This window comes from Arvicanthis niloticus, chromosome 2 (assembly GCF_011762505.2).
Source record: "Arvicanthis niloticus isolate mArvNil1 chromosome 2, mArvNil1.pat.X, whole genome shotgun sequence".
Classification (NCBI taxonomy): Eukaryota; Metazoa; Chordata; class Mammalia; order Rodentia; family Muridae; genus Arvicanthis; species Arvicanthis niloticus.
In genome coordinates, this window is record NC_047659.1 from 12,666,769 (window position 1) to 12,738,640 (window position 71,872).

At 47.5% G+C, this 71,872-nt stretch overlaps 1 protein-coding gene and 1 long non-coding RNA gene across 3 annotated transcripts in view; both read right to left on the reverse strand.

Moving 5' to 3' along the window:
* Positions 1-1,525, reverse strand: part of Ggta1 (glycoprotein alpha-galactosyltransferase 1 (inactive)) — a 69,890-nt gene extending 68,365 nt beyond the window's left edge. Inside the window, exon 1 of one of the 2 annotated variants that reach the window (XM_034494044.2) lies at positions 1,336-1,525. The gene's annotated coding sequence lies outside the window, so the exon portion shown is untranslated. Of the gene's footprint in view, positions 1-90; positions 233-1,335 lie in introns of those variants that run through there. The other variant, XM_076928590.1, reaches the window with a different exon arrangement.
* A 38,143-nt stretch (positions 1,526-39,668) lies between these two features.
* On the reverse strand, positions 39,669-47,935 carry LOC143441284 (uncharacterized). The gene is made up of 4 exons (XR_013108545.1): positions 45,734-47,935; positions 45,552-45,613; positions 44,243-44,382; positions 39,669-40,645 (listed from the first exon to the last, which is right to left on the reverse strand). It is a non-coding gene; the product is annotated as an uncharacterized LOC143441284 (long non-coding RNA).
* Between the last annotated feature and the right edge of the window lie 23,937 nt (positions 47,936-71,872).

Sequence of the window (71,872 nt, forward strand, 5' to 3'; positions counted from 1 at the left end):
AAGTACTATCAAAAGTCAGACTCCCATACCCCTGATAACCCAACCCCTGGACACCCCGGGCCATAGCAGGCCCCCCTCGCCTTTGCCTACCCAGAGCCTGAGAACGAGGTCTTCAGTAGAGTCGGTATTTCTCATTCCAAGAAGAGTTTACAGTGGAAAGTAAGAAAAGGCAACACTAGGGCTCCACCCACAATCTCCAGCCTCCTGAGACACACCTATCTATCTCCGGGCAAATGAAAGAGGCAAGTGGAGCTGTTCTGGGCCGATAGTGCCCAGACAAGCAAAACCACAAAAATAAGGTCCCTGGGTTGCGGGTCCTTCTTGGGGGAGAAGCTAGTGGTGCTGACATCCCCGCCCTCCTAGCCTTGTCCAGCCCCCCCACCCCCCCACCCCCCGCAGCAAGGAAGACAGCAGTCTCTCCAGTCTCTCTCTTTTCCCTCCTCCGCGCCCCCAGCCCTGACATTATTTCCCGATTTGCTGTTTCTTGGATGATTTTCAAGAGTTTGTGCAATCGCATATGTATGAAAATGTCATAATGAAACACAGTACTTTGCATGCTAACATAAAATAAATATAAAATAATGAAACGTGTGTGTGTGTGTGTGTGTGTGTTCTGTTATGCGGTTCTCCTGCCATCTTCAAATGCTGGATGGTGTCTCTTTGCGGTGGGAACGAGGTGGTTTGAAAAGTTGTGCCGAGATTGCCTCTCATCACCCATCACAGCAAAGTTAGTGCCTGAGACTTTGCCCATGCTGCCCATGCTTGATTTTGGCTTGGTCCTTCCTTCGCTGTTTAAGAGTCTGTGTATCTCTCAAATTCCGGTGTCCCTCACTTTACCACTACCGGCACCCCTTTCCCATTTTGTCCGGAAGAACAGCCACCTCGCCCTGTCCTGTCCTACAGCTGGAAAAGACACCTCCTGCTTTTCGACTCCGATTAGTACTGGTGGTCCCGAGACCTGCCCTGCCCTGCTCTGATCCTCCCTTCCTCTCCCCTGCTCTTCCCTCCCCTGCCCAGCCCTGCCTTGCCTGCCTTGCCCTGCCCTGCCCTGCCCTGCTCAGCTTTGCTACTCGGATACCGAGGGAAGGGGGTGGGCGACCCCGGTAAGCAGATCAGCAGGCCCTGGTCTGGAAGGCTGAACAGACGCAGCGACACCATTCAGGGTGGGACAGAACCTGGAGTTCAGAAGTGGATACAGAGGAAATGTTCAAGTGAACGGGACAAAAGCAAGGACCGGGTTGGGTTGGGCAGGAGCAGCGGCGCTCCCGCTCGCCCACACCTCCTCCCCACGCGCGTGGCTCGTAGCTTCAGTGTCAGACGCCCTGCGGGACCCACCTGATCCGCAGAAACAGGCCGGGCGGGTGCGGTCGGCCACGCTGGGGACCACACGGGCGGGCGGCGCCCTGCTCTGCAGAAGACTCGGTTGCTGCTCCTCCCGCCCCTGCCGGCGCCTCCTCCGGGCAGCGCGCGGCGGCCTAGGGCGCGATCTATGGCGTGCACCGACCCGGGAGTGGGAGCCTAGCCGGTCCCCGCCCTCCCCCACCCAGACACAGCGCCCGGCGCGATGCACGCGTGATGCATCGGGTGTCCCTCACTTTATCCCTACCTGCACCCCTTTGCCATCTGTGGGAGGAGTGATGTTGTTTCATCTCCACTCAAGCAGAAAAAAAAAAAAAACCTGAAACCAGGAAGAAAAAAAAAAACGGTCACGGCTGCCTGTGTCTTCTGACCTGCACGTGGTGATAGGGGTCGCGGAGGAGGAACTGCGGGGGTTACTGGGTGATGAGGTGGGGACCAACACCCTATACAAAGGAAAGACTTCATGGACACTGGCTTACAGCCAGACACCTGGAAGTGTGGAAGGTCTTCCCCCACCGCGTGTTTCTCAGGGAAGAAAAGAGAAAGGGCCACAGGCTACAGGTTAAGGACTGCCCGTGGATGGTTACTAGGAGGTTAGGTCTTCCAGTCCTCAGCTCTGAGGTGAAAAGCTGGCCAAAACGCATGTAGACCATAGCTTGCTCGTGGTGTCCTCTGACGGAGTTACATAGAACCACTACGAGCCAATGTAATTTTTAGAAAGGAGCCCAAAACAATTGTGGCAGAGTTTGAACCTCTACGCCCAACAAGCACATCTGCCCTCCTCCTTGCTCCACCCTCAGGCTCAGTTGGATCTGTTTTATCCTCAGAAAAAGGAATAATTTTGCTTTTGCTAGAACATTCACCATTGGATATAGTTTTTTTTTTTAATAAGATTTTTTTTTAAAGTTTTTGTTTGTTTTATAAGTATGGGTGTTTTGCATGCAGGTGTGTGTATGTGTATATACAACGTGTGTGCCTGGGTGTCCCAGTTCAAAAGAAGCTATTTGGATCCCCTAGATCTGGAATTCAATATGGTTTGGGCCACCTTGTGGGCGTGGGAACAGAACCCAGGTCCTCTGTGTAAGCCCTTGGAGGCTTAGGAGTAGCCAGGCCCCTCCCCTGAGGACCTCCGAACGCCAACAGCCAGGTTCCGCCCACAGGCCACTCTCACTTCCCTAATGGTTGGCCAGACCCGGCTCGCTGCCCCGCCTCGTCCCCCTCCGCGCCCCTCTCAGCCCTCCACCCCCACCCGCTCGCCAGCCATTCAGAGTAAAATGCCCTAACTCTATGGAAAACTCCGCCCCCAAAACCGCTGTCTCAACCCTGTTTTCAGCTTCTGTCTCTGCTGCTTCTCCCCTAAGCCGAGGCAGCCTCCTTCCTGGGTTCTAGTTGTGCCCCGCCAGAACAGAGTTGTAACACTTGCAGTGGGGGAAACATTCCCCACACCCTGGAGGAAGCTGTAACACTAGCAACACCCTCAGAGATGTAACAGTTAGCATTCTACAAGAGCAACAAGTGCGCTTTAACACTGAGCCATCTCTCATTTTCACAGACTAAGAAACTTATTAAAGTTTACTACAGCCGAGCTGTAACTTGATGTCGCAGAGATAGCACACATTGTTGAGGGTCCTTTGCTAAAGGAAAGGGAACACAAGGCTAGACTCCTGAGGCATGCACAGAGCCTAGTTACTCACCAAGTACTGCTGCAGGACTTGGGAAAGCCCAGTGGAGTAAGGCAGCTGCAGAATGGAATCATGGGCCCCACACAACCACTCAGCAACGAGGAGCTCATGTAGCTGCACTGGCTAGGGTGGTTTTTTTGTTTTGTTTTGTTTTTTCCAGTTTGACACAAGCTAAAATCATCTGTAAGGAGGAAACCTCAATTAAGAAAATACCTCCATAAGATCCAGTGTAGGGCGTTTTCTTAATTAGTGACTGATGTGGGAGGGCCCAGCCCATTGTGGGTGGGGCCACCCCTATGCTTGGTGGTTTTGGGTTCTATAAGAAAGCAGGTTCAGCAGACCTTGAGAAGCAAGCTGGTAAGCAGCACCCTTCCATGGCTTCTGCATCAGCTGTCCCCTCCAGGTTCCAACCCTGCTCGAGTTCCTATCCTGACTTCTTTCAGTGCTGTGGAAGTGTAAGCCAAAGAAACCCTTTTCTCCGCAGCTTGCTCTCCCGCTTGATGTTTTATTATAACCCTGACTAGAACAGCAGCCATTACAGTGGGCCCTTTGCTGGAGCTAATCCTAGCATTGTCCTGCCAATGTGCTGCTCACAGGAGCTCGCTAGTAACCACAGTTAAAACAGTAAGCTGAGGCACCCAGTGCATTCATGTCCCCTTCTCCTTACCACCAGAGAACAGGCTGTCAATTACACAGGATATGCTGTTGTTTGGTTTTTATTAAAATAATATTTTCATCCACTACGCTGATCATGGTTTGCCCTCTCCACGTCTTCCCTACCCAAGTTTTTTAGTTTGTTTGAGAATGTGTTGCTTGGCACTGGTTGGCTTTGAACTTGTTACATAGCTGTGGCTGACCCTGAACTCTTGCCTCCACCTCCCAAGTATTTAGAATTACAGGGGAGCCTCCACTACACCCTGCTTGGTGGGGTGGGGGGCGGTTGAGGAGCAGACATGGTGCTGCATGTCTGTAATCCCAGCGTTCAAGAGGCAGAGGTGGGAGATTGCCTCAAAAGCAAAACTAGCCCAGTCTTTGTAGCTAGGGACCCTGCTCAAGATAAGAAAACAAGGGCTGGCCAGGTAGCTCAGTGAGTAAATTTGCTTGCTACTAAGCCTGAGTATCTGAGTTCAATCCCCAGAAGTCATACAGTAGATGGCGAGAACTTACGTTACTGAGTTGTCTTCTCATTCCACACATGAGCTCCCATCCCCTGACACTGAATAAATACCTGTTGGAGAAAACAAGGATAGTTCTACCAGAAATGACAGAGAGTCCCAAAGGAGACATGTTACTAGGGAAACTAAAGTCCAGTCCTGGGCTCTTAGTCTCATTAATAAAAATAATTTAAGAATGGAAAAAAAAAAAAAAACCTCGAAGACAACTTTATTAGAGTTTTAAAAAACAAACAAAAAGAAAGAAACAAAAACAGAAACAAAAAAAAAAAAAAATCCAGGACAGGAGTCTTATAGTCGTTGTTCTGTTGTTGTGAAGAGACACCATGACCAAAGCAAGTCTCTCTCTCTCTCTCTCTCTCTTTTTTTTTTTTTTTTTTTTGGTTTTTTTGAGACAGGGTTTCTGTAGCCCTGTCTGTCCTGGAACCAGGCTGGCCTCAAACTCAGAAATCCGCCTGCCTCTGCCTCCCAAGTGCTGGGATTAAAGGCATGTGCCACCACTGCCTGGCTAGGCAAGTCTTTAAGAGAGAGAGAGAGAGAGAGAGAGAGAGAGAGAGAGAGCAAACAAGCATTTAATTGGGGACTTGCTTACAGTTTCAGAGTTAGTCCATCATGGTGGGAAGCATGGTTGCATGCATGGCACTGGATCAGTAACTGAAAGCTACATGCTGATCTGGATGGAGGGAGGGGGAGGAGAGAGAGAGAGAGAGAGAGAGAGAGAGAGAGAGAGAGAGAGAGAGAGACTGAGAGACTCTAGGCCTGACCTGGACTTTGAACCCTAGAAACCCACCCCCAGTGATGCACTTCCTCCAACAAAGCCACTACTGTTCTAACATTCTAACCTAACAGATTTCCAATCCCTGGTGACTAAACATTCAAATATTCGAGCTTGCAGGAGGGGGAGGGGCATCTTATTCAAACCACAAGAGAAAACCCCTGTGAGTCAGCAGCTACCTAGGTAAAGAAAAGGAAGACAGGACATCTGTCACCTGAAGGTGGGATGGGATGGAGTTTAGCCATGTGGCAGACAAACAATTACACAGCAAGGAGGGAGCTTTAGGAAAAGTAAAGCCCGAAGCACTAGGGGAAAACGGTTCGGAAAACAGAGGAAATGGAAGTCACTAAATTCTGAGTAATTAGAGACACGTCCAGACTTCACAATGGCTGCCTATCTGCAGCTCTGTAAGTAGTTGAACTAGTGAGGAGGAATTCTGGGTAAGAAAAGTACACTATCTCATTAAAGGGATAATTATTTCTCCTTTTTTTTTTTTGTTTTGTTTTGTTTTGTTTTGTTTTTCGAGACAGGGTTTCGCTGTGTAGCCTTGGCTGTCCTGGAACTCACTCTGTAGACCAGGCTGGCCTCAAACTCATTTCTTCTATTTCTTGATTAAGGTGGACCTGCCTTCCACATTAAGATTCCTTAGTCACGTGACTGACAGGCCCAACTGGAATCTTACACCTCCATACAGACTAGAGATTCTGTTCTCTTGATTGAATGGAAAAGTTTTCCTCTTAATGGGCCTTTATTTTTATTGTAATATATGATTGTTAGGTCCAAAGTTCCCCCTCCAGCCCCCAATGGCAGTGCTAGTGACAAGGTCCTAAGCTGAAAGCATTGGGGGGTTGGGGGGGGAGGGGACAGAAGGAGTGACCTAAAGGTGGTTTCCTGTTCACCAGGCTCCCTTAAACCATCAGGAACCTCTCTTAATTGGCCCCAAAGGTCAACAAGTCAGCTACTTTAGGCATCAGCATTTAGTTCTCATTCAATCCAAACAGCCTGTATCAATTCAAAGACCCCACCCTGTTGACATAAAATCTGCCTACTTTCCCACCATTTAGCTCTTTTCTGTGCCCCCCAGAGAGATAGTCTAAACAGTTTGATCTCCAATAAACCTTCCTTTCTCCCCATGAAGTGGTCTAGTTGAGTGGTTTCACTATACCCTGGCTTACAATGATGTAGCTAATTGATGGTCTATTGTGATTACAATCGAAAGATAAGGTTCAGGAAGATGCTTACCAGGTAATAGTGCTTGTCACTCAAGCCTGAGGACCTGAGTTCAATTTCTAGCACCTGTAATCCAGCGCGTACACAATAATATGGGGGAGACATGGAGACCTGGCCCAAAGCCCACAGACTTGCTATCCTAGAAAGCACAGCTGTAGGAAGGAGAAAGGCTCTGCCTTGGGCTGGGGAAATGGCTCCACAGTTAAGATTGCTTAGGAGTTATGAGAAACTTGTGAGTTTGGTTCCTAGTAGCCTCACTGGGCAGCTCTAGGGAATCCAACTGGCTCCTTCAGGCTTCCACAGCCACCTGAAAACACACACACACACACACACACACACACACACACACACACGAGTTAGGAGAGAGACAGAGAGACGGGGGTGGGGGGTATACTTGCCTAAAAACAAGATAAGAACAGATTCCCAAAAGTTGTCCTTTAATCTCTACACCAATTTCTTAACACACTAGTACCTGCTCTCCTTCTTTTTCTTCCACAGTGAATACATGAGGAAGAGAGATGAAGTAAAGGGGACTAGAGAGAGGTCAGTGAACAAGAACTTGCATAGCTTGCTTGTACCAGGCCCTGGATTCAACCCCAGCCTGATCACCATGACCACCAAAAAAATGGGGAAAGGGTGGAAGAGATGAGGGAACAGGATACTTTGCAAACATACTTTGTTTGAAACAGTTATAAATGATATCTAATGCTTTACATATTGCTTTTAAAAATAAAATTAAAATATAAAAAATACAGAAAAAAAATGGTGACTCAAAACTTGATAACCACTACTGTGAAACACAATGTTACAAGTTTAATCTGCTGATTTGATTTGATGCTGATTTGAACATTTTAAACTTGATGCTAAAGTTTTTATTCACGTTTGTGTTGTGGGCTTCTTCAGCCTAGAGAGCCAGGGGCATACAAAATCCATGCTTTGTTCAGATTTAAACTTGCTTCATTAACATGTGAGCTAATGCCATGGGGCTGCTGGATTTGTTTTTAATTTTTTGAGAAAAACCATCAAGTCCTTAAAAGTTAAACTAGTAAAAAGCCTTGTTTATTAGTTACCAGATCTTCTGCATGACACTGTTCCCGAGGAGATGTATGCAAACAAGTCATCCCAACAGCAGACCAAAGTTAAGGTCACCACGGATTAAGGTGAACCTTGGGTTTACTGGGGTTACTCACAAGCATACGAGTGAGAGGTCAGTTAGAGGAGCAGACATGGCTTACAGACAGCTGCATCACCAAAGCCCACCAGAGAGAGCACGGGAAGCAGTTCACAACATCCAACATGGAGGCTGCTCAACAGGTTGTTGTGGGGCCTTTAGCCCAATTGGTCTGAGTTTCATCCAGGTAGCTTGCATGGTCTGAGACTCTTCTCGGCATCCCATCTTGTCTCCACGTGTCTTCTGGCAGCTCTTACTGCTTGGTCATGCCTGTGCAAGAAGAGGCCAAGTGAATCTGGTCAGTTTCAGGGTCTTCCAGAAGTGACTGTTTACTTCCTCAGCCTAGCAGCTTCACTCCAGAATGAAATACATTATCTTACCTTAGAACACTCTGTGTCTTCATAACGAGGGGAGAGTCTGAATCTTGGAAGACATTGCTTCTGAGTCATCCACCCTTCGCAGACTTCTTTGCTTCATATACAGATTTGGGGCATGCCAAGAACCAGCATCAGCTTGGGAGAGGATCCTGAGGAAGGGGTGTTTGGGAGCACTGGAAGAATGACTCAAAGTCAATGATGGGGTAAAAGCTGACAGCTCTGTAGTCTGCTTGAGATGACTCTCTAGATAGCTTAACTCTTGCAGACCAAAGCCCAGTCTTTTATTTGCATAAGCTACTTTCTTAGGAATTATGTATCAATTTAATCATTTACCCCAGATTCCCTTTTGATTATCCCACAAATCAGCATTTTATGATCTTAGCCCCCTGATTCTTAGAAAAAGACAGCAAGTTTATATTTTTTTAACAAAGCAAGCCCTATATGGTTTGTTGGGCACAGCACTCATAGTTGCCAAATCTAGACATAGAAGCAATTTTTATGTAAGAAAGTTAGCTTTCTGTTTTCCAGTTCCTTCACTGCATAAGCATGGCTGTCCTGGAACTTGCTCTATAGACAGACCTTGAACTCAGAAATTTGCATGGCTCTGTCTCAAAGGTATGTACTACTAGGCCTAGACCTAAACTCGCTCTATCCCAGGCTAGCCTTGAATTCAGAAATCTTCCTGCCTTTGTAAACACAAACAATAAGCTTAGCTGGGTGGGATCCTGCCTTGGGATCACCATTCCCTCTCTTCCTGGCTTCTTAATTACTTGAACCATAAAACTTGTTTTTTAACTATTTCTTTCTCTTTCCTGACTCATTAGTGCAGCTGCCTCGGGTTTTTGTTTCACTTTGTTTGGTTTTCTTGTTTTGTTTGGTTTTGTTTTAGGTCCATGAATTCCCTCATACAGTTCCTAGTGCATCCTTATATTTTACATTGTTGAGAAATCCTGTTTATATATTCTTGAACTCATGTTTTCAGAGTTCTTTCCCACAAGAATAAGTCTACATCTTACTTGTGCCAATAAACAACCATCTTCTGGGTCAGCAGGATGGTTCAGCAGGTAAAGGTGCTTGCTGCCAAACCCAAGGACTAATTCAATGTCTGGGACCCACATAGCAGAAGGAGCAAGCTATGACAAGTTGCCCTCCAATTTCCACATGCATATGTGCTACTCCTACATACTATATGTCCTGCACATCATGAGGTGCTGAATAAGTAACAAATGAAGTATTGCCTCTTACGAACGTGCCAAATAAAATCAGGAACACATAGACACATGTAGGTGTATCAAAAGCATTCCAGATAGCCCAGGCCCACCACAAGTGTCTCAAAACCAACAGACAAAAGAATGATGTAATTCTCTTCACATGAGTTATAGAAAATGAAGGAGAGTATATTAGGGTTCTCCAGAGGAACAGAACTGAATTAATAGAATAAATACATGCATTTGTGTGTCAGTGTGTGTATCTGTGTGTGGGGTGTATGTGTCTGAGTATGTTTGAGTGTATTGAGATTTAATGAGTCTAATCTAGATATTTTAATGTAGAGATTTAATCACTCTAATGGGTGACCTTTAGGATGTCACTCCGAGTAGTCAAACAATGGCTATCTCCCAATGGATAGGCAAACAGCTGTTTAGTATATGAGACTAGATGTCTGACAAGTCTCAGTTTAGTGGAGGAGTTCCAGGGGATTCCTAGAGAGCTGTTGGTCTTCAGTCTACATTGGAATCCTGAAGAAGTAGGTTCTGACACCAGTGAAGGAGTGCCTTAGCATCAGCATAGATGAACCTGCCAGCAAGGGCAAAAGCAAGCAGGCAAAACCAAAAAGCTTCCTTCTTCCACCTCCTTTTATGTGTGTCTGCCAACCAGAAGATATGGCCCAGATTTAGGGTGGATTTCTCACTGCAAATGATCCAATGAAGAAAATCCCTCAAACAAACAAACAAAAAATGGAAAAAAAAAAAAACAAAGAAGAAAAAAAATAAAAAAGAAAAGAAAATCCCTCACAGATGTTCCTAGATGCTTGGGTTTTAGTTCATTCTAGAAGCAATCAAGCTGACAACCAGGATGTTACATTGAGGACAATTGCCTGCCAACCATCATCAAGTCATCTGATGCAGCACAAGATCTACAGATAAGGACCTTATAGCATGAGTAGTCACGAGACATGGCTCACTTGACTTCATCTGGATCCAGTAAGCACAGAACCAACTCCCTGAACTGAACCTGTCTGGTTTTTGGCAGGCTGGTGCTATAGCAGGTCTGTGTGGGGACTCTGATCTTGTCTTTAACAGGGCACCTTCTGCTCTCTTAGCCCTTTCTCAGCCATTCTATAACATATATATATATATATATATATATATATATATATATATATATATATAATTGTGTGAATCAGAACATGTAGACCTGAGAGTTAATATGAACAGTTAGTCAGTTTGGGACAGAGACCTGTAATTGCCAGGAGCCATGAATACCAAGTGAAATCTGCAGTACTTGGTGAATTAGAGCCAATGAAGCAGACATAGCTTGTGAATTTATTGTTTTTGATAAACTTTGACACTGTGGAAAGACATAAACGCATCAATCCAGTTTCCCGGACAGCTCACCCATATCGGTTAATGTGGCCAGCAGGATTCCATCTGTCCAAGAAGGAGACAGACCTGTAAACAGGCTGCTGGCAAAAAGAATTGGCATTACATGGAGTTTTAGTTTGTTTTTTGTTTTTTCAAGTAAAAATAAACCATTTGGTGATAGAGATAAAAACTGAAATCCTACCAAAGTCACAAACGCAGTCTCAAAGCTTGTAGCTGTTACCCAAATCCTGGCTCACACTATAGTGTAATCCGACCCTGGTGAGAGTGGCACTTGTCTGCTGGTGCTGCATGGAGGCACACAGTGAGTGATGGAGGTCAAAGAGCTCTGCCCTCCATGCAGGGCCTCGTCACTTAAGGAACTGATTGACAAAAGCAGAACCAATGGAAAGAACAGCAAGCCTCTTCATGGTTCAGAATTTCATATGTAAGGCAGGCTAGCCAACTCTAGTGATATTCAGGCATCGGAGGCAGGAGGATTACTGTGGGACGAAGATTAGCCTGAGATGCTTAGTGAATTCAGGATGGGCTTGAATTATCAAAACTCTGCACACACACGCACATGCACACACGTGCATACACACACACAGAGGACGTGTACTATAGAGTTCTACTGTGCTATGCTGAGAAGTGATTTCAATAGGCAAGAAAGACAGCAAGGAAAAAACCACCACAAACAAGTCAGCTCTTGGAAGAAAGACCTGGCACTCGTTAAGAAGAAGTAGAGCCCCTGGGTGCTCCTGACCTCTGTCATTCGTGGGACCCAAAGAGAAAGGAGTTAGAAGGGGAGGGGGAGGGGAGGGGGAGAGAGAGGGAGGAGGAGGAGGAGCACAGTAGCAGTCCTAAAGAACATAACATTAGATTTAAAGAATTCTAATGATGTAAACTCCTTAATACGTGGGATGCCAAGAGAAGAGCTACATGAAATGCTGTGTTAAAAGGCTGCCACAGATTGATCAGGACCATCACAAGGGCAAACAGCACTGAAAGTCTTTCAGAACATCCCCTGCCATGCTTTGGAGACATCTGTCCCCAGATAACATAAAAACCATGTTAACAATGCAATGGACTACTCACTGGGACCACTAAGGCACCCGTCCTGGGGACAGGTGGGATTTTAATGATCTCCAGAGAAGCTCTTTGTGGCATGACTAGCTAAAGCCAGAAAACAACAATAGACTGTAACCATAAGGCAGAGAAGACATCAAGGCTGAATTCAAAACTCTTAGACAGATGTTGTGTCATCTAGAAACAGACCTCAGATGCCAGGTGGCTTTGATACCTGTGAGATAGAGGCACAGATATTGTAGTCCTAAGTGTCTTTTGAGTGAAGCAGAAAAACCAAGTCTAAAGCACAAGCTACTAAGCTAACCCCCAAATAGAGCTCACTCCTTAGGACAAGAAAGTGTTAAGAGCTAGGGGGATGGGGGAGATATCTTCATGGGTGAGTGTTTGTCATACCCATGCATTCATGAAGTCTGGAAGTTGTGTCTCCAAAACCCAGAAAAAGCTGCATAGCCATGGCTCTTTTGTCATCTCAATATGTGAGAGGCAGAGACAGGTGATCCCTAGGGCAAGCCAGCTAGCTAGACTAGTCAACTGGTGTGTGGGACTCCCTTTGTTCATCAAGAGACCTTGCCTCAGTATACAAAATGGATAATGAGCCATGTTGCCCTTCGTGTACATGCCCACACGAGTGCACCACACACACCTATGCACACATATCCACACAACACACACATCTGGAAAGCAACACATCCTTACTGTGAACTGATAAAATTTAGAGATGACTTAAAATAGATGGCTCTAGTCTAGACGCGTTATACAACTGAAAACACCAGAAAGTGGGTTCTGCCAACAATGATGGATAAGCAGCAAAAGCATGCTTCAGATATTAGCAACAGATAAGTTAAAGGAAGCATCATTAGCCAAGTGACTTACACCTGCAATCCAGTACTTGGAAGGTGGAGACAGGAGGATCAGGAGGTCGATAAGGAGTTTGATAAACCAGCTGGACCAAAAAAGACCTTGTCTCAAAAGAGGAGGAAGGGGGTGGGGGCAAGAAAAGAAGAGGTAAGAGAAGAGGAGGTGGGAGAAGAGGAGGTGAGAGAAGGGGAGGTGGGAGAAGGGGAGGTGGGAGAAGGGGAGGTGGGAGAAGGGGAGGTGGGAGAAGGGGAGGTGGGAGAAGGGGAGGAGAGAGGAGAAAAAGAGGAGGAGAAAAGGAAGTTCTGCTAACAGACTCATAACTGTACCAGAACATCCTAGTCTCATTCATGAGTGGAAGCCAGCTGCCAGACCATGTGTGACATATTACAAACACTTAAATTGTCATCAAAACTGTCTGGCTCACACAAGATAACTCAGACAAAACCCCTTCCAAATCAGGGTCACATACAGGTCAATTTTCTGTTTCACAGTTAATACTAACACATGTGTAATACAAACTCCATACCAAGATGAAAACTATTCACCACAGTAGATTAATACGGCACATTAAACAGGAGCAAAACACCCAGACCATTCTAGGAATGTAACCCACGAGACAGAGACCACTTCCCAGAAGGGTCTCTCTTCCCTTGAAGAAATAAGCAAAGAAATGTTCCAAATGACGCAGTTAGAAGCAAGCGAGGCACAGGGGCTCACTGGAATCCCAGCACTCAGGAGACTCAGGAGGCTTAGTCAGGAGGACTTCCCAGAACTCCAAGCTAGCCTGGGCTACACAGTGACTTCCAAGTCAGCCTGGGCTACACAGTGACTTCCAAGTCAGCCTTAGCTACAGAGGGAGATCATATCATTCAGAAAAAGAAGAAAAAAAAGGAAGATTATCTTTAGGGGAAGAGGTTACAAGGCCCCACTCCTCTCTGAGGGTTTGTAGGCAGTTGCTGGTGGAAGGGGGAACATTTTATTCTTTGGTGTAGTCACGGGTAAGGTGCATGTGGTCCTGTAAGTAACCCTGATCACACTTATTGGTACACCAACAAAAATCAATAAATGGCGGACAAGTTAGGAAAACAAAGGAGATGGTGGGGCACTCCATAGTTAAGAGGACTGGCCGCTCTCAGAGGACGTAGGGGTCACTTCAGTCCCATGTGATGGCTCACAATCACCTGTAACTCCAGGTTTGGAGAAATCTTGTGCTACTTCTGGTTTCCGTGAGTACCAGGCACACACGTGGTACAAAGACAGGCATGCTAGCAAAACATACACACACACACACACACACACACACACACACACACACACACACACACTTTTTTCATTAAAAAATTGAACTAAAGCCAGACATGGTGGCACATGGCTTCAATTCTAGCACCAGGGAGGCAGAAGCAGGAGGATCTCTGAAATCGAGGTCAGCATGGACTTCATGTGGATAGCACAAGGTTCTCCTGCTCACAGATAAACACTGGGGGAACCAGAAATGTTACTCATGAGAGAGGTCTCCGGAGTGAAGGAAACAAACACTTGTTTTCCATACACAAGGATGTTAATGACCCAGTGAACTTTGCTGTCTGTAGAGGCAGGCCACTCCCAAATCCCCCAGAATATGTATCCTGAACTCTCCCTCCCTGAACCTTTATCTTGAGATTCTCAGTTAATAAAACTCACCTTAGGGGATGTCACATGTGTTTTAGAGCCTGCTGACCTCTAGACCACACCAGATCCTAGGCCCTTTGGCTATAGAACCCACCCTCATGATCACATGTGCTTCCCAAAGGAGTTTCTGTGTAATCATGTTGTCAACTTTATTGTGCACCTGAAACTGGAATGGTTGTTGCCTGCAAACTTTCCCCCAAATTGCACTGTTTAAATATGTTTGCAGTGAACTTCCTGGCACCAGACTCTAGAAGTTTGATCCAGACCAACTAAGTTCAATGAATCTAATTTCCTCCTCCTTCTGATGCTTACAGGAACCCCAGGATGCATAGCAAATTTTGGAAGAGCCAGGACAGAGAGACTTTGTCTCAAAAAACTAAAATAGATAGAATGATAGATGATAGATAGATAGATAGATAGATAGATACATACATACATACATAGATATATACATAGATACATACATAGATACATAGATAGATAGTAAAGAAATATAGAAAGCATGAAAACAGAAAAGCTATACAAGGTACAAACCAAAACTAGAGACAGTGTCTCCCCACAGGAAATCTTGGCACTGAGAAATGCCAGTATGATGAAATGACATATCGGAACATTACAGCTATAGAAAATGGGTGGTCACTGACCTGATAACTGGGGGTATAGATGAGTTTATCACATGGACCCTACTGGTGTCTTAAAAATGAAAACCTTGGTGAGATGGAAACCTGTATCCAGTAGAAAGGCTACTCTTTTACCTGTAATCCTATCTGCAGTTGTGACATTTGTATCAGAGCATGACATCTATCTCAGACAAAACGGAATGGAGCTGTCAGCCAGGTAGCCCCTGATGCACACTCACATCCTAGCCCTGTGTGGCTCCGTAACTATCACACCTTTAGACCAGTTTTCCCCAGAGACCTGTTGTTGCCCATCCACTGATTAATCAACCTGTGCTTGCTGCCAGCATGACCAGTGACTCCCATGTGCAGATACAGCCCCTTGCAGCACAGATGCACACGTCTGCTGGAGCACGCTAACTAGATCCTTAGCAAAGCAGAGCCATTGGGTTATAATGTCTTAGCCACTCGTGAGGATTTCTATCACTGTGATAAACAGCATAGCCAAAAACAGCTTGGAGGGGAGAGGGTTTGTTTCAGCTTACAGTTCCATATCACAGTCTGTCACTGAGGGAAGCCAAAGCATGAACTCAAGATAGGAAGCTGGAGGCAGGAGCTGAAGCACAGGCATGGAGGGCTGCTGTGTACTAACTGTCTGGACTGCTCAGTCTGCTGTCTTACAGCACTCAGGACCACCAACCCAGGGGAACATCCCACAGTGGGCTGGGCCCTTCCATATCAACCATCCATCAGGAAACTGCCCCAAAGTCTGCCTGAGGTTAAATTAAAGAGTTTTAGATTATTGGCTTTGGCAGAGGAGCTTTCAAGACAGCCTGGTGTTGACTGTGTCACCTGGTTACTAGTGGTCACTCTTCTGCAGATCTACAATGAAAAGCAGCAAGTGGGGCAGGGACAAACACAGAATACACAGTTTGAAGAGAAAAGCAGCATCAGGAGCTAAGAGTTAAGTTCAATTCTCAAGGAGATAAAGTTTAAAGAAAAGCTAATTAAAGGGAATGGTGACCTTAGCACAACCCTGTCCAGCTAAGCTTCCAACTTGTGGAAAGGAATTGAAGAAAACCTGAAGCAGTCAAGGAAAACATTGAAAACAAAAAGCTGCCGGGTGGTGGTGGCGCGCGCCTCTAATCCCAGCGCTTGGGAGGCAGAGGCAGGCAGATTTCTGAGTTCAGGCCAGCCTGGTCTACAGAGTGAGTTCCAGGACAACCAGGACTACTCAGAGAAACCCTGTCTCAAAAAAAAACCAAAAACCAAAACCAAAAAAAAAAAAAAAAAAAAAGTGAATTGTAAAACAAAAAGCTAAAAATGTATTTGGATGAGGGGGGCCATGTTCCAGCCCCAGAAAGCAGCAGAAGTTGGTAGCTTCAGCCACATGGTTCTGGCTTCAGAGTCAAGGATACAAGAAAGGGGTTGTAGACTCTCCCTCCCTGGCTAAGAAAAGCTACTGAACCAGGCATGTATCAGGAAAGTCCCTGCATGGAGACCAAGAGTGGCCATTGTGTGAAGCTGAGAAAGTGAAGACTGATTTCGTTGGAGACACCAAGATGTTGGAGATGCTATTGGACTGTAAAATCCAAAACCAGGGTACACGCTCCCCCAGAAACTCACACAGATTTGCTGTAACAACAAGAGGTTTAATGATACTGGTGCACCAGGGCTCCCTTGCATTGTAGGCAAGAGAACCCCGAGTTGAGGTTAAGAGCAGTTTTTATACAGTTTAAGGGGTATACTACAGAAACAGTGATTGGCAGAATATGATTGGCAGAACAGTGTGACTTTTAAACTGGTTGATCTTTGGGGAATGAGATGGCAAGGACCTCCCTTGTCTGTAAGTGTCAAGGGTTGGTCCGTCCTGTGGAATGTGTCTGCGTCCTTTGGGCCTTCCCCACCTGCAGGTGGGTTCTCTTCCCTGTGGTCTGAGGAAATTAATCCGCTTTTCCACTGAATGTTAATCCAGCAGGGTAATCCAGTAGGTATCCTTGGACTAAGGAATGTGCTCCTCCCAGGATGGGTCCTGGGGCAGTTAATTTTTAAGTTTAACTGAATTCTTAACAATGCCAGGGTTGTGGGATATCTGGCAAGGAGAGCTGCATGGGGGAATGGAACTGGCCCAAAAGAGAGAAGTGTGTTGTAGCCAACAAACCTGAAAGAAGTTAGAGATCTGGAGAACACTTTGACATCAGACATGAGAATGTAGAATTTAGAGCATGCCCAGCTCACGGTTTCAGAGGGTTAGTCCGTTATCATGGTGGGCCATATAGCAGCATGCAGGCTGACATGGTGCTAAAAGTCTTGCTTCACTCCAGAATTTCATCAGGATGCTCCCTTTCCTCTTCTTTGGAATGGTAATGTAAATCCTCTGCCATTACATGTTGAAAGTATAGGATCGGCTTTTTGATTTTGATTTTACAGAACTTAGGGTTAAGAGATTGCCTTGAGCCTTACAAGAGGCTTTGAGCTTCTAAACAGTGTTGAGACTGCGATAGACTAAGGGGACTTTCAAAGTTGGACAACACGAAGTCTTGTATTATGATATGGCTATAAAGCTATGGGGACCAGAGACTGGAATGTGGTGGTTTGAGTAGGAATGGCCCCTATAGGCTCCATATTTGAATGCTTGGTTACCAGCAAGTGACACTATTTGAAAAGAAGTGTGTTCTTGTGGAAGAAATGTGTCACTGGGGGGTCGTTTTTAAGGTGTCAGAAGCCCAAGCCAAGCCCAGAATCTCTCACTTCCTGCTGCCCGCAGGCCCAGATGTAGACCTCTCTGCTCCTTCTCCAGCACCGTGTCTGCTTGTGTGCCACCATGCTTCTCACCATGATAGTGGGCTAAACCTCTGAAACTCTACTTAAACCCCAATTAAATACCTCCCCTTATAAGAGTTGTCATCAGGCAGCAATAGAACACTGCAGGAGACACATGTCACCTCATATATTCAGCCATTGTCTCAGAAAGGCTTGTGGGGAGAATCCTGAAACTCCTGTGGATTCACACACAGACTTTGTCATTGCAACAAACCAGGAGGAGCTCAATATGCATGTGTGATGCTTTGTATAGGTGTGGCCCACACAGATCAAGTGTCTGAATGCTTGGGCATAGGGAGTGGCACTATTAGGAGGTGTGGCTTTTGGGGGTGGGTGTGGCCTTGTTGGAGGAAGCGCATCACTGTGTAGGTGGGCTTTGAGGTCTCCTATGTTCAAGCTCCGCCCAGTGTGAAATCAGAGCCCCCTCCTGGCTGCCTGTGGAAGAAAATATCCTCCAGATCAGCCTTCAGATCAAGATATAGGCACTCTGGCTACTTCAGCACCACGGCTGCTTACATGCTGCCATGTTTTCTGCCATGATGGTAATGGACTGAACCTCTGAAGCTGTAAACCAACCCCAATGAAATATTTGCCTTTATAAGAATTCCCGCCAGGCAGTAGTGCACACGCCTTTAATCCCAGCACTTGGGAGGCAGAGGCAGGCGGATTTCTGAGTTCGAGGCCAGCCTGGACTACAGAGTGAGTTCCAGGACAGCCAGGGCTACACAGAGAAACCCTGTCTCAAAAAATAAAAACAAAAAACAAAACAAAAACAAAAAACAAAAAACAAAAAAAGAATTCCCTTGGTCATGGTGTCTTTTCACAGCAATAAAACCCTAACTAAGAGAGTATGTAAAACAAATGTAAAGTGTTCAATTAGATACCAGGCATGGTGCTATACTTCTGTTATCCTAGCAGGAGGCAGAAGGCAGGAGGATGAGGTGCTCAAGTTCATTCTCTGGTACCTAGTGAGTATGAGGCCAGCCTACACTGCCGGAAACCAATTTTAGAAGAGAGACTGTTTGGTATAATCTGACCAGTATAATTTGATTCCATCTGAAAAAAACTTCAGGCTTGGCATGGTGGTGCACGCCTGTAATTTAACACTTAAGAGAAAGGGTCAGATGGATCTCTGTGAGTTCAAGACCAGCCTGGTCCTGGATAGCAAGATCCAGGTTAGCCAGGGAAACAAACAGAACAGGCAGAAACAAACGCACTAAACCTTGTTCTTATTACTCACACTTAGTGTGGATCCTACTTACTTAAACTGTAAAAACATCTTGTAAAAAGAACAATGTTTATTTTCTCCATGTGACCCACCTGCCTCCCCGTCTCAGGAATCAGGGGGTGGACTGGGAAAGCTGTGCTTTGTAACATATTGCATAGAGTAGCGTTCAGGCTAGGCCTTGGCCTGGGTGACTCCATTTTATATGACTTCACTTTGCTCCATTGTGAGTTTAAACTCTGAAACGGAGTGACCCACATGTCATTTGTGCCACTAAACAACCGCTCTATGCCCAGAACAGATGGAGGCACAGATGGGGGCCATCTTGAGGACAGACTGAGGAATAACTTTTTCTACAAACATTATCAGCTATGAACTTGTCAATGAAACCTGGAGCACGGGAACACAGAGATGCAGTCGATCCATATCAGAACGAGGTAGACTCATGAGCATGTGAGCATGCATGAGCTTGTGCAACCCTTCTTAATCCTATAAAGCAAGGTACCAGAGCCCATCAGCCCATTCTTAGGCAGTTGGTGCAAGGACCACGGGATCCTCAGGGACACACTCTGCTTGTCACCAGGACTTTACCTTAGCTTACCATTACATCCACACAGTTGCCATTTGTCTGGATCCAGTAAACCTGGAAGCCAATCATTCCTCTTCAACCTCCTCCATGATTCAGGGTCTTCATGGCAGAAAAGTTCTGTGCCCGGCTTTGCAGTGACTCTCTTTTCAGTGCCATCACCTTTCAACATGGCACCTTTGAGCCTTTCAGCCCCTTTAACTCTCTCAGCTTTCTGTCATGTACATTTAATTGTGTGACATGTGTTGGGGATTGGTTCTAATGCTTTGATTTGATCGGGATTCTGTGTGTCCAAATGCTGAAGGTCTTTGTCCCCAACTGGCTTTTGATTGATCAATAAAGAACCAACGGCTAATGGTTGGGCAAAGGGAGATGGGGCAGGACCTTTAGATTTGCACAGGCTAGGACAGAGAAAAGGAGAAAAAGGAGGATTGCCATGATGAGGTGGGAGACAGAGCAGATCTAGAGATGCAGGAAAGAGAGCCAATGAGCTATGTAAGAATGTGGGTAAATTAGCCACTGGACACTTCCCTGATTGGGCCTGGGGTAGCAGGCAGAGGATTAGGACTGCCTGCCCATTGAGCAAGACAGCATCAAAATAAGCTAAGGAGTGTGTCTTTCATTCAGGATCCAGGGAGCTGCTGGGCCAGTGTATGGAGGAGCTCTACCCGCCAGGAGCACAAAGCAGTGTAGCCAAATTCCACGCTACAACATGTGAAGTGTGACCTGAGATTGATTCCACTAGTTAAGACCAGAATAAAAACCCAGGCTTAGTGGCTAATGCTTGTAATCACAACACCTGAAAGTCTGAGGCAGGAGGATTGCTCTGTATTTAAGGCCAACCTGGGCTACATGAAAGTCCAGGCCAACTTGAGCTCCAGAGTGAGAGTTTGTCTGAAAAACGACAAATTAGAATAAAAAAAAAATCTACTGTGAAGCCAGCAGGACTTGGTGAGTCAAAGGTGAGGACGTTGATGGCATTGTTTGTGAATTTACCAGAATTCTAGAAGCCTCAGCAAAGTGGAAAAATACAAATATGCAGAAAGACAGAGAGAGAGAGCACTAGAGAATGCAGGCCTTACAATGCAGAGGCCTGGTATCTAAACAATTGCTTTTCTTCCAGCCCAACAGTAAATCACACCGGAAGGAAGGAGCTGCCTGTCAACACCTCCTTCCCTTGCTGCCCCCAAGAAAATGCTGTTCAAATCACCACTACTCTCTTTTTACCTATCTGTGACTTGCAAGCCCTTTGTTTTCAAATGATATTAAACCCCACCCCTGGTACTTCCATATTTCTAGTTTTAAAAAACAGACACAGAGAGAAAGCCAGGTATTTTTATGCTCTTGGGATTCATTTAAAAAAAAAAAAAAAAAAAAAAAAAAAAAAAAAAGCAACTCTCAGGCTTTCAGGGCCAAAGAATTCCAGCAATTGACATAAAAATCTTACCTACCCAACCAAAACTTTAAAAGTTACATTCCATTCTGTTTTAAATGTTGCTTCTCCTGACCATTTAAGAAAGGTCACATAGGAAATTCAATGCACTTGAGTATTGAGGGGACGCAATCCTAGATTGTTCTTTTGTACGAATGTATTATTTAATTCTTAAATTAAGTGCATGATATTTTAAAGCACAAATACAAAATGTGAGTAGGCTGGGCCTTCTCAAGAATTAGTGTGCAGTAAAATTAGATTCTAATTAATCTAAGCCTGAAATTAGCCTGGACTCGTGTTCTGGCCCTGCAATTATAATACACACTGTGCAACCTTAGGGGGAAATTATTATGTAACTACTTATCTCCAAGTGGGTGTAATTCTCTGTCTCTCAGAGAAGCTACAAAAATTACCAAGGACGTTGTCCGTTCTTGCATTAGGCTCTAGATACAGGCATTACGTGAGCGTCTCTCTTCATTTAGGACAGATATGAGACGATGCTCCGAAGTCTTCAGCCACCAAGTCCTACAGGTCCCCACTCACATCACCCAGTTGCTAGTATGTGGGATTCCCATGGTCTTAGAAATAGAAGCAGCACACTGGGCATAGTGGGGCACATATATTCCGAGCACTTAGGAGTTGCAGGACCGAGAGGGCCAAGGTCATCCTTGGGTACTTAGCAAGTTCAAGGCCAGCCTGGGTTACCTGGGATCCTCTTTTTCTTTTATCAAACACCACCACCACCAGGGGCTCACTCTATAAGGGTGGCCCTGAACTTCTAATCATCCTGCCTCTACCTCCCAGCTGTTGGCATCATAGGTCTGTGCCCACCGCAGGTGTGTGGTGCTGAGGATTGAATGTGGAATTCTTTGTCAGGTAAACCAACGCACTCATGTTCAGAGCCCTTCCTTTTCGTCATAATCATTGTCCATTTCTACTTTGTTCTAGACTCTTTACTCCTGTGTGATCGGGTTGAACCTCCGTCCTTTTTCCCTTTCAGAATTGTGTAACCAGTCACAACGCTAAGCAGCGCAAGGGGCCAAGAGCACAGTGGGAAAGGAAGTTACTAACCAACATCTCCGTCCTCGGGGCCTGAGAGGTTATAGACCACAGAAAAATGAGAACGCAGAGCTCTGAGGCCAGCACTGGGGGGATTAGCTTGAGTAGGAGGCCAGTCTGGGCTGCATGGTGACGCTTGTTCCAAACAAGTAGAAGGGGTACTCTGCAGGGAAGGACAGCGATCCCCCAGACCCCACACAGCCCCTTCTGGCTCCGTGAATTGAAGTCCAGGAAAAGCTGACATCTGGGCAGGGAATTCAGCAGAGTGAGTAACTAGAAGTTCTGTAGTTAGAGAGAGTTGAAATGTTGTAAATAGAGAGATAAAATTCTTCTGGGCTATCATTAGTCCATAGCAGTTTACCAGAGACATCATCCTTTTGACACTCTGGTGACATTTTCAGAATGCATTCCTGGAAATCACCTGACCCTACCGACTCCAGAGCTGAGAATGTCACCAGACAGTCTGGAACCTACAGCAATAGTCCCAGGCATGGCTGTGAGCTGCCTAGCTGCTGTCCCCTCCCCAACAGAGTACTCTGTAAATGAATTGACTATAAAAGTTCCGTTAATCCCTCCAAAGGGTGCAGTTCAGGGTAATCTGAACTCCTGATCTGGGAGTGGTCAGTCATATCTGGCTCCTAATAGCTCTTTCCTATTGTCTCTGGGGCAAGAGTTGTATTTTGATGTGACAACTTCTTTTTGCTTCTACACGGCAATTGTCAAATGTCATAAAGCTGAGTGTCATGAGCAAACAGAAGGGATCAGAACAAAGTTTGAAGCTATTACTCCAATAGCCATCTTCCACGCAACAAGCCGGGGCTCAGGGCTAGTCCACTGAGGAGAAACTTCTAGCCTTCTGGGTTCCAAGAGAAACAGGCTTAGCGTAGGGTGTTTCCATGGTGTTCTCTAGGCAACAGAGAATTGGAGTAAGTAAGGTTCTTGTAGAGCACTGTTGGGTTGCTCACATTGAGCACAACCTAACACACACACACACACTCACCCACTCACACTCACTCTAGACCTCAGGACATATCCCTGTAAGGTGGATGTAACTTCTCCATTCCCACAGCAGAAAACGAAGGCTCCAATGAGTCTCCCCAAGCTTTCTAGCCTCCAATACCAGAGATGGCTTTACCCAGGTCTGTAAGACCCCTAGGATCCTAGGGAAGAAGGCTTCTCCTGCCACAGGCAGACAGGCAGCATCCTGCTTCTCCTGTGCCTTACCCTGCATGTTGCTACTTTTGGTCCTGAAACTGGGTTCTTTGTCCCTCTCAGAATTGTGAGGGAAAAAAAAAAAAAAAAAAAAAAAAAAAAAAAAAAAACAAGACCAAGGGCCATCAAGCAGTGAAGGAGACTTTTCATTCTTGGCCAAGAATGGGATAAAGGAGGCAATAAATGTGAAAAACAGCCTCTCGGCAGCCCAAGGGGCTCGATGGCTCAGGGTGAGGCTAATACAGGGGAGGAATGCTTGTGTGCTTTCTGGGAATGGGCACAATTTTTCCAGGAATGTGGGCACTGCCCTCTTTCGACCTTTTTATGGTTCTTTTTGTCCAGTTGTTGTCATGGCAGTTGTGAGCTGACATGGCCCTTGGGGTTATGCCATTTTGTGTGCAGATGTATTGAAGATTATCATGTGCAATCTAACCAGTTTAGGCTAACCCGTCTAAAAAGGGATTCCCAGACTTCAAACAACCAGTCCTCAGAGATAAGCAGAGTCAGGGTGGAGGAAAGATTCAGTTAGCTCTCCTAGGCAGTCTTCAGGGAAGCATGCCCTGCTCCCTCAAATTCTGGGATTGATTGATTGTTTGATTGATTGACTGATTGATTTGGAGGCAGGGCATTTCGTGCTTTTGGAAGTCTGAGAACAATTTGCAGAAGTTTATCCCCTTCTTCTGCCTTCTTCTGTGGATTCCAGGGATGAAGCCCAGGTCATCAGGCTTGCTGGCCATCGTTGTTACCAGCCATCTTCCTGGAGTCCCTCCATCAACATGGTCAAGAGGATAAGGGAGTCCCTCTGGCCCCAGTTGTCCAAAGGCCTTGTTTTCTACCCAGCTTTCTTATGCTAGGGCCATTTTCCTTTTCTGTTGCTTTGTTTGTGTTTTTGAGACAGGGTCTCAGAATAGCCCAGGCTGACTCCAATCTTTGTGGTCCAAGAGGAAGAATTTGTTGATTCTCTTCCTAAATATTAGGATGACAGGTATTTGATATCATGTCTGGTTTGTATATTACTGGGCACCCAACACAAGGCATGGGCCATGTTGGACAAGTACCCCATGACTGGGCTAAATCCCTATTCTTGGGAAAGTTTTTATTATTGTTATTATTATTATTATTATTATTATTATTATTATTATTATTCTTTTAAAAATAATGTGAGTATGGAAACAGTATGGTCTGCACCTTCGCTGTGCAGGGTCCTTCGGGAAGTGAGCAAATAGGGGGTGGACTGAAGGGAGAGAAAGAAGCGAGCAAGCAGATGCTGGAGAGGCAGAAGGCAAGAAGAACTGGAGACAGGAAGACCATCGCTGTTCTTGCTCCTTGGGAAATGGTGAATTACACTGTCCATCAATAGAGCCAGTAACAAATGCAAGAGCCAGTGGCCTATGCCTTCTTCCTTTGAGAAAACCAACCACCGTGTGAACCACTGTGACCCCCAGAGCTGCTTCCTAGCCCAGGAAGAAGAGCAGGACCTGCAGAGTGGAGACCACAGCTGTATCAACATGTCCTGCTGTGTTTAATTCTCATTGTTGGCCTATCTGCTAATCTCTCAACCATGAGATGGGACGATTCTATGTCTAATTACAGTTTTTCTGTGCTCTGTTTAACTTTAGCCATGTATTTATTTCTTTTGCAATCTTAAGGTTGGACAAACATTTGAAGACACCCAGAGACTCTGCACACCATGTGGCCCGCAGCTCGAGCCACTACAGTATGCAAATATGGGGTGGAGAGATAGGAAGAGGAAGAGAAGAGAAACAGTTTGAGCTCTGTGAAGACAGGTGGATCTGGAGACTTAAGGGTAGAGAGAAACACCATTTGTGAGTAGCCTGTGATGTCACCTAAAACCATGGTGAGGTCTTGCTGCTGCTCCTGAGGGCCATGTCTGAGTCTGTGACCATGCAGCAGCAGGGGTCTGCATCGATGTCCATGGCCCAAATTACCATCAAAGACTTCTATGCAGACCTTGGTCCCTGGTCTGGGATGTTACCTGGGACCATATTAATATTCAAAGGCTGGATAGAACTGACCCCTCCCTTTACTGGCTGCAGCATTAAGAGAGCAGGACCCTGGTGGGCAACACAGCAGAGCTGGCCCTGGTGGTGCAGGCACAGGAGAGCTGGTGTGATGACCAACTCAGCTTCCACCCAGGCCCAGATCCAGGGCTCTGAGTTGGCCCAGCCCAACATCTACCCTATCTACGAACCACTGGAGCCTGTGAAGGGACCAGTCTTCAGATCCAAAGCTGCGGGACCTCCATGACACGAGGCAGCAAAAGGTTGTCTGAGAGGAGTCCCAGTGAGGATCCAGTAGTGATAGTGGAGCAGAAGCCAGAGGCCTCGAACCAGACCAATGACTCATTGCAATGAACATTTTCAGCCAAAGATGATGTGTGGACGAGAGCAGAGATCAGATAAGAAAGGGGGGAGATGAGTGGGATTGGGGTACATGATGTGAAATTCACAAAGAATCAATAAAAAGTTTTTAAAAAGAAAATATGTGTGTGTGTGTGTGTGTGTGTGTGTGTGTGTGTGTGTGTGTGCATGCCAGTGATGTGTATGAGGCAGGGGGCGGAGGGTATATGCACACATACCATAGCACAAACGTGGAGGTCAGAGGACAACTTTGTGGAGTCAGTTTTTTTCTCCTTTACGTTGAGTTCTGGAGACTAGACTCAGGTCACAGTTTTGAGTGGCCTGTCCACTTGAGTCCTCACACTAGTTCCCAGGGAAGTGTTTCATCAGAAAATGTTTCTTGACAACTGGGGACCCTGCTAGTTAAGCGATAGCCAGGCGCTAGGGTGACAGCCCACCCGTGGGCAGTGCTAGCCAGTAGAACAAGTGTGGTAGAAACAGCTACCATGGTGTTGACTGTAGGCCTGGTGTCACAGAAGGGTGCCACGGAAGGGTGCCACGGGAGGGTGCCACGGAAGGGTGCAGCAAAAGGGTCAAAACAGTGTTTTTTCAGGCTTGCCAGCACACACCTGTCCGCCCATCACTAATGACCACAAGTTCAAGGCCAACCTGGGTTATATACTGAATCCCAGACTAGACTGAGCTACTTAGTAAGACCCTGTCTCAAAAAAGAAAAAGTTATTGAGTAGGTGAATTGTCTCGGCAGGTAAAGCCGCTTGCTACCAAGCCTGCTGGCCTGAATTTGATTCCCAGGACCTTCATGGTAGAAAGAGAGAACCAAATTCTGAAAGTTGTCCTCTAATCTCCAAAGCATGCACACTCACATACATGTGCATGCACACAAAATAAATTCATTAAAATGTAACTTTAAAATAACTATTGTGATGGTTTGTATATGGTTGGTCCAAGGAGTGTCACTGTCAGGAGGTGTAGCCTTGTGGGAGTAGGTGTGGCCTTGTGGGAGTAGGTGTGTCACTGTGGGCGTGGGCTTTAAGACCCTCATCCTAGCTTCCAGGAAGTCAGTCTTTCCCTAGCAGCCTTCAGATGAAGATGTAGAACTCTCAGCTCCTCCTGCACCATGCCTACCTGGATGCTGCCATGCTCCCACTAAACCTCTGAACTAAACCTCTGAACCTGTAAGCCAGCCCCAATTAAATGTTGTCCTTATAAGAGTTGCCTTAGTCATGGTGTCTGTTCACAGCAGTAAAACCCTAGTAACTAAGACAAGTACTAATTTAAAAATTTAAAGCAATGATCTTTTTACCAGCTAAATTCTACTTCGAGCATTTTACAGTAATTCTAGTAACCCAAACCCCTTGGGTGGAGCCCTGATGTTTCCATTTTAACTCCTGGATATAGCTAGTTGATCTTTTCTCATTACATTATCTCAGAGTTACATAGAATTTAACACATCAACCATCTGCATTTTCTCCAGTTTTCCTAAGTCAAGTGGCACATGAAAACATCTGGCCAGATGTGTGGCACTGTCTATGACACACAGCCTAGGCATGATCAGGCTTTGTTTGGGGATGTCCTATGTTTGTTCAACAGAATCGCTCAACAGTGCACTCGTAAGGCACTCTGGGATGAAATGACACCGGGCTGTTCCTTAATCTCTTTTGTGATATTTCCAGTTGTGGTGTGTCTTGTTGTGTTCACACTCAACCCAGTGTCTAGTCCTTCCCTAACTTAGGCAAGTGCTTCACTAGTATTGTTCACTCTTCCTAACGCAAATATTTGTTTTCATCTTTAAAATTATTTATTGGTCTTTTGGGACAAGGTCTTGCTATGTAGTCCTGGCTGGCCTGGCACTTGCTGTGTCAAGCGCACTGAGCTAAAACTCACCTGCTGGGATTAAAGGTGCGAGCCAGTACATCCGGTATTGTTTTCTCCTTTTTTTAAATATAATATTTCTGCTAGTTCTTTGAGACTTTCATAAATGCATACAGCATATTTTGGTCCTATTCACTCTTCATTTCTCCCTGTAACTATTCCTAGATCCATACCAACCTCTCCCTACCCCCACCCACCCCAATACTGACCTGGTTGGCAAGCTGTCCCTGAAGAGTCAACCTCCTAGAGGCCACACCTATAAAGAAAACTGGTTCTCCCTCTTCCAGGAATTATCAACTATCAATAGCTCCTCAGAAAGGGTGAGGGCTGAGGAACCACTACCCTTTCTGTGCTAGACTGTTGTCTGGCCTGATCTTGTTCAGGTCTTGTGCAAGCTGCCTCCTCTCTGAGGAGTTGATGTGAGCAATGGGCCTGGTACAACCAAAAGAGCTTATTTTCTTTTTTGAGGCAGAGTGTGGTACAACTATTAATTTAAAAAATTAAAGCAATGATCTTTTTACCAGTTTAGAGTCTTGTGTGGTACAAGTTGGCCCCAAACTCATGTTGCTGAGGCTGGCCTTGAACACCTGATCCTTCCACCTCAACCTGTCAAGTGTTGGGATTGCCGTCCAGCGTCATCATCCTTAACTTCAGTCCAGAGAAGGGCAGTTTGGTGGTCCCTTAAAATTGTTCACAACTTCCATCTCAACCATTCTACTACAGTGATGTTCTCTTCATTCACTTGGACATATCTCCAAGGCAACGGGGTTTGAAATATTTGCATATAACCTAAGCATCCCTTAGCAGAAGCCCAGTTAGACAGAATTATGTGCAGGTAGTACAAAGGCAAACCAGGCTGGAATTCTCCGATGGAGTGCTTACAGAGCATACGTAAGGTTCTGGGTTCTCATCCCAGGGCTGCCAAAAAGAGATGAAGGCAGGGCCACCAAGATGGCTTACTGGGCAAAAGGTGCTTGCCACCAAAACCTGGCAACCTGAAGGTAATCCACAGAACCCAGGGTGGAAGGAAAGCACATGGCTAGTGTGTGGGTGAAAAAAAAAAAGGAAAAAAAAAAACATGACTATTCCTAGGTATGGAGGAGGAGAAGGTTTATTATGGATAAAAGGGAGACATAACCAGAGGCAGGCAGGGACATCTGGGAGAGTCCAGAGTGTAGACGTGATCAGACTGAGCTGGGTCATGTGGGGAGGGGACGAGGGGAGGGGAAAGAAGAGGGGAGAAAGAAGAACCATGTGCAGCAGCCAAGGGGCCAAAGGTACAAAAGGGGCAGGTAACAAAAGGAAGTTCAGGGTAGGGGATGGGGTATCCCAGCCATATACTGTTAACAGGTAGGGACTGAGGGATGCTGGGAGAACCTGCTGGCCAGGTCCACTTAGATGTGTTAAAGATGCACCTCAGTTAGCCATGTGTCCTGGGTTTGAAACTTAACAGTATGTACTCATCAAAAACATTTTTTACACCAGATACTGGTGGTATACACCTTGAATTCCAGCACCTGGGAAGCAAAGGCAGGTGGATCTCCATGAGATGAGGGCCAGCCTGATCTACAGAGCAAGTTCCAGGAACAGTCAGGGCTACACAGAGAAACCCTGTCTCCAAAAAACAAAAGCCATTTTTTTTTTTAAAATTAAAAGCAAAACAACATTTTTGTATTAGGCCTTGAGTTCAGCCTGTGGGCTGCCACATGCTGAGAACCCAGTCTGTTGGCTTGTCAGGGGGTCCCCATGCAGTTGCACTGAGCTGGGTCCTTGTGTCTCCCCTGAGACAGGTTGGCATAACCACAGGAGTTGTATCAACTGGATATAAAAGTGTGTCACATTCTCAATTGTTAATTGCTGTGCCCATTGGCTATGTAAATGTTTGTCACTTCCTTACCCGCCCCAAAAGAGGATTCTCTGGGATTATCAGGTTAGAAAGCAAGCTGCCCTAGAGGAGGTCACAGATTGTCCTGATGTCTCAATCTGGCCAAAAGGCCACATACTAAGCATAAATGGGCCAAGATATCAGCTGAGCCTTGTCCTGCTGCTGATGGGCCCAGAGTGAGTAAACTGCAGAACCTCTCCCACTTTGCTAATTGCTTGTTGTTGTTGTTGTTGTTATGAGAAATGATTGGTATTTTGGTAAATAAAGATCTGGTTGCCTGAGGAGGGAAAGGGGGAGAGACAGATGCCAAACAGGAGCCGGGCTGAGAGGCCTGGCGGAGTTAGATGGGTGGCTTAGAGACTGTCCCAGCAAACAGGTCAACAGCCTTGTACTACACAGATGTCTCCGTGTCTTTATTATTGAACCCCAAGTGGGACCCTGCAAAAGCTCCCCCAATAGACAGGTTGCAGTTCCCCACAAGCTTGGTTCTTTCTCCCCAGCCACAGAGCCTCTGGGCTCCCCAGATGTCTTCTCCTGGAGGTACAAGTCACAGCCTGAAGGATCTGAGAGTGGCAGACAAGAAAGTTCCGGATTCTAACAGGGCCACCTCCTGCTCTGCTCAATCTTCTAGCTGGGAGCTTGGAACAAGGTGGTGCCCTTCAGAGGCTTACTGTCCCACTGGATGTGGTGGTACAGCCTACAGTCCCACTAGGGAGCTGGAGATAGGAAGATCAGAAAATCAAGGCCAGCCTTGGCTATATAGTGAGTTTTGGGACATCCTGGGCTACATGAGTCCTTGTCTGACCAAAAGTAAAGCTGGGAGTCCTTATTTGCTGCACTTTTTTTTTTTTTTTTTTTTTTTTTTTTTTTTTTTTTTTTTTGGTCAACTTGACAAAAACTAAAATCACTTATTAGGAATTTTCAATAGAGGGACTGTCTTCATTGGGTTGGCCAGTGCAGCAGTGTTTGGAGACAGGGTCTCACTATGTAGCTCTGGCTGTTCTGGAACTCACTATTTAGACCAGGCTGGCCTGGAACTCATAGAGACCCACCCGTTTCTGTCTCCCAAGTGCTGAGCTTACAGGCATTTGATACCACTGCCTGGCTTCTTTTTTTAAACATTTTCTCGTTGATGCAGGAGGACTCAGTCTACTTTGGCTATGCCATCTATAGGCAAATAGGCCTGGGCTGTTTAAGTAACTGAACAAACCAAGAGAAGGAAGCCAGTGGGCAGCAGTTCTCTGTGTTTGCTTTTGGCTTCAGGCTCCAGTCTTGCCTGCCTTGACTTCCCTCCAGGCTGGACTGGAACTTGTAAGGTGAAGTGAACCCTTTCCTCTCAAAGTTGCTTCTGGGGAGTGTTTTATCACAGCCAGAAAAAAGTAATTAGGGTGCATGGACAGCCAGGGAGGAAGTGGAGAGGAGCCCCGGGCCCTCGGGACTTCTGGGCCACTGGGAAGGTACAATGGGCCGATGGGCTGAGTCTCTGATTGGACTATGGGCAATGACAGATGTCTCACACCCAGGAACCTGGCCTTGACTTTCTCACACAGGAAGATGTGTGTTGTGTCAGCCTTCATCCTGAAGGTTACAGTAGGGGCTCGTCTCTCCCTTGCTGCCCACTGCCTAAGACAGAACCTGAATGTTTCCTGAATGCTGGGATCACATGAGTGTGCTAGTATTCCCAAGCATGGCTTTTTTCCTCTAGGAGTGAATCCTACTAAATGCCGGACTCTAGAACTGTGCTAGGCCCAACAAGTGCCATCCTTTTCTGGCCCCGTTTCATGGGTATGCTTGTTTTCCATACATACCTGGGCATTAGTAACCAATGCATTTGATGGGTGAGGACAGGTTTGGGGGGTGTGGTTACAGGCTGAGAGTTCAGGACAGGGTGTAGCATGTAGTTACAAGTTTGCCTTCAAAAGTGTACCTCAGGTCATTTCTCTGTGTGTGTGTGTGTGTGTGTGTGTGTGTGTGTGTGTGTTGCCTCAGAGCTCGCATGCACAAAGAGCAAACTGGTCTCTGGATTTGTTTTTCCTGCTGAATTGAGAAACCTCTCTCCTGGCGTGTGCCCTCGGGGCTTCAGTGACTCTTTCCTACCTCATTCCTCCTGGTGTTTCTGCTTCCTTTCTGGGACTCACAGCATGGCCTCAGGAGATTAGCCAAAACTTGTTCACATCCTTGGTGTTGTTGGGAATCTTGGAGGTGATGGGGACAGACCATAGTTCCAAGAAAGGTTCTCAGTCTCTCCCTGTCACCATTTTGAAAAGTTGCTCCAGTTTGGTTAAATGGTGACAACTGCCCCCCAAAGCACACTGGTTAGCCTTCCAGACTTGTTTTCCTGGATTCCTGTCAGTGGCCCAATGCAGACTCACTGAAAATGGCAGCCATAGGAAATGTCTATCAATCACTGGCATTCCTTACTCACTACTCACCCCTTCTTTGGTCACTCCTAGAAACGTCCAGTGTCTGGCCATAAAGGGGGAAGTTCGACTTCCTCCCTGGCCCTGTGACTACCCTAGCTGTGGATGGGCTCTCATTCTTACAGATCCTCTAGCAAGGTCTTTCCCCAAATCAGGGCCCACATTGTCTTAAGTCGACATTCCCTGTTGTCTTTCTTTCTTGAGGACAAACTGCTCCCAAGTCCCAGGTCTCCAGCTGTATAGCAGGGCGTGGCCACTCCCTGGCCTGGCAAGCTTGGAGGAATGTCCACGGGTGAGAGACCCTGAGGCAGACCACTCAAGTGAGGTCTGTGTCTATATCTGCTCCCCCATTCTCCCAGTACCCCTCTCCCACTGCTCCCTCCTCCTGACCCCCACCTCCACACTCCCCATCCCCCCATCCCTCAACTCCCCATCCCCCCATCCCTCAACTCCCCATCCCCACAGACAAGGAGGCTTTGAGCAGTCACTGAGTGACTCCTTCACCAAGAGGGAAACCTTCTGTAAGTAAGTAAGTAAGTAGGGCAGCCACAGTTCTTATGCATTTGTACAGGATGCTACTAGGGCCCTATCCAGCGCGGTCGCCATGGTGACTGGTGTACTTGTTGCCAGGCTCCAGGAGTATTACCTTCTAAAGACATATCTTTCTACCCACTGAAGCCACCCTACCCCACCCCACCCCTTTTGTGTTTTTTTGAGCTTCGGCCTTAATATATAGCCAGGCTAGCCATGAACTCGCAATCTCCCAGAGTACTAGAATTACTGGCATGTGCCACCATTTTCGCTGGCAAAGTGGTTCACCAAACAAGAGCACCAACGATCAAGTCTGCCAACCCACAACTGTAGAAGGAGAAACTGAGTCTTATAGGTCGTCCTCTGGCTTCCACACTCACACACACACAAACACACACACACACACACACACACACACACACACACACACATATATATATATATATATATATATATATATATATATATATATATATATATTTGTTTTTAAGTTTATTTTATCTTGAGACAGGATCTTACTACATAGCCCTGGCTGGCCTGACACTCACAGAGAGCCACCTGCCTCTGCCTTCTAAATTCTGGGATTAAAGGTGTGAGCCAACTTTAAAAAAAAAATTAAAATAAATATTCTTAATTACTCACTATGTAAAAGCAGGAAGAAGAAGATTGATGGGAGAGAATAAACACCAAGAATCATCCTTGGAGATTTCAAAACGCAACCCTGAGTGATGTTGAAAGGCAGGCGCGGGTGCCTGGAGGGCTAGTGAGGAAATCTAGAATTGTTTGAAAGGACAGAGGAGCCCTCAAAGGGGACCTGATGATTGAATTGGCCTCTGAGGGATATGGAAAATGTCACAAAGGGGATAAGAGAGGGAGGGAAGGAGGCAGGGAGGGAGGGAGTGGGGAGAGAAGCATTGAAGAAAACAGAAGAGCATCTACTAAGGTCTGTGTCAGGCAGCGATGGAGAAGGAGGTGGGTGTATGGAGCTGACGAGAAAGAGAGGCTGACAGGAAAATGTCAGGAGCCCAAATGCACCAAGGGCACCCAGCACCCCAGACTGGGAAGGCCTGAGAGGGGTTCCAAAGTTTCCTTTTTATTCCTGGTACCAAGGATTCAACTCGCCTGTCTCATGATGAAATGACTGCTCTCCACCTTGCTGTGACATTCCCTGGCTCCTAGCATTCTTGGGCTTGTCCTAGCAGGCGCTTTGTAAGTACCCCTCCATGCTAGGTGACTCACAGAGACACACCCAAGGGTGATCGCTGACTCTGCAAACAACAATGCCCAGGGTCTCATTCACAGCACGTGCTGGCAGATTCTTTTAACAATTAATTTAGTAATGAAGTAATTTGTGCATATGCACTCTCCAGAGGTGCACCACGACGCACGCAAGTCTGAGAAGAGCTTGCAGGAGTCAGTTCTCTCCCTCCACCTGGTACCTTGGGCTTGGTGGTGACTGCCATGCCTTTACCTGCTAGATCATTTTTTCAGTTCCAGGACGGGAAATCTTGATTGTCAATTTGACCTAATTTAGAATCAACATGGAAACACACTTCTGAGTGTGTCCAGAAAGGTTTACATAAAGAGGAAAACACCACCTGAGTGTGAGCAACACCACCCTATAGGCTGGGACCCCAGACTGAATACAGAGGAGAGAGTGAGCTAAACCCCAGCATCCAACTCTGGTTCCTGTAGAGTCAATGTGACCAGTGTTCTTGAGCTCCTGCCACTGTAACCTCCTCACTATGACAAAGCCTTTCTTCCTTAAGTGGTTTCTTGACAGGTGGGACTAGAGAGGTGGCTCGGTGGCTAAGAACACTGGATGTTCTTCCAGAGGACCTGGGTTCAATTCCCAACACCTACATGATGCTCACAACTATTTGTAATTTCAGTTTGGGGGAATCTAACAGCCTCTTCTGACCTCTGTGGGGACTAGGGACACAAATGGTGCCCAGACATTTGTTCAGGCAAAATACCTCTACATATAAAATAAATTAAAAACAAAAAAAAAGAAAGAAAGAGAAGTTAAACACAGGAAGGTGGTGGGGTAGCTCACGGGACAGAAAAGTACATTTCTAGCAGTCAGAGGAGCCCCTGTGAGAAGCCTCTCTAGCCCCATGTGTCATCTGCACAAGTTGTTACACTTGAGAAGAGGACCCAGAATGTGCTGATCAGGGATGTGATGTCCACATCTTAATGCCCAGACCCAAGACCGTGTGTGCTAGGGTACATGCCAAGGAGGAACTGAGGCCCTGTGGAATGAAGGTTTCTACTTAACTAAATTTAAAACAGAACTGTAGAACTGGGCTCCTACCCGGGTGGAGACGGGCGATGGGAATGGATCTCTGGTTGTAAGGGTACCCCCAGGAATGAACTTGGAATGAGCACAGACACTTCCCAAGCTGCATGGTGTCCTGTCTTAGGTCACTGTCCCTACCTGCTACCAAGTACAAATCTGTGCTACACTGAGGAGCCTAGGAACAGAGACAACTAAGCCAGGCACTGGCTCCTAAAGGGTTTATGGGGAGGAGGAGCGTCAAACAGAGACAAGTCTGGATTCAAAAGTCATCATGACTCAGAATGACAACGCCCTTACAGCAGAGGACATGGCAGACACAGTGACCGCACAGAAGGCCTTCATGATTCTTCATGATCCACATGGTCTACCTGGTAACGAGATGATCTGGTGGCCCAACCTTACCCCCGAGGAGACAGATACGGGCAGCCCCCTCCTTCCCAAGGTCTACACTTCTCTGTGTTAGAGAACAGGCGCCTTCCTTTTCCTGCCTTCCTTCAGCCTCCAAGCCTGGAGAGACTATAGGACAGTCAGTCAACTTCACATGCCTCTGAGCACCTACTGCGTGCTAGCTCTGGGTGATACGGTCACAGTGGTCACATTCTTCAATGATTCTTCAAAACACCCTGAAGCAGATTATGCTGGAGGAAGGGATGGGGTGGATATTTTATGGTTCTCCTTCCATGGGGTGCTTGGGAAAGACAGGAAGCAGCAAGGTAGGCATAGAAGACAGAGTGTTTGTTTGGGAAACTGAAGAAGTTCCCCTGGAGATGGACGAAGGTGACAACTGATGCAACGAGTGTGTGGAACTGGATGGTCAAAGCCCGTTTGGGGTCACACATTTTGTAGTTTTTAAGGATTTTTTTTTAAATTAGCGCCTACTTATTTAGTATGTGTACACATATGGAGGTCAAGGACCAGCTTTTGAGAGTCGGTTCACTTCTACCATGTGCGTTCTGGGGATGCAACTCACTGGGTTATAAACTATACTTTTACCTACTGAGCCATCTTGCCAGCCCCCTCCCCCAATTTTAAGCACCCTCAATTGGTGTGACTTGAGTGCAAATGTCCCCCCAAGCCTCTTAGTCCCTGGCTAAGTCCCTGGCTGGAACTGTTTTGGAAGAGTGTAAAGCTATTTTGGAAGTAGGTGAGGCTGGGATGGCAGGAGTAGGCTTGCCTCTGCCCCCCAAGCCATGGATTAAAGGCAAGCACTACCACGTCTGGCAGAAAACAAGGTTTTCAACACCTGAAAACAGAGCTGCTTCATTTCCTTTCCAGATGAAGGAACAAAGGCTCAGAAAGTGACCTCTTTTCCGAACACCTCACAGCAGAGACAACAGAGCTGGGACTTGAACTCCAAATCTAGATTCATTTCTCTGTTTCCCCGAGGCACCACAGAAGTAAGGCAGAAAGGAGGCTCAGGGGAGGTGACGAGGGACATGCGGGAGAGGCTTAGCTCTGGGTCCTGGACAGGCTGTCAGCAGAGCAGGGACCAGGCATTTCACCCCACCCCCAAACCCACATTGCCTGCTGCACTGCGTTTCCCTTGACAACCCTTGCTTTCTATGATGACATTGGAAGCAGCTGGCCCAAGAGAGCAGTAAAGGAGGGAGAAGGAATTATGGACATCTGCTGTTCTCCGTGGCAACGGTAACTAGCTAGCATCCACAGCAATCTTGCTATCCAGAGGCAGGGGACAAGCCAGCGCTCACCAGGGGCACCCAACAGACCTGCAGAGGTTTTCAGAATTAGCATCTTTCATAGCCCGATTCTGCCTGGATCTTCATCCTCCTCTGAACTAGGATGCCCAGAGGACAACACAGAGAGACAGGGGGTGCAGTGTGACAGGCAGGATCTGCCTCTACCCGAGGAGAGCCCAGAACGCAGGAGATGAGTGCCACATAGTTTCTGTTAACTTGACACAAGCTAGAGTCATCGAGGAAAAGGGCAACTGAGAGAATATCCCAGCAGGCAAGGCTGTGGAGCATCTTCTTTATGAATGACTGATGTGTGTGAGTCCATTTCACTGCAGGTGGGGCCACTCCTGGGCTGCTGGTCCTGGATGCTATCAGAAAGCAGGCTGAGCAAGGCATGGGGAGCAAGCCAGTGAGCAGTGTTCCTCTAAGGCTTCTGCTGCTTCATTCAGCTCCTGCCTCCAGGTTCCTGTCTTAAGTTTCTGCTTTGCTTGTTTTGCAGTTCCAGCTGTGGTTGGATCCTATAAGCCAAATGAACCCTGTACTCCCTGTGTTGCTTTTGGTCATGGTGTTTATCAGAACACTAGAAATCCAAGTGGATCAACAGGTATCTAGAGAACAGACCTAGTGGCCACATGCAAAGCAGGAAACAGAAGCCTTGGAAGGCATGTGACCTCTGCTGGCAACTCTGTCAGCACAAGGAACACCAAACCCGGTACAACAATTTTCTGTGATCACTCAAAGCTGAGTGGCTTGAAACCACAAGCATAAGATCTCAGTTTCCAGGGTCAGAAGGCTGGGAAGTGGCTGAGTTCTCTGGGAACTCAGAAGGAGATGGAAAGGCCTGGGTGGAGGAAATGTGTGTCACGTACATGAAGTCACAAGGTATTGTCACGAAAGGTACCCACACATAAACCACTAAATCTAAGTCTTGATGCAACCACTTTTGTCTTAGCTGCCTATGTATTCTCCTCCACCCCAGCCCCTGCTCCCACACTGCCCCCATGTTTCAGAGTCCTGGCATTCCTGAGTGGTGCCACAGACAGACACTTCTGATCATTATTGTTCAGTCTCGTTTTTTGTCTTGAAACGTGCACACAACATCGTATCATGTTGGATGTCTTCCGGAACCTTCCTTTCCCCTTGACATTTTGCCTCTGAAATTCAACCTCACTCTTGCATCTGGTTTCAGTTCCTCCGCTTTCATTGCTACACTAGTCACTGGTGAGAACCGGAAATAGGAACATAAATTGCATTGTATTCGCTTGAGGTTTGGATTTTTTTTTAGTATGCAAATTGGGGAGGGCTGTAAGTAAGTTCTCCCTTTGTCTGGTTTTAAACTTAAATGGGTGCCCAGAATGACTTTCTTTGAGTTCCCTGGTTTCACAGCCTCCAATCTTCAGCAATCTCAACAGTTAAACACCCCACCTCCATGAGCTGTCCTGTGAGAGCATGCACTATTTCCTGAAAGACATGAAGCACAAGACTGTTCTTCCATGAACTGTCTCCCTGGTCTCTGAGTTCTCCCCCCTCCCTCTCCCCTCCTTTCCCTATGGAAGGTAACAAGGTAACAGCCCTAAAGAAGTTGGCCATGGCTCTAACCCAGACCATACCCTCCCTTCTTATAACACAGTTGCCTTCCCTCCCCCTCTGCCTTCTCAGAGCCTACATTTTTACACCCACTGCAGGACTAAGACATACATCTCTCCCACCCCATGTGACCATTGCATCATAGCGGCTCTGGCTTGCTTGAGTTTAACTGCTGTCCCCACCAGGGATATGGAAAAAATCACTCTGGCAGCTAACCCTCAGCTCATGTTAGAAGGCTCCCACCCACTCCCACGAGGACTTTAGCCATAAGACACATTATAAAAGTCATCCTTGGGTCAGTCCTGTTTGCTGCTTCAGGACGCAGCCAAGGATCTTAGCAAGTAGGAAGCGACTGAAACTAACCCAGCCTCACTGCTAGTGACACAGCTGTCCCCTGAGCCTCTCCGAGGCTCTGCCACCAAGTTTTAGCATGTTGCTGTCACCACAGAAGAAACTACCCCCTTTTGGGACTCCCCTCTACCTCCTGGCCCAGCAGGAACTCTAATGTGCTAATGTGCTGATATGACTCCCCCAGTGCCTACCAGGACCACCAGGATGCGAACAAGTCCAAGAGCAGCCATCCTGAGCACTGTCCAGCCGTGGTGGGGGTGATCCCTGTTCCCTTTGAAAAAAACCTGAGTTTCTTGATATCCATCCTGTTGTGTTCTTGTTTGCTACACGGCATATATGTCTGAACTTAGACTATAGACAATGGTTCCCTTTAGGCTTCCCCTCAGCCCTAGCTGAGGCAGTGGGTGCACCAAAGCTGAAGGCTGAACTCGGAAAAGGACATTGACTGAGTATGTTAAAAACGCATAGAGGCATGATCCTCAGCGTGTAAAGGGTCTCTTGGTCTCTTGGTCCCCATTTCCTGATGATAACCAGGTTCTCCTTGATATACGCACACACATCATGTACATATATATGATGTGTGTGCCTGGTGGCAGAGAGGAGCTCACGCTACAGTGTGCATGCAGAGGTCAGAGGACAACTTTGTGGGGTCAAGTCTCTTTCCACATTTACACGGTCCAGGGGATTGAATGAAAATAGCCAGGCTTGTTCAGCAGGGGCTGCTGAGTCCTCTAACCCACCATTTTTAGGCAACTGAAAGTGACAGATGAAAAGATGGACTAGAAACCTGTCTTAGTGCCTTATAAGCCCCAAGAGGTTTTGCCCTCATCTGAAGAGAATTCAGATTCTCTTCAAGAGACATTTTCAAGTCTAAGTGACAACAGTTTTGTGTACTTAGTCCCAAGAGAGGACATACAAAATTTTGTCACCCAGCTAAGGGAATGTTCTGTGTTGTCAGATCTCCTGTGGTCATGACTGTTGTGGAACAAAGCTTTTTCCTGGGGGAGACACAATACACATATCTGCTCACCTCAGATAAGAAACCCATGACAGACCAAAGTACAGACACCACCAAAATGCAGCTTGGTGAATCAGTGAGTTTTATTGGGTTATTTATAGGAATAACGGTGAGGGGTCACTTACAAGAGCAGACATGACTCACAGACAGCTGCATCACCAAAGCTCACCCCAGCACAGGTGACAGTTCACAAAAGCTAAAAATATGCACAGGCTGCAGATAACCTAACAGGTTGAAGTGTTCTTCCCAAGGAACTGATCTAAACCTGGTCCAGGCAGCTCAATTGGTTTCTGCTTCTTCCAGGCAGCTGCTCTGGTCTCAGAGTCTTCTTTGTAGCTCAGCTTCTGTCAGTCTGAGAGTAACTCTCGGCTTTTATTCTTTATTCTGGTAGGGAGGGGCCTAGTGAATCTGGTCAGTTTCGGGGATTTCCTGAAGCTATTTTGAGTTGTTACTTTCTTGTTTAAAGAACCACCCTGTGGGATGGAGTCTTTTTCTTTCTTTTCTTTCTTTTCTTTCTTTTCTTTCTTTTCTTTCTTTTCTTTCTTTTCTTTCTTTTCTTTCCTTTCTTTCCTTTCTTTCCTTTCTTTCCTTTCTTTCCTTTCTTTCCTTTCTTTCCTTTCTTTCTTTCTTTCTTTCTTTCTTTCTTTCTTTCTTTCTTTCTTTCTTTCTTTCTTTCTTTCTTTTGGTTTTTCGAGACAGGGTTTCTCTGTGTAGTCCTGGCTGTCCTGGAACTCACTCTGTAGACCAGGCTGGCCTCGAACTCAGAAATCCGCCTGCCTCTGCCTCCCAAGTGCTGGGATTAAAGGCATGCACCACCACTGCCTAGCGGGATGGAGTGTTTCAATCTGGGAGGAAACTGCATGCAACAATGACTCTCAGCCTTGGAGTCTTTTGTATGAACAGAACTCCTCCTATGAGACCCTTAGCATCGCGAGAGGTGTCTGATGCTTCCTGCATCTCTTCCACCATTTGGTTCAGACTAAACACACAGTGATGGGAATTGAGGATGTCATCTGGGATGACCCTTACCATGCCACACCCCATCCTCCTGCTCTAAAACCTTCAAGGGCTCTCCCTTGGCTGCAGGACACACCAAAGGCCCCTTGGTAATGGTCTATGCCCCAGGCCTGGTCTATCTCTATAACCTCATTAGTATGTGTGCCAAACAACTGTCCAGCCCCTGTCACATAGGATACAGTGTATAAGCTGGAGAAGCTCAATCATTCACTGTATAAAGAAGGTGGGTTATAGCAAGCTGACCTTATGTGGGATAGGTGCTTGCCCGCCTGCACTGCAATCCCCAGAGTTCTGTGGCCAGCAGAACGGAAAGTTGAGAAAGAAATACACACAGGTGGGGAGACCAACAGCACCCAGCTGGAACCCACACTGGTCTCCCATTATGTCCCAGCCCATAGCTCCCGTGTCAGGGTTGACCCACAGGAAATACTGGAAATGTCAAAGAAACGGTCTCAGGAGGTGAAGAAACTTTTGCAGAAGATCAAGTGTGGCAAGAACGGATGCAGAGGCAGCTTTCATGTCATTCCATGTGACCAGGTGGACAGGGTCAGGATGCTTGGGTTCCCTCAGGGTCTCTCTGTCCTGGTTTTCTGATTATGAATATGGCTGTTTCGCTTCCTCTTTGATACTCTCCTGCAGATTCTTCTTATGGACAGCTCTAACTCAAAGGAGATTTCTGGAAACACATTGCAGCTCTTTTGTTGTTGTTGTTTTTTAATGTTTTTTTTTTTCCCCAGACAGGGTTTCTCTGTATAGCTTTGGCTGTTATGGAACTTGCTCTGTACACCAGGCTAGCCTTGAACTCACAGATAACCACCTGTCTCTGCCAACCCAGTATTGCTCATTCAAGTCTGACCAGACACAGTTCCTCAGACATCTTCCTTTGCCTAGAATATTCCACATTCCTCCACTTGTGTATTTGCCACAGTGGCGCTCAGATGGCTCTTCCCTCCGTAGCTTGCCCGGGACAGTCAGTCAGTACCTGCAGGCCTGTAACTCAGCACACTGGCTTCTAGGAAGCTATCTAATATCTATCCTCTGCTCTTGAATTTGAGGTCTGGGACTGCTGGGGTACCATTGACACTGTGTCAGCTGGTGTCCTAAACACTTACCTTTGAGGCAGATATTGCTATGACAATATTTTGACCCATATTTTGCAGATAAGGAAGCTAAAGCTCTTACAGGCAAAAGTGCTTCAATACTGTGTCGCTGAGTTACCCAGAAGGTAACTAAGAATCTAAACTCTGCCTGATCCAGAGCCCAAATTCTTAACCACCTAGCAATTCTTTTTAGAATATCTTTTATTTATTTTTTGACATTTCCTTTTTTGTTGTTGTTTTGTTTGGGTTTTTTGTTTTTTGTTTTTTTGTTTTTCAGGACAGGGTTTCTCTGTGCAGTTCTGGCTATCCTGGAACGCACTCTGTAGACCAGGTTGGCCTTGAACTCAGAAATCTGCCTGCCTCTGCCTCCCAAGTGCTGGGATTAAAGGCGTGCACCACCACCGCCCGGCAGTTTGACATTTTCATACACATGTACATATGCATTTTGATCATAACCATTAAGACTCCCCTTTCACTTCCCCTCGTTACGTCCCAGTATGTCCATCAAGGAATTCTTTTTTTATTAATTGCGTTTATTTCTGTGCTTGTGGTGTGGGTGCACACATGCCGTGGCATACATATGGGGGTCAGAGGACAAGTTGGGGGAATCATGTTCTCTTTATAACATGTACCCAGGGATCAAACCACACTGTCAGGCTTGGTGGTGATTGCCTTTATCTGCTGAACTATCTCCCCGGTCTGACCCCACCAGTTCTTAAGCAGGAATTCTAAAGCATGGTGGGAAAGATGAGCCTCTATTAGATTGGCCAGGATGGGGCCTTCAAATCAGGCTAGCTTTGAACTCATGAACCTCCCCACCTGCATCTCTGGAATGCTGGGGTTACAGGGTCGTACCTCTTGGGATCTTTATCTTTAAAAGGCAAAACTGGGACACATCAGTCACCCCAGGAGAAAGTGCTCTGTGCACTGGAGAGGGCTAGAAGCCAGGGTGGGGTCCAAGGCCCACAGACCTCGAAGCACTGAACTTATGCATGAGGGACTGGTTTTGTAATTGGCCTTGTTCTTCAGTTTGTCCCTCCTTAGGGCCAGGCCCTCTGTTAGTTAGAAAGCCATTTTGGACAGTCACGGTCAGTTAATGACAGCACCTGAGACCTGGGTTGTGGAGTGGAAGGCACAGTCTTCCTTCCTATATGGTGTGGTGGTCTGAATGAAAATGGCCCCTGTAGGCTCATAGGGAATGTCACTATTAGGAAGTGTGGCCTTATTGGACGAAGTGTGTCACTGAGGGTGGGCTTTGAGGTTTCAGACACTCAAGCCAAGCCCAGTGTCACTCTCTTCCTTTGGCCTGCTGACATTTTCTGCCTGCATGCCACCAAGTTTCCCGCCGTGACAATAATGGACTAAAACTCTGAACTGTAAGCCAATTAAATGTTTTTCTTTATAAGAGTTGCTGTGGCCATGGTGTCTCTTGACAGAGTCTGGGACCAGAGCTCAAAGCTAAGACTCACAGAATTTTCAGGTCTGAATGACAGATTTCTCTGGGTGGTACCCTATTGAGATGCCCTGGATACCCAAGCTAGACCAATAGAAATAGAATTCAGGTCTCCTAAAGGGATGGGAGGAAGGCCCAATCCTGCCCTGCCTGGTCAGCCCTGGGGAAAGCTTTGTCCAGGATCACAGATGATGGAGAAGAGGACAGTGGTTAGAATCAGGTCTCCAGGCTCTGGGTAGATGGCAACTCCAGTGCCAAGCACAAGACCCACTTCAGGCAACTCCTGTGCTCTGATACATGCCTTGTAAGACAGGGAGGGAGATGCCCAGGGTAAAATGAACTCAGGGTGAATGAAACTCAGCAAGCATGCAGTTGCTTTCGAAGCATCATACAGATGCCCTTCCCTGGCCAGCAAGGTGCTATATTCTGGGGCCAAGCCAGAGCCTCGATGAGCAGCTGTTTCTCTTGCTCATAATTTTCTCCTCTGGTGTCTGTTTCTTCCTGGGTAAAGTGAGACCCCAGTGAGTCCCCCTGGAGCTACTGAGAATGTGAACAAAAGGCCAGAGTAAGTGATCTCTGGAGCCCACCTCTTGCTGCAGCAGCTGGTAGCTGCTTTTACACTTGATCAACACCAGGGCAGGCTCCTTGGCCAGGTGCCTCAGTGTGGATGTCTGTGTCAGAGCAGAGGAAGCACTCTCCTGGGGGTGGAACTCTTGGGTTGGAGTGGGAGGGAGGGAGGGGAGGGAGGGGAGCAAAAGATGAGATGGGCAGCAGAGCCAGCAGGAAGGATTGAGCCTCAAATTAGGGAGGTAAAACAAACAGAATCCTACCCAGGCAAGCTATGGGAAGTAACTGAAAGGTGATCTGAAGTTGCCCAAAAAAAGCCACACCTAAACAGGGCAGGTTGGTGCATGTCTGTAAGCCCAGCACTTGGAAGGTAGGGATTGGTGGATCAGTGCTTCAAGGCCAGGCCAGACTACATGAGAACATGCCCACCTCCCCCACTCCCCCACACACACACACAAAGAGAGAGAGAGAGAGAGAGAGAGAGAGAGAGAGAGAGCGCCAGACTCAGATTATCTTGAGTTGTCTTTACTCTGCTTGATAACTAGCTATTTACTATTCTCTTCTGCACCAGACGGAACATCCTCCTGTGTCTGTCACATTTGGGGATGTACAAATAGACCAGTAGTTTCCACCAGTTCCTAAACGAGAATGTCGTCAGATATCTAAAACCTACGGTGGAGATTTCCCCACTTTACCATAGCCCTCCTACCTGATGTTTTTGGCAATATACCTGAAAAACGCCCAGCCACTTATCAGGAAGAAAAAAAAACAGGGATTTGTGAGAGCTGAGACCACACGTGCACACACATAGAAGTTCATTCACTTCCTTTCCCTAGGCCCATAGCCTGCTGCACTCCCAGCATCCTTTGCAGGAGGCAGTAGAACCTGCCTTGGTGTAGCCAATGCCATTCCCTCAGGAAACCTCCCATCCCATGGTCCCAGCCCCTCCCAGTGCCCAGAATGGTTTGAGAGTCTTATGCTCACAATAACAGCCTGAGAGCCAACCCCCCACTCCCGAGAGAGAGAGAGAGAGAGAGAGAGAGAGAGAGAGAGAGAGAGAGGCAAGCTATTATATTCTGAGCCTAATGTCAGATAACTGCCAGCAGAAGCAGTTGGCTTAGGGGAGGGCTTGGACCCTCAGTGCTAAGCTTACTTCATACGCCTCATTGGCTGGATCTTCCATGGATCTGAGGGGCCCACGGGGCTGTGGATGAGTTATTGGCTGAGGAAAGGTCCTTAGAGAGTTCAGCTTGGCTTCTGCAGTTTTCCCTCCTTCATTGAGTTAAGCAGGAGCTGATGAAAGCAAGAAGGGGGAGTTACCTCAGGAAGACACAGGAGACATTGACCCTTGGGGGGTGGAGCTATGAAGTAGAGTAGGGGCCCTCTGTGTTTCAAAGTTCCCAGCCTTCCTGTTCTGAAGCATCTCACTGCAGAGAGGGGCAGAGTCCCCCCTGAATGCTTCCAGGTGCACATCCTCCTTCTTGGAGCTCTTGGATGGACTGGAAACAGACTGGTTTATTCTCCCTCACCACATCTGACACCTATGGACAGAAGGCACCCTGCAAAGCTGGTTCCCCAGTATCGAAGCTCAGCAAAATGGGAATTGTCACCTCAACTATTTCAAAAGAGTACCCTCAACCCTGACCAGAAACAGGGTGACCTAAGATAGCTGCAGTTGATAGATACTGGTAACTGTCACCTGCCTGGGGACTGGAGAGTGGGGGCTAGGGATGGGGAGAAGATGAAGCAACAGGGCCGCATAGCATAAGCTGAAGGGGTATAGTTGTGGTTGGCCTCCAGGATACTGGTGGTTCTCATAGTGCAGGACTTCCTGTACAGCTGGTGCTCGTTAACCTGAAGCCTTGACATGGGAAGGGAGGAGTGAAGAAGTCCAGATGTGTCACCAGCATTTAGAACAGAGGCTTACTGGAGCCTGGGAAGTAGAAGCAGATTATGTCTGCCAGCCTGTGCCTAGTGGCCTTCTCCTACCCACTTTTGTCTGTGTGCACTAACTCAGCCTCACCAGGAACAAACCAGACCTAAGCAAACCGGAGACCTTGGAGCAGGCTCAGCCCCCAAAAGGTCTTGGCTCTGAAACAAAAACAAATAGGGGGGTGGGGGTGGGGGATCCCAAGCAAGAGCAGAAGGACGTGAGCTACAGGATTCTGTGAAGGTTTGGAATAGCTGATTTCAGAGCTCTTGGCTGGGTAGGGAATCTTATCACCAACGCAATACCCGAGAACATGAAGTCCAGATTCCATCTGTCTCACAGACAGCCCGTGTCTCCACAGTCGGAGATGAGAAGCTGAGCAAGGAAGGTAGTCAGGAAGCCTGGTGGAAAGTCACCCCTTCTGGTTCATGGTCCCACAAAAATCCTTTCAGAAAACATAGACTGTTTCTAAGGGGACTTCAGCTCACGTCCCCATAGAAGGGGGGTTTTATATACCAGCCTCATTATTTACCTAGAGATTTCTGAGCCCCAGTGCCTTTCAGATGGGATCACAGCAGTTGCTGGGCAGGTTCACTGTGAAGAACCAAACGAAAAAAATGTGCAAGCTATGTCTTAGTTAGGGTTTTACTGCTGTGAACAGACACCATGACCAAGGCAACTCATAAGAACAACATTAAATTGAGGCTGGCTTACAGGTTCAGAGGTTCAGTCCATCATCATCAAGGTGGGAGCATGGCAGCATCCAGGTAGGCATGGTGCAGGAGGAGCTGAGAGTTCTACATCTTCATCTGAAGGCTGCTAGGGAAAAACTGACTTCCAGGCAGCTAAAATGAGGGTCTTAAAGCCCACACCCACAAAGACACACCCACTCCAACAAGGCCACACCCACTCCAACAAGGCCACACCCACTCCAACAAGGCCACACCCACTCCAACAAGGCCACACCCCCAAATAGTGCCACTCCCTGGGTCAAGCAAATACAAACCACCACACCGTGCATCACCATAATGACACAGTGACTTTTAACATTGAGTATCAGACCTCAGCCTTTGTCCTCATTCATTAGTCCTACTTGACAGCTGAGAAACTTGGGATCCATTGGGGCAGGGGGCATCGTGAGGAAGAGTCCGGCCTCAAACCCAAAGCAGGACCCCAGTGCCCAGGCTTGGGTCTCCCGTGTGCTTCCTAGGCAAAACCGTTCGTTCTCAGTGCTCAGGGTGAGGCTGAAATCTACAGTGGGATTGTGTCAAAGGAACTATTCAGAGAAAGATTCCGGGAGTGGGCAGAGTTTGAGATGAAATTATCTAAGAAAAATTGTGTTCCCCAGAGGAGGAAGGGGAAGTAAGGGGAGACTCTGCAGGCAGTGGCGGCAAACAGGCAGAGTCCAAGTGCAGGGAGGGGAGACACACAAGGCAGGTCCAGAGCAGAGTCGTGGAAGCCACAGCACAGCTGGCTTCCCCCAAGGACACCAGAGCAGAGACCTCAGCAGGGGCAAAGACCTTGGCAAGGGCTTCACAGCAAGCAGGTTTTTTTTGTTGTTATTTTACAAAAAGAAGCCATCAGTCTGGGGAGGGGAGGAATTATGGTCTCATGTAGCCCAGGATGGCCCTATGTAGCTGAGGATGTCCTTAATTCCACCAGGACCTCCCATCATCACCTCTTAAATGCTGGGATTACATGTGTGCAGGAGCCATCACTTTTCTCCCTGCTCCTGACTTTCACAAACAATGAACTTTATGGGGTCAAGTACCTGGGGTCTCTCCATTACCCAGCCTAGTTGCTGGCAGGGATGTCAGACACACATTCTATAAACAGAAACCGGAAGGTACATATTTCCTTCCATCTCCTTTTTTTTCCTTATCAGTCTCTATTTTTGGCAGGTTTACATGCCTGCTCTCAGACAACCTCATCTTCTCCCTGCAAAGCAGGCAGGCTGACAGGGCAGAGAGCTGGCAACAGAGAAGGAATACCTCAGCCCCCCACAAGGGTCTATCTCAGGACACACACTGCAATGTCTCCCCATCCCATACCTGCACACCGAGCTGCCGTTGAGAGAGGATCTGCCAGAGCCCCCAAGTTTTACAGCTAGAGCTTCACTGGCTACCGTTGTTATAATCCATCTATAATCATGTTATAATCCATGAACCAAAATCAGCTTTGGGAGACAGAGCCAGCAGCTCACTCTAAAGCAAAAGGCAAGCATGCTTACTGCCTATGATAAGATACTTGTGTTCTACCAGAAGTGAGAACACACAAGTTATCTCAGCATTTGGAAGACATCAGTGATGCCCACCTGGTCGTGTGCTGCCCACCTGTGTAATCCCAGAATTTGTGAGCTGGATGCTGGAGAACCAAGAGTTCGCAGCCAAAGGCTGGAAAGATGTCGAAGCAGCTAAGACCACTTGCTGCTCTTGCAGAGGACCTGGGTTTGGTCCCCAGCAGTCATGTGGCAACTGTAACACTGTCACTCCAGTTCCAGGCATTCTGTGTCCTCTTCTGGCCTCTGAGGCCACTGTCACTGGACAATGGATACATGCAGGCAACACACACATAAAATAAATCTTAAGAAAAAAAAATATTTGAGCTAAGTTCTTCTCTATTACAGTCTCGTGCAGTCCCGTGACGAGATCTGTTTGCCACCCCTGTAGCAAACAGGGGTGTAGAGGCGCCTGCTAAAACACAAGACACCGAGTAAAGTTTGAATTTGAGGGGGAAAAAATTAATACTTTTTAGAATATGGATGTATTGTCAAGTATTTAAGACATACTAAAACATATGTATATGCATATATATGTAAATATATATAAAAACACACAGCATTTTAAAGCAAAAATTCAAATTGAATTTGAATTCCGTGCTTTTATTTTCTGCATCTGGAAGCACACTCTGCATTCTGGCAGTGGGGCCAGAGGAACACATTCATTCATAGTAGCCATCCCCTTCCTGTCTTCTGCCAGAGACCAAGTTAGCTCCTAATTAAGGAACAAAGTCACACTTCCTAGCCCTTGACCAATGCCTCCCCCTCTCCGCTCCCCCCCCCTCCCAGCCAGCCACAGCTCTTTGCAGTGTGAATGGTTGTCAATCAATCCTTGGGAGCTACTTGCTAGCACACAGTTCCTGGGGATTTAGAAGGTGCTATTGGTAGTAGGTGCTTCAACTTTCCATCTCCAAAAAAAAAAAAAAAAAAAAAAACTTGCTGTTGCCACGGTGACTGTAACTACATAGCATTTTGCAGCATCCAAAGAGCATTTTCATGCATTATCTCATTCAGTGCCCGGATGACTCTGAAATGCATATGATTACTCTCACTTTCGGGATTAGAAACCGAAGCTCAGTGTCTGAGAAGATAGTGCAGACACCCAGCCCGTTAAGTGGCACAGCTGGAAGTCACTTAACCACAGAGGAAGTACCCGAGGTCTGCTGTGTGCTTAGTGTAGGCTAAGAGCTTTATATGCCTTATCCAGTGGGGCCTCAGAACTCCTGAAGAGTGCATATCAGCCCCAGGGGATCGTGTGACGCACCCAGACTCCAGTGACTCAGGAGTGTAGTGTTCAGAGTGAGACTCCATTGCTGTCCCTGGTAGAGCAGCCTTGGGAAGCAGGGCAGTGCTGGAGATGGGGGCTCCAGACATGCCAAGCAGTCTGCTGACTGAGCTGCGTGCCCAACCCAGCCAAGCCTTGAAAACAGCTGGGGATAACCATCTTCCTCCCATAGTGATTGTCTTTTTTTTTTTGTTTTAAAGATTTATTTATTTTATGTGAGTGTGCTATCTTCAGACACACCAGAAGAGAGCGTCAGATCCCATTACAGATGGTTGTGAACCACCCTGAGGTTGCTGGGAATTGAACTCAGGACCACTGGAAGAGCTCTTAACCACTGAGCCATCTCTCCAGCCCCTCACATGGTGGTTTTCATGTTTCCTTCTTATACCTGAGCTGTCATTAGGGCACTTTGGTACGGAGACAGGCAAGATGACTCACTCACTAGGTAGACATGGACCTACAAACCTCATGTCCTGGCTTCCATTTCCAGGAGTCATGTGGTAAACAAATGAAAAGGAGTTATCCTCTGGTTTCCACACGTGCTGTGGCACATGCATCACACACACACACACACACACACACACACACACACACGCTAAATAAATAAGAAAAAAAACTTAAAAGGTAGTCTAGAATGGTTAGGCATGGTGGTTCATGCCTGTGATCCTAGCGTTTGTGTGTGTGTCTGCAGAAACAGGGGGGTCATTCTAAGCTCAAGGCTAGCCAGAGCTATGTGGTGAAACTCTGTCTCAAAACAAACAAGTTGAGAAGAAAGAAACTGTACTGTTAGCACTTGCTCACTTAAGGCCTTCTGCTTATTTCCCATGTACCACTGCAGGTGAGTGTCTCTGTAATGGCAGCAGCAGAGAAGCCATGTTTAGCACTTGCCTCTAGCCATGTAAAAGTGGAAAGAACAGCATTGCAATGTTAGAACTATTCCCAGGAAGCAGAGGAAACAGCTGCTGGGCATGTTTGATGTGCAGTAGATCAGGCTAGCTCAGACGCCTGTCCTGTTCTACCAACTCTTCCAGGACCTGTTTCTTTCTGTGGATGCTTTCCAGGCTGCAAGCTTCTTTGGAAAGTCACCAGTGTCCCCCCAAAAGGACCTCTTGGATCATACTGTCAGTGACTACCCGGGGGGTGACATCAGTTATAAAACACAGCCCTCCCAAATGAATGCCTGGGATGCTCTCAAATGTCACAAGAAGAAGGGGGGAAATGGCTCTGAGCTTACTTGTGTTCTGTTCAGGCAGCTGTGTTCTGCAGGCCCTCTGTAGAGTGTTTTCTGGAGTCCTGAGGGAAAAAGGCTTTGACTTATTCCAGCACAGAACAGCTATTTATAGCCACCTAGCCTGGGAAATACTGGGTGTGGGACACTTGGTTGACAACCCAGTAAGAATCAGGCTTGCAGGAACAGGCCACAGAGACCTGCAGAACATTTGACAAAGTTTGTGGTCACATGGACTCTGGCCACCCACAGACATGGACGAGGTACCTTGGAACAAGTTACAGAACTGTCCTGACCTCAAATCCCAATGTGGAAGAGAACAGAAATTCCTGCCACATGTGGTTTAAGTAAAGAATAAATGAGATAGCATACAAAGGGACACTCAGTAATGCAGTGGGTGCTTCGTGTTCATGACCTCTGAGCCCACGGCTTCTCTATCCCCACACTCAGCCAACCTCAGAGCAAATATATTATAAACACTAAAATCACACAACAGCCAGCATGTGCAATGACAGTCCCTCTGTACTGAGAATGGACCGTTTTTTTTTTTTTTAAACCAGAATTTCCTAGATAATACAGTGTAACATTTAGTTTCTTAACCCTTTCCTCGTATTAGGAATTAAAAGTAAACTTAAATTATGATTTGAATAAACGGGGGTGGGGGAGATGTTCAACTTATGTGGCAACTTGCTGTCTTATCTAAGGGACTAGATGTTAGCATTTTGTCTAGGCTCTGCCCCACAGTTACCTGGCAACAATCAGGTATCCTGACTCACTATAGCCCCCTCCTCTCTCTCTCTTGCCTTCTTGCTCCTGCTCTGTCCTCTTGTCCCTTACCTTCTCTCTCCTCATTCCCCTCCTCCATCTCTCTTCACATGTTTATGGTGGCCTCTACTCCTCTATTCATTCTCTCTCTCTCTCTCTCTCTCTCTCTCTCTCTCTCTCTCTCTCTCTCTGCCTTTGTCTCTACTACCCCCTTAACTCCCCTCCCCATGCCCTGAATAAACTCTATTCTATACTATACTGGTGTGTGGCTGGTCTCTCAGGGGAAAGAGATGCCTAAGCATGGGCCTGCAGAGCCACCCCCTCCCCCACACCTGACTGCACACTCACCAAACATATTCCTTCTCTCCTTTATTTTTATAAAACACAACACTAGAGCACCCATAGATGTTGGCAACCCCAGGGAATCCTGGAACCACGTATTCATGACTGTAAGTGTCCATTGCTGTTATCTACAGTGGGTAGGTAAGAAGACAGAATGGGGTGGGGGGCAGAGACGGTTGTCGAGTAGGGAGAGGGGCCTTCCCTAAATTCATCTTTCACACAGATTGGTTCTTAGAACCATGATGGCACTCACCCCACACATATGCCACTCCCCATGGATAAATAAGTTGGCCGGGAAGCAGAAGAGCGTCTGAGACCTTGGAACTAGAGTTATAGGCACTTAGGGGATAGGAGCTGAACCCAGGGCCTCTGTAAGAGCAGCAAGTGCTCTTACTGAGCCATCTCCCCAGCCTCGTCTTTTTATTTAAAAATGTTTTCTCTATTTGCGAGCATGCGTGCGTGTGTGCAGGCCAGAGATCAACATCCAGCATCTTTTTCAATTGCTCTCGGAAGAGCCCTCTAACAAGGCTAAGCACAGCAAACATGGCACCTACAGGTTTTGTCTTTTACCCTTCTCTCTCTCTAAAACTGCTAGATTACATTCCTAAAGCTATCTGTGGTGAGACAGGCTGACTCCATGACAGGCTTCAGATTGGTAGTTCAAGAGATTAGGCCTTAAAAACCCAGGCTTCAGGCAGCTAGTCAAAAACTGCCCAGCCATCAGAAACTGTCCCACCACCTGACCTGAAGCAAGGACAATGGGTCAGCAGTTTCTAGCAGGCCTGCCCAGATAATGGAATGTCCTTAGAGTAAGACAAAGCTCACCTACCCTGGGATTCCTTTAATGTGCTTTAAATCAGGCCTGCACGCTCACTTCAGGATCTCTATCTTGGTAATGGGAGACCCCAGAATGCTGGACTTCTGCAGAATAAAACCCTCTTTGCATTTACATACTATTTGAGTTCAGTTCATTCCAGAGACAAAACACCAAGGTCCAGCAATCAAAATCCATTAAGACTTAGCAACTCTCCCTCTCACTGACTTCTTTTCTCCTTAAAAACCCATGCAAAAACACCAGCAGCTGCTTGCCCCTGCCTTTGCTGGCCGGGTCCCCCCCCCCCCCCATGCCCTCCAGGGTAATAAATCTTCTTTGTGCAGAGTTGTGCTGAGAAGTTGGTGTCTGGTTGTGTCCTGACCCCCAGGGGCCTTCTCACCCCTTATACTCTCCACTTTTTTTTTTTTTTTTGAGACACTCTTTTGTCTAACCTGGAGCTTACCAATTGGGCCAGAGATCCTCCTGTTTCTGCCCCTCTCCCCAGCTTTGAAATTGATTAAGACATTGTCCACAGGCAGAGTTTTAAAATGGGTCCCTTTCTGACTGAGCCTTCTCCTCAGCCCTGTCATTAAGTTTTTTCCACACATATGATAATGCCCTTCGATACAATTCAGTCTATTTATCACGTAGGCAGTTCCTGAGAGGCAACCTTTGAAAGAATTTCTTAGGTTTTCTAATTGTCTCTCTTTTCCTTGAAAGAAACAGGAAGGTGTAAGGAGGGCTCCTCCTCTGATCCCTTTTGAGATCAGATAAGCTTACAAGCATAGTTGCTTCCTGACTAGCCACCCCCCCTCCCCCCAGCCCTCTGATTCCTCCCTTCCCTTCAGGGAGCCCAGGTCTTCACCACCAGGCCAAATCTTGCCAATAAAGTCTACAAAATGCAGGGGCCCTCAGGGTTGGGCTCTCCCCATCCTCAGAGGGCCTCCAGCTATGGTTTTGGAAGCCTTCCAACTAGTTACTGGCTCCTGCAGCTGGCTGGGCCGAGCTCCCGAGCTCCCTCTCCCATCGCAGCTTTCAGAGAGGAGTTTACCTTTGACCTCTAGTCTTTGAGGATCTGAAACTCATTCATTTTCGTTCTCTGTCTCTCTCTGTCTCTCTCTTCTCTCCCTGCCCCCCCCTCTCTCCCTCTCCTTTTTCCCTTCCCACTGAACTAGAACTCATCACGTAACCCAGGTTGGCTTTGAACTCATGACAATCCTCCTGCCTCCAGCTTCTAAGGACTGGGATTGCAGGTATAAGTCACCATGCTCAACTTTTTCTTAGCGGAAGAATGGTAGGGGTGACTTCCAAGCTCTTAACCTAATGTTGGAGTGAAATTGCAAGTGTGCACATGCGTGAGTGTGGTAAAGTATGTGTGAGTGTATAGGGTGTATTGTGTACTTATGTGTCTCTGTGTGTGCCTTTGTGTTTGTTTATGTGGCTGTACGAGTGTAACCAAGGTTAGAATGTGCTCATGTGTCCACGCGAGAGCCAGTGTGTGTGTGTACATGTGTCTGTGTATGGGAACAAGCATGTGATATGAGTGAGTGTGTGTGTGTGTGTGTGTGTGTGTGTGTGTGTGTGCGCGCGCGCACGCGCGCGCGCTTAAAATTTAAGTTGTAAAAGGGCCGGAAAGATGGCTTAGCGGTTAAGAGCACTGTCCCCTCTTCCAGTGGTGCTGAGTTCAATTCCCAGCAACCATGTGGTGGCGCACAACCATCTATATTGAGGTCTAATGCCCTCTAGTGGCACACAGGTGTACATGCGCATAGAGCGCTCATACATAAACAAATCCTTAAAAAAATATATTAAGCTTTAAAATCAAGTAAAAAGTGCACTCCTAAGATGGTTTTATAAGGTGCGTTGTTTAGGTTTAGGGGTAGGAGCGTCATATTCATGTTTACAAACACTCTTGTCCAAAATAGCATTTATTTACTGAGGATTTTTTATAAGATACTTCTATTTTTATGTACATGACTATTTTAGCTACATGCATACATGTCCAGCATATGTGTCCCTGATGCCTGCAGGGGACAGAAGGGAGCATTAGATCCCCTGAAGCTGGAATTATGAATCATTGTGAGCCATCAGATGGGTGCTGGAAACCAAACCCAGGTCCTCGGCGAGGGCAGCAAATGGGCTTACCCACTGAGCCATTGCTCTAGCTGCTGTTTGAGATGTCTTTGGGAAGATGTCTGTTGGCAATGTGGGGCTGTCAGGCATGTTGAAGTTTCTTGAACATTAGTCATCAGGAAAGGCAATCTGGACCAGAGTGAGGGCGGCTTCTCTCACTTTCGCCGTTTGATTACGTGTTCATCTTTGCATACTGTCTCACTTCCATATTTCTTTGATTCAATCAAGGACAGAAAATATTCTGAAGGATAAGACGACATGCATACTAAACCATTCTCTCTCATCGTGATTCCTAAACAGTACTGTGTAACAGCTGGTCACACGCCATTTGCAAGCCTTAAACATCATGAATAATATAGGCATGCTTGAACCTAACAGGAGAGGAGCTTCAGACAAACACTGTGAGTCTTCTACTTCTGAGGAATTGTATATCTGCGGAGGTCCTACACATCCCCAACAGATACTGAAAGATGAGTGTACATATGCAAAGGAGACAGTCGCTCCTGGCTTTGAGGCATCTATAGTCTAGAACAGATAGAAAGCAATCAGATGACCACTTAGTTTGTCACGCTATTGGTTAGAGAGGAGGTTGAGGTGGGCCACAAGGAAGTCTACCAGGGTCAGCCAAGATGTCTCTGCTGTAGCTACAGGGACTTAGGGGGCCCAAGCAGAAGGAAAATTTTCAGAGGGCTGTCTTGAAAAGCAAGAGGCTTCTAGCTTTCCATCTGCAGCCCAGACCACTCTGTTTGGTCCATCTCCGTTTATTCTCTTTCCCTCTTAGCTTGGTTGTGTCCACTAGTGGTTAGATTAGGGGTCATTTTGGCCACCGGATGCTCCCTGGAGCCTGTGCAGAGGAAAGAAGGTAGGATCTAGCTGGTGAGTCTTGGAGAACTTAAAAGGTCTCTGGTCCCACGACTTGCTCTGGGGAGTCATAGAAAGGCAGAAGATTGCTCCTGTATTCTGGTGAGTGTGAAGTGGTGTTCCCCACCCTAAAGATAAGTGCCAGGATCCTCTTTTACCTACAGGAAAGCGGAAGTGCAAAGGGATGATGTGGACCTGCCCCCAAAAAGAAAGGTGCAGGGCTGGGATTCAAATTTATATCCTGACTTAATCCCAACTCCTTCATTTTCAGCCACACCAGGGCCCAAGCTAACTCAGCATGGCTAAATCCCACTCTTCACAGCCTCAGCTGCTGTTGTCTGTCCCCAGATGTGCAGGGGATTCTGTGGATGACTTGGCAGCAGGCCGACTGGAAAGTTGGCCTCAAGCCCCCATTGTCTCAGCGGTTTACAACCTGGTCCTGGGTAGGGGGCTGGGGAGGAGGCCACTGTTCATGGGAACTCTGGCAGGGAAGGAGGGTGAGCCCTGTAACTGGGACGCAAGCCAGAGAGCTGGGAGGCGGCCAAGGCTCTGTGCCTCTTCCCCAGGGAGCATCCAGCTGTGGCACAGCGAGGCAGGCCGGACCAGAAGTAGGATAGCGAGGGATGTGCAGGACTGACTGATGACATAGTGTGGTCTGCAGGAGGGAGACAAAGAATAAAGGGGCGGTGAAGATCTGAAGGGTGAGGCCCTGCCGTGCAGGCTTCTGGGGACTTCCGGTCAGAGGCTTCTTGAAGAAGAGGACTACAATGTTCCAAGTCCTGAGAAGGGGCTGGCCTCCCTGGTGGGTCAGAGAGCAGGGAAGAGGAACAGACCCATGAGCAAACACCTGGCCCTCTTGGAACAGTTTTAAGCAGTTCAATCTGTCTTAAATGTATGACCCAAAGTACGGTATAATAAGAACAAAGTTAGGGGTCAGGGGTGTGACTCAGCTGGTGGAGTACTTGCTTAGCACGTGCAAAATTATGGCTTCAACTCAGTCAAACTGAGCAGAGTGGTGTACGCCTGTCATCCCAGTCCTTGGGAGGAGGAGGCTGGAGGGCAAGAAGTCTAAGGTCATCCTTGGGCTACATAGTGAGTTCAAGGTTAACCTGGGATGCATAAGACTGTCCAGAGAGAAAACGAGACAGTCAGCGGTGAAAAGTCCTTGCTGATCTTGCAGAGAGTAGAAGTTCTATTCCTGGAAGCCACGTTGGGCAGCTCACAGGTGCCTACGAATTGAGTTGCCGGGCATCTGATGGCATCTGAGGGCAACTTACATGTTCGTGCCCTCCTATATACATGTACACGTAATTTAAAACACTAAATCTGAAAAGAAAAGAAGCCGGGCAGTGGTCATGCACACCTTAATCCCAGCACTTGCTTGGGATACACAAGCAGGCAGATCTCAGAGTTCCGAGGACAGCCTGGTCTATAGAGTCAGTTCTGGAACTGGAGCTGCACAGAGAAAATCTGTGTGTGGGGTGGGGGTGGGGTGAGGGACAAAAACAAAACAAAGAGATGGGGTGGGGTGGGCATGCTGGGGGTATGGAACCCATCCAAGGCTTAGAAGGTCCCGCTGCATGTGACGCTCGTGACATTCTCATATGACAAAAACAGAACACATCCATTGTTCAGCCTGACTGGACATCCTGTAGTTTTGTTTGCTAAATACAGTCACTCTGGCCTTGGGGGGCAATTTCCAGTAGGAGCCACCAGACACTGTTCGGTAGAAAACACATCATGGGTTCTCGTAGGGACCAAAAAAGACAGTAATACGATGGGTCAGAGCAGGCGTCTGCTGGGAGACTCAGGCCAGAGCCTTCCACATGTGGACAGGGATTTATCAGAAGAGGTCAAGTCGACGGGCCTCGCTGAGCCACTGAGGGTAGAAACTGAGAAACCAGGGCTGTCCATAAGACTGTCCTGGGCAGTCAAGGGTGACGCTAGACAGATGGTGGCCACCTTTCCTGAACTAGGAAGGAGAAAAGGAGACGCGGGGCCCGGATTTTTGGTGCAATGATCCTGAGTGGCTGAGCTTGGTCGCAGGGGCAAGGTTTGAGACCGCTGGAGTCCAAGTGTGTTGTGCAGGTTCCCCGCCAGCGCTGGGGGTAGACTCAGTGAGGGGAAACTGAAACCACGGATGAGAGTGTGTGAAATGAGAGAAGGGACCAAGATGGGAACCCCGGGGTGGGGGTGGGGGTGGGGGATGGTCACAGTCTGGAGAAAGCAGGATAGAGACCAGGCCAGGGTCAGAGCCAGAGGCCAAGGCAGAGATGCAGGAAAACTTTACCATCTCTTCACGACACTAGAAGTCAAAACAGGAGGGCGAATGAGCGTGAAGACTACCAAAGCGGCAAGGAGCAGCGTGGCTGAGGTGCAGCTCTGTCTCTAGAGGGCCTGCTTACCACATACAAAGCCCTCGTCCACTGCCAGCATTGGATAACAGAGTGTGGGGATGCACCCAGGACCTGGAGGGCTAAGGTAGGAGGCCCACCATGGGTTTGAGCTCTCAAAAACAAACAAACAATAAACACTCCAAACACGAGGATGCCCCTCAATAAAATATAGTCCCCCTGGCTGTGGTTACTAATACCAGAAGAGGGAGCAGCAGTGGACCAGTGGCTATAGGACCTGGCTCAAGAGATGAGGGGACAAGGGAAACGGAGACCACAACTGAGCAGTTAAGAGCATCTGCTGCTTGTCTTAGTCAAGGTTTCTATTGTGACAACGGAACACCCTGACTGAAAAGCAAGTCAGGGAGGAAGGAGTCTTACGCATCCAGAACGTTATCCACCGTTGGAGGAAGTCAGGACAGGAACCCAAGCATGGCAGGAACCTGGAGGCAGGAGCTGATGCAGAGGCCATGGAGGGGTGCTGTTTACTGGCTTGCTTCCCCATGGCTTGCTCAGTCTGTCTTCTTATAGAACCGAGGACCACCAGCCCAGGGACAGCACCACCCACAATGGGCCGGACCTTCCCTCATTTGATGGCTAATTGAGAAAATACCTTACAGCTGGATCTCATGGAGGCGTTTCCCCAACTGAGGCTCCTTTCTCTGTGGTGCCTCTAGCTTGTGTCAAGCTGACACAAAACCAGCCAGGACACTATTCTTGCAGAGGACCTGAGTTTGGTCCCAGCACCCACACTGTTCACAACAGCCTATAGTGTCAGATCCAGGGATCTTCTGATCCCCACTGGTACCTGCACTCACACGCACATTTCCACACACAGACACATTTAAAAATAAAAAGAATTCTTGAAAAAATATCCCAAGAAGCCCTCTCAGTAGACAAGCTTGGTGTGACGTGAGTATGATATGCTGGCTCTTTGTTCACCATGCCAACAGATGGTTGCACCCACAGGCCTAAGGACACATATTCCTTTTTAAAGCCAGAAAGAAATAAACCAAAAGAACCCCAGACCTGCACAGGTCAGGCGGAGCAGACAACACTGCCATCAGGGACGGAGACTGGCCTCATGAATGAAGGCACTTCAAGTCTTCCTCCATGACCTGCCCCCAGATGCCCACCAGCCAGTGAATACCAACCATGCCACCACACATAAGAGACTGAAAGTCTTTTCCTTGAGTTCCAGAGAGTGGAGACTACAACTGAGGATGGTGATGATGATGAAGAAGATGGTGGTGGTGGTGATGATGATGATGGTGTTGGGGATGATGATGAAGAAGATGATGGTAGTGGTGGTGATAATGATGGTGGTGGTGGTGATAGTGTTGGGGATGAAGATGATGGTGGTGGTGATGGTGATGAAGAAGATGATGGTGGTGGTGATGATGGTGGTGGTGGTGGTGGTGGTGATAGTGTTGGGGATGAAGATGATGGTGGTGGTGATGGTGATGAAGATGATGATGATGGTGGTGATGATGATGGTGGTGGTGATGGTGATGATGATGGTAGTGGTGATGGTGATGATGGTGGTGGTGGTGTTGGTGATGAAGATAATGATGGTGGCTACAGTGATGCTCTGCCCACCCTCCATTCTTTCACCAGAGCCTAACCATGGACATCAAATCTCCAAGCTTTGAGAGCCTTCCAATTGAAATGTGAAGTCCAGGTTGGGGAGATGGCTCAGTGGGTAAAGCACTTGCCATGCTCGTTTTGAGTTCAGATCCCCAGAGCCCACGTTAAACTGCACATGCTGGCACATGTCTGTAGTTCCAGAACTGCTACAGTGAGGCTGGAGGACACAGAAGAAGCCCAGGAAGCTCATGGCCCAGCTAGCCTGGAGTACACAGCGGTGAATGGCAACGAGACCCCGACTCTAAACAAGAAGGTGAAGGTGATGAACACCAGGTTTGTCCTCAGACTTCCACACCGTGGTGCACACCAACACACACACACACACACACACAACCAGCCATGTGTGAGGTACTTTAAATAGCCATAGGAAAAACCCCTGGCCCACTTACCATTCCAGACACTAACCAACAACGAGCCTTTGAGACATGTGAATGAGGAGGGCCAACGTGTGATTCCAAGTCATCCTCAGCCAGTGTCTGAGGAAAGGAAGAGAAGCTGCCGGCGGGGGTGTGACACAGAAACACTAAGATGCAAGCGGCCATGACACATGCCTTTCATCTCAGCACTCCGGAGGCAGAAGCAGGCCGATCTCTGTGAGTTCGAGGCCAGCCTTGTCTACAGAGCTAGTTCCAAGACATCTAGGGCTACAGAGATAAACACTAACGTAAGACCTGCTGCAGCCAGCGTGGCAGTCATGGCCGGTCTCAAAGTGTTGAGCTCATGGAGCGGGCACTAGAGGGCGCTGTGAGGGTCTGGGGAGCGACAGCGATTCTCAGAGTTTCACGTTAGCCAGCTGGAGTACAGCATGACCCCTGTACTTAACGACACTGAGTTGCAGCCTTCAAATAACAAAACTGATAACAAAACCTATATCTCAGACTAAGGTTCTGGCCATGGAAACGGAAACCTTGGACAAGGATAGTCACATTTGTGGATGTGGCTGCTGGTACAGTTCTATAGTGCCGGTGTCCAAACTACTCAAATAGTTCCTGTTAAATATGGCAGCCCTTTGTGAGACAGTTATCCTCCCAATAAAGATGTTTGAAAAACCCAAAACCCACGAAAAGGCCAGAAAGAAGTTCCTAGTCTGTGTGGCTTGAGGGAGGAAGCGAGCAATGGCCAGAATCAATAGAGGTGGGGTGCCCCACTATAGGCCCCCGGGGTCATGAAGGAGATGCGCCCCTACTGTGTGCCTTCAGGCCCCCGGGGTCATGAAGGAGATGCACCCTACTGTGTGCCTTCAATCACAGCTGAGCATTATGATCTGGGACCACACAGGATGGGAAATGCTGAGAGAAACCTAGTCTCCTGAGCGCCTTCTCTGAAGGAAGGTCTCCTCAGAGCCTCCAGTTTGTTAACTGCACAAGACTCTCCAAGAAGGGACAGTGTTCAGAGGTCCCAGGATCGCTTTGATGACAAGGCTCCCTTTCACGGTTCCATATAGGTTCTGGACCCATCTGCAATGTCCGTTTCAGAAGAGAACAGCCTGGTGCCCCTGGTGCACCGGAAGTGCCTGCGGGCGCTGATGTGGAATTCGAGAGCAGTCAGAGGTAGAGCTGGCGCTGAAACATCCAGGTGTAGGGGCAGGCTGGAAGCTGCACAGAGTGGTGGAAGAGGAAGAGGGTTCACAGACTGTCTATGAGCAGATGAGGCCATGAGCTGACTTGGAGTGAGCTGCAGTGTGTGTGTATGGGGGAGAGGCAGTGGGATGTATCCCCAACACAGCAAGCACCTTCAGAGGGCAGAAACTCCAGGACGCTGCCCAAGTGTTATGGGGAACCCACCAGCGGTGATCGCTTAGACACAATTTATTGCCAATTGAAAAAAATCTTTATTCCAGCTGACTGGGACTACACGGAATGTAGCCACCAGCATGTCACCCAGAGCTGGCCTTTTTCCTCAGCTGCAGGGGAGCTTTGCAGAACTAAGCAGTTTAACAGGCGCTAAGATAAGAAGTTAGCTGCAGGAGGTTCTACCCAAGCAGGCAATTTTATTTTATTTTATTTTTATTTTTACTTTTTTTTTGTTTGTTTGTTTTTTTCGAGACAGGGTTTCTCTGTGTAGCCCTGGCTGTCCTGGAACTCACTCTGTAGACCAGGCTGGCCTCAAACTCAGAAATCCGCCTGCCTCTGCCTCCCAAGTGCTGGGATTAAAGGCGTGCTTGCGCCACCACCGCCCGGCGGCGGCAATTTGAGATATTGTTAGCTAAGTTAAGTTAGTTGGGACATCCAGACCTCAGGATCCTAGAATAGAGTTGGGTAATTTTCCTTGGGATTCTCCATCAAGGACATCAAAATCTAGTTAAACACGAAATGGCCTCAGCAAGGATACAAAATGGAGGAAGCTCTGTGATGTCTTTGTCGGCTCACAGGGGATTCTGTTTGGCTCCTCCCAGGGACCTAGCAACAGGGACCTAGCAACAGCTTGCGTCATCACTTGCCCCCCCGCCCCCCCCCCCCCCCCCCCCCCCCCCCCCCCGCCTGCCACGGGCCGCACATAAAAGCTCCCTGTTCCCACTTGTTCCTGGCCGACCTCTCTTTCTCTCTTCTGTCCTTCTTCTCTCTGCCCTTGTGGCTCTGTCTGTCTCTGTTCTGTTCTCCAGGTCCTCATTGCCCGCTCTCTTCCCCCAAATAAACTTCCCTTATACCAGGTCTGTCGCATGGCGCGATTTCTCAGTGGGACACCTTGGCATGAGCCTGCCAGGTACCCATTACCACCGCCACTGCTGCATTGTATTTCCTAACAGTCTTTCCCTGTCACAAAAGGAAAGCTTGTCAATGAGAACAGCAGATAGAATTAAGGAGACATGAAAGCCCCCAACTGAGCTGAGAAGCCAGACAGGCTAATGGACAGAGAGGAGAGTCAGCCAGGAACTATGATAGAGGCAGGAGGCCTCTTCCTGGGGCACATGGCATAAACCCAGATTGGCTTAAACCAAAAATGGCCCACAAAATAGCCTCAGATATAAACTGATTTATGACCAGAAAATATCATCACAGTTGTTCCCAATCACACAGATCCCTGGAGTTGACCCCCAACAACCCCTACCCCTGGCAAGTCTAGTGGGAAGGATCACGCTTTCTCTCTGTTAAAGCCACAGTCATGAGGTGTCATCTCAACAGGCCTAAAATGATAAACCTATTATTGTGATGATTAACATCATCTTGACAGACTCTAGAGCCTTCTGGGTAATGGCTTCGGGGCTAGTTCATTGAGGATTACTCTGATTAGTTTAAGCATGGGGGAAGGCCTGCCCACTGTGGGCGGCACTACTCCCTGCGTGAGAATCCTGCCTGCCTGGACTGCATAAATGGAGAAAGGAAGTCAAGCCGGGCTGTGCATTCATTCACTCCTGCCCGTGGATGCCTGTGAGCGGCTGCTTCAGGCTCCTGTCTGTTTGACTTCCATGCTGTGGTGGTCTGTACCCTTGAATTGTGGACCAAAATAAAGCCAACAATTTAAGATAAGTTAACTAAAATAAGCTAAGTTGGTAAGTTAGCTGGGACATCTTGACCTCTGATTCCTAGAACAGAGTATGCTCATTTTTCTTGGTGTTCTCCACCAAGGAGATCAAATTCTGGTTAAACCTGAAATGGACTCAGCGATTTTTGCCTGAGTGCACATGCCGCACTCTGCACTCGGAGGCCAGAGGACACTTTGGAGGGGCCGGTTCTCTTTGCACTGTGTAGGTTTCTGGGATTGAACTCAGGTTGTCAGGTTTGACAGCAAGCTCCTTCACCCACTGAGCCATCACACCAGCCGCCTCTCCACAAGCTGCTTTTGGTCATAGTATTAAAACTTTATTTTATGTGTATGGGTGTTTTGACTACATACATGTATGGTCACCACATACATACCTGGTACCCACAGAGGGCAGAAGAGAGAATTGGATTTCCCTGAAACTGGAGTTACAGAGGATTGTGAGCTGCCACGTGGATGCTGGAAATCTAATCCAGGACCTCTGGAAGAGCAGCCGGTGCTCTTAAGCACTGAGCCATCTCTCCAGCCCCTTCACATCAACAGAACAACAAAAATCAAGGTACCCAGCAGAGACAAACTCATGAAAAACTCTGATTGGTGTAGCTTCAGTCAGATGTTCTACACACACACACACACACACACACACACACACACACACACACCACCCCATCCTCCCCCTGCCAAAGAAGATATAGTTTGCTATGAAACACATAGCCTGGGGTAAAGTCCCTTTCAGAGCACAATCGCAACACAATTGTCCCAAGCAGGGAGAGTGGGAACTGGGCTGACACATTTAGAACTATTTTGTGTCCTGATTCTGGAAACCCCTGACTCCGGGCATTTCATATTTCACGTAAATAAATAATTAGTAATGTAATAAGGCTGTGGGTTAGATTGAGTTTGTCAGTCACTACTGTTATTATTAGTAGAGTGACAGGGATTAGCACCATAAGTGTACAGAGCTGGACCAATGGATGGACCAGCCGATGGGTGGTTGATAGACAGATGATGATGATGATAGTGATGATGATGATGATGGTGGTGGTGGTGGTGGTGGTGGGTGGGTGATAGATGGGTTGATGGATAAAGGCCTTTTTTCCCCCTAGCTCCCAGAGACAATAAATTCATTGTGCTTTCTGGCCCTATATTTACTCTTCCCCCCCCCCCCAAACCTACCCCCAGATAGGATTTCCCTGGGTAGCTCTCTGCCTGTCCTGGAACTCACTCCATTGACCAGGCTGGCCTCGAACTCAGAGACTCACCTGCTATGCACTACCACTGCCCTGCTGCCTGCATTCACTCTTAGACGAGCTTAGTGCAAATATCTGACCATTGTCTTGTTCATTGCATGTCTAGCTCCCAACACAGAGCCTGGTGTAAACAGGGGCTCACAGAACATCTGAGCAAGGAAAACACTTCAGCTATCAGCAAAGTCCCCAGGCTGACTGACCACCCCGCCCTCTGAGCCTACTTCCCCATCTGCAGCCAGTGGTTACTGTTGCTTTAAATAGCAGGCACCATGACCACACATGCAGTGCCTCTGAGAACGCGGACTCTGGCTGCGGATGTCAGCAGAACAAACATCTTACGCTGATCTTCAGCTTCCTGGGCAAATTCTGGCACCACAGGAAGTAGTTTCCCTGCTTTCCTATGCTGGGAGAAAATGCCAGCAACCAGCTGCTCACCAGGTCCAGTCTAATCTTGCAAGGGCTTTTGGGTGAACGAGGAGTTGGTAGTGCCCCTTGGAGGAGAAGGGGGTTAGAGTATGCTCAGTTCCTGGGTGATGACTGAGGCCTGGTGAAAGGCGGAGTTGAGCAGGCTCAGGAGAGGCGGTGCTTCCTCAGAGGTTAGAGACCCCTGTTATTAGAAGGCCTTCATGCAGGGAAGTGCCTGGGGTGGGTGGGTGGGGGTGTTGTACAGAGGCTAACATGAGAATGCCATTCAACCCTGAATTCCTCAGCTCTCACCAGCCCACATGGTAAGGGATTCTCCCAGGCTGGCCACTGTCCTCAAGCCGTGCACAAACTGGCCTTACCTTTCCAACATGCAGAGAAGAAAAGCAAGATGCAGTAGGTTCGCAATGTTTGTCCCTGTCACCGGCTAACAGTGGCAGTAGTGACCTGACACACAGCATTGATCTGACTGGTGTCCTGGTCACTGACTCCTCCCTTGTACAGGTAAGAAAATTGGCTTAGGGAAATTAGGACACTTGCCCCAGGTCTGCAAGCCAGTAAGCCGCAGATGCTAACCTTGCTGTGGACTTGGTTTGGCCTGGTCTCACTGTGCAGCCTCAGCCCTGACCCTAGCATGACTCGTGAGAGCAGCTCTAATTCAACCCCCTGAGCATGGAAGAGCCCTGGTGTGGCACAGGGCATCACAAGAAGAGAAATTGGAAATACATACATGTGGTCTGTGGCTTCTGGTCCCCTCCTCCTTTTAATTTTTTAAAAAATTATTTTAAGTGTATGGGTGTTTCGTACATGTAAGTCTCTGTACCATGTGTATGCCTGGTGGTCAATGACAGAAGATGGCGTTTATTTGCCTAGAACTGGAGTCATAGATGGTTGTGGGAAACCATGTGGGAACTGGCCGGGTTTGTGTCTATTTGACCCCAGCTGGAGTTATCTGAAGGGAGGGAACCTCACTTGAGAAAATGCCCCCATAAGATCCAGCTGTGGTGTATTTCTTAATTAGTGATTAAGGGGGAAGAGGGCCCACCCCATTTTGGATTTTGCCTTCCCTGGACAAGTGGTCCTGGGTGCTATAAGAGAGCAGGCTGAGCAAGCCATGGTGAGCAAGCCAGTAAGCAGAACCCCTCCATGGCCTCTGCATCGGCTCCTGCCTCCAGGTTCCTCCCCTGTGTGAATTCCAGTTCTGGCTTCCTTCAGTGACAGACTACAGTGTGGCAGTGCAAGCCAAATAAACCCTCTGCTCCCTAGTTTCTTTGGTCATGGTGTTTCTTCACAACAGCAGAGACCCTAACTAAGACAATGTGGGTGCTAAGACCTGAAAGCCAGGAACTCTGGAAGAGCAACCAGTGCTCTTAACCACCAAAGTATCTCTCCTACCCCTTCTTAAAACTTTTATTTAATGTTCATGTGTTTATGTGTGGGCGTGAACAGCACACATGGGAAAGTCACAGAAAAGCTTACACAAGTCACTTTTTCCCTCTGTCACGTGGATCCTGGGGATGGAACTCAGGTCATCAGGCTTGGTGGTAATCACTGAGCCATTTTGACAGTCCAGTCCCTATGAGCTCTGTGCTTATTAGTCTGTGTGGGGCACGAGATTCCATCCTTCTAATTTTGTCCCCTGGGCAACAGAGCCAAGAGCAGGGCCACCCTCTGGAAAGCATGAGTTGGCAACTTCCCCAGATGACGCACCAACTGGATGCGAGCACAAATCCCAGTGGAGAACAATTGGGCAGTGGCTCAAAAAGTTAACCAGGATCGCCCTGGGGATCCTGCAAAACCCGCTCCTACCTACGGGTGCTCTCACAGCCGACTGACACTGCAGATGCCCAAGCATCCATTGCTCCCAGTGAAGACCCCCGTAGTTGAGAGACCCTTCCTCAAGCCTCCGGAATCGAGACCACCCAAAAATCGCAAGAAACCATACCTGGATGCAATCAGCAGAGGTTTATTAGGGGAGGAGCCGGCGGTCAAAAACGACAAGCTCTTTAGCTCCAAGAGCAGGGTTTTTGGCCCGGTGTGGTGGGATAAAGGGTCTTTTATAGCATGGGGTGAGGGGAGGAAGGCATTTTCGCATGCTTACACATGATTGGTTGTTTTACAAATTTTGAACATAGCACTGGGAAGACCAAGGGAGGGGTAACCAAGAACAGTGGAACATTTCAGAGAATCTAGCCCAAATGATCTAGAGTCATGTGAGATCACTCTGCACACTCATTCTTCTCAAAAATGTGGTTTTCACCATGCTATTGTGTCCTATTCTGCCACTTCAGATTACTATCTTTACTTTTTCCGGCTATAGGGCTATGGCCCCACCTAGGTGGTAGCATCTTTATCTGTAATCAGGAATGCCTTCCTGCCTTGGGCGAGGCTTGGGGAATGTAATCCAGCAAGTGTCCTTCACCTGGAATGTGAAGGCCTGAAATCTTACTTTCAGTTCCGAGTTCTGTAAGGCGAAAAATCTACACATATTTCATAAAATGGCCTTTATAATTTTTCACTCTACACCAGCAGCCCAGAGAAGAAGTGAATCTGAGTGCCCATCACAGGGATGTGCTGGACACTGAGGGATGCAGAACATGCTATCTGCAAATACAACCCAAGTCCTTTAAGCTGAAAGCCATTGTGAAGTGGCCTGTGTAGGAAGGACTTCCTGGCCGGGCGGTGGTGGCACACGCCTTTAGTCCCAGCACTTGGGAGGCAGAGGCAGGCGGATTTCTGAGTTCGAGGCCAGCCTGGTCTACAGAGTGAGTTCCAGGACAGCCGGGGCTACACGGAGAAACCCTGTCTCGAAAGACCAAAAATAAAAAAGGAAGGACTTCCTGATGCTCTTCTGAAGCCGCTCCCAGAAGTTCCCCATGAGAGGAGCCTTCCCTGTCTCCACTGGAATGAACAAGCCTGTTGACGTTTCCCCATTGATCCACCTTCCCACCTCGTGCCTGTTTCTTCAGCTCCTCATTTCCTTCCCCGGCCTCCCCACGTCACACACACACACACACACACATACACACACACACACACACACACAAAATGTATATAAAATTCATGTAAAATGAATGTGCATGTTCCTCTTGTTAATCTGTCCTCTGTCAGGAGGGGCCCAGTTGGGAACTTAGAAAGTTAGAAGGAAAATTTATCTTTCAAGTCAGACATGAGGCACACACCTGTAGTCCCAGCACTTGGGAAACTGAGGCAGAAGGATTATGAACCAGCCTGAGCTTCACAATGAGACTCTGTCTTAAAATATCAAAGAAAGGCCAGGAACTGTAGGAATTAGGTTAAATTTAAAAATTAACTGCCCCAGGACACATCCTGGGAGGAGCACATTCCTTAGTCCAAGGATACCTGCTGGATTACCCTGCTGGATTAACATTCAGAGAAAAATCGGATTAACTTCCTCAGACCACAAGGAAGAGAACCCACCTGTGGGCTAGAAAGGCCCAGAGTATGCAGGCACATTCCTCAGGACTGACCAATCCTTGCCACTTACAGACAAGGGAGGTCCTTGCCACCTCATTCCCCAAATCAGTTTAAAAGTCACCAATCATAGTGTGCCTAGTCACTGTTTCCCTAGTCCACCCCTTAAACTGTATAAAAACTGCCTTTTTTTTTTTTTTTTTTTTGGTTTTTTGAGACACGGTTTCTCTGTGTAGTCCTGGCTGTCCTGGAACTCACTCTGTAGACCAGGCTGGCCTCGAACTCAGAAATCCACCTGCCTCTGCCTCCCAAGTGCTGGGACTAAAGGCGTGTGCCACCACTGCCCGGCATAAAAACTGCCCTTAACCTTAACTCGGGGTTCTTCTTGCCCACATGTGAGAGAACCCCAGCACACTGGATTATTATTATTATCATTAAACCTCATGTTATTGCAGCAAATCTCATACGTGTGAGTTTCTGGGGGAGCACGTCCCCTGGTTTTGGATTTTAGAGTCCAACAGAACTAGGACTGAGGGCAGAGGTGAGTTCCAGGCCAGTGTGGTCTACATAGCAAATTCCAGCCAATTAAGACTGCATAGCAAGATTTTGTCTGAAAAGGGAAACAATAACAATAACAAAAAAGGGAAAGAGAAAGGGAGCAGGGGAGAGGGCTCCGTAAGTGTTAGTTAGCTTCAGCCATCACCGTGACACAAACCCAGATACACACCTGGGAAGAGGGAATCTCAACTGAGGAATTGCCTACATCAGATTGGCATGTCAGTGGGCATGTCTTGATTACTACTTGATGTGTGGGGTCCACAGCCCATTGTGGGGTACTATCTTTGGGTAGGTGGACCTGGTCTGTACAAGAAAGCAGGCTGAGAACACCAGGAAGAGCTAGCCAGTGAACAGTCCATTGTTTCTACTTCAGTTCTTGACCCCAAGTTCCTACCCTGAGTTCCCGTCCTAGCTCTCTCAATGATGGACTGTGATATAGAAATGTAATCCAGACAAACCCTTTCTCCCAGAATTGCTTTTGGTCACCGCACAACAACAGGAACCAGGAGCAGTCAATACAGTACTTGCTGTGCAAGTGTGGTGGTCTGAATAAGAATGGCCGCCATGGGCTCATGTGTTTGAATATTTGGTCTTCAGGAAGTGGCACTGCTTGAGAGGAGTTAGGGGGTGTGGCCTTGTTGGAGGAATTGTGTCTCTGGGGATGGGTTGTGGGGTTTCAAAAGCCCAAGCCAGTTCCAGGGTCTCCTGCTGCCTTTGGATCCAGTACCAAGCCTGCCTGCATGCTCCCATGCTCCCCACTGTGACACCAGACTAAACCTCTGATACTGTGAGCCAGCCCCATTGCATGGCCACTCTGTCTTTCCACAACAACAGAATACTGGACAAAAATGCCAACCACGAGGAACTGAGTCTAGATCACAACACCCACAGCAAGGCAAGGTGGCACACATCTGGATCTTGTGTTTGGGACATCTCAGTTACTTTCCTATTTCTGTGATTAAAGCACTGTGGCCAATGCAACTTATAAATGAATGGTCATATTCCACTGGACTATGGGTTCCAGGGAGGTAGTGTCCGTGATTGGCAACCTGGTGTTGGCTGGAGCAGCAGAGAGTTCACATGCTCATCTAAAAGTAGAAGGCAGAGTGAGGGTGAATGTGTGTGTGTGTGTGTGTGTGTGTGACAAAGACACACACACACACACACACACAGAGAGAGAGAGAGAGAGAGAAAGAGAGAGAGAGAGAGAGATCGATCATTGGAATCAGTGAGTATTTTGAAGTCTCAGAGCCTACCTCCAATGACACACCTCCTCCGACAAGGACACGCCTCCTCATCCTTCCCAAATAGTTCCAACAACTAGGCACCAGGTCCTCAAGTATATATTTTCATTCAAACCACCAGGGGGGTAGAGACAGGTGTGTCAAAGGGCTCACTGGTTGGTCAGTCTAGCTGAAACAGGCTTCTACATATTCAGTGAGAGACCTTGTCTCAAAAAATAAAATGGCGCTGGACGGTGGTGGCGCGTGCCTTTAATCCCAGCACTTGGGAGACAGAGGCAGGCGGATTTCTGAGTTCAAGGCTAGCCTGGTCTACAGCGTGAGTTCCAGGACAGCCAGGGCTACACAGAGAAACCCTGTCTCGAAAAACCAAAATAAATAAATAAATAAATAAATAAATAAATATAAAATAAAAATAAAATAAAATAAAATAAAATAAAATAAAATAAAATAAAATAAAATAAATGGCAAGCTGGGAAGATGACTTGGTGGTTAAGTTACTTGCCCTGTGTGAGGACTGGGGTTAGGATTTCCAGAACAGTTGGAAATGCTGGGAAGGGTGGCAGCTTAGTCTGTGACCCCAGCACTCAGGTGGAGACAAGATCGCTGGAGCAAGCTGCTTAGTCAGGCTGACTTGACCAGCTGCTCTGGGTCCTACTGAAAGACCTTACCGCAATTAATAAAGCGGTAAGTAATTAAGGAAGCCTTGATCCTCCACATGCATGCACACACATGTGCCACACATTCATACACGCCCCTCCCACACTCAATATATACCACACAGAAAATAAAGTACAGTGCAGTAGAGAAAGGAACCTGACACTGACCTCTGGCCTTCATGTGTGCAGATGCAGGTAATCGCACCTGCACACACACACACAACCAAGGGGAGAAATGTGTCTCATGGTACAGCTATTGCTTACTGTAGACCTGGGTTAGTTCCTCAGTGTTAAAAAATATTTTTCTTCACCTACTGTACTGGCTGCTTTTGTGTGTCAACTTGACACAAGTTGGAGTCATCAGGGAGGAAGGAGCCTCACTTGAGGAAATAACTCCATGAGATCCAGCTGTAAAGCAATTTCTTGTTGTTGTTTTTTGTTTGTTTGTTTTTTCAAGACAGGGTTTCTCTGTGTAGCCCTGGCTGTCCTGGAACTCACTCTGTAGACCAGGCTAGCCTCGAACTCAGAAATCCGTGTAAAGCAATTTCTTAGTGATCAGTGGAAGAGGGCCCGGCCAAGGGTAGGTGGGGCCATCCCTGGGCTGGTGGTCCTGGGTTCTATAAGAAAGCAAGCTGAGCAAACCATGGGAGAGCAAGCCTGGGAGGAGTACCCCTCCATGCTCCTGCCTCCAGATTCCAGCCCTGCTGGAGCTCCTGTCCTGACTTCCTTTGGTGATGAACCCCAACAGGGAAGTGTAAGCCAAATAAACCCTTTCCTTCCCAGCTTGCTTTTTGGTCATGGTGTTCTGTTGAAGCAATAGAAACCCCAACTAAGCAATTGGAATCAGGGAGATTGCTGAGATTGGCCTGTACATGCTTTTGTTTGGAGGGATGTAGAATTTGGGATTTTGGATCAGAAAAGCAGTGGAATGCTTCAGGTAGGGCTTAATGGGTCAGCCTAGTAGGAACTTGGAAGACAGTGGTGCTGAGGGTGATCTAAACTGTGGGGCCTTGGCTCAAGAGATTTCAGAGAAAAAGAATATTAGTATTCTAAAGACTGTTCATGTGATCTTTTGGTGAAGAATGTGGCTGCTTTTGCCCTTGTCTGAAAAAAAAAATCTGCCTGAGACTAAGTTGGAGAGTTTTGGATTAATTGCACTGGCAAAGGGAATCTCAAACCAGCCCAGGAGAGACTCTGCCGTGTGGTTACTGGTGTTCGACTTTATGAAGCGCTAAAATAATGAGCAGCAAACTAAGCAAGGAAAAATACAAAGCCTACAGACTGCAGAGAAAAGAAGCTCTAGGAAGTGAAACAGAGCTAAGTCCTGTGTTCAAGGAGATAAACAGATTAAAGAAAAGGTTGCTGTCAAATGGAACAAAGGGTGTGGTGACCTCAGGGCAAGACCCACCCAGCTAAGCTTCCAACATCTGAAAAAAAGAATTAAAGAGTGATTTAGGTCTAGGTGTGGTGGTTCTTGTCTTTAATCTCAGCACTCTGGAGACAGAGGCAAACAGATTCCCTGCCTTCGAGGCCAGCCTGGTCTACAGCGCTAGTTTCAGGACAGCTAAGCTTAGGCAGTAAAGGAAACTGAAAACAGAAAGCTGGTAAAGATGTAATTGAATGAGGGGCCATGTTTCAGCCCAGCAAGCAGCAGAACTCGGCAGTTTCAGCTACCTGGTTCTAGCTTTAGAGTCAAAACCAAGAGAGACAGGTTATGAAATCTTCCTCCTCAACTAAAAAAAGCCACTGAGGTCAGACGTGTGTCGGGGTGTCCCTGTGTGGAGACCACTGTGTGAAGCTTCGATGGTAAAGCCTGGATTGCCTTGGCAACCCCAAAGTGAAGGAGATGCCAGAGCCATGGATACCTGCCAAGAAGACTGCTCACAGGGAGTGGAAGCAGCCCAGGAGAAAGAAGTGTGGTGCAGTCAACAAAGCTGAAAGGAGTCGGAGATCTGGAGAGTGCTTTGACGTCAGACATGGAGAGTTTGGAGTTTGCCCAGCTGGTTTCAGTCTTGTTTTTGGTCCAGTTCCTCACCCTGCTCCCTTTCCTCCCTTTTGGAA